Source organism: Ammodytes marinus, assembly GCF_949987685.1.
Source record: "Ammodytes marinus genome assembly, chromosome: 5".
NCBI lineage: Eukaryota > Metazoa > Chordata > Actinopteri > Uranoscopiformes > Ammodytidae > Ammodytes > Ammodytes marinus.
In genome coordinates this window covers 5,574,862-5,645,906 of record NC_137234.1, presented here as the reverse complement: position 1 = coordinate 5,645,906, position 71,045 = coordinate 5,574,862, and the positions used below count along the sequence as shown (strand labels likewise).

Below are 71,045 nucleotides of genomic sequence, written 5' to 3'. Positions count from 1 at the left end.
TGCTTTGATTAATATGTGATGAAAATTAGACGCCCCGACAACCTTCTTCTCAATTTTTCTCTTACTATGAGCAATGTGTGGGGAGTAGCATTTGAATCAAAATGAGAGTCAAATCTGATTAAACCACACCCGCACACACAGTCCTGATAAAAGCAGATTTGCTGAGTTTGGGTTTTTAAATTGAATAATGAAGCGATAACAAATTGGCAATGCAGCCAGTAGTTAATAGTAACCCAGTTTCGTAGCGGGAAAAAACGTATTACATTTTATTAGAAGCATAATCCTCTTCTTCTCTGCCATCTAAGCACTAAAATATCACTAAAATATGGCAAAAATGTTGCTTCTGTTTGTTGTTAGCATGGTTAGCAGATAATATCTCTGGACTGCACCTATGTCTTTAATTTAATTATTTGTATCCTAAAACTGGGTCACATTTGGAATCCATTTTACCTGTTGTGCATTCAAGTTGAACATACGTAGATGCCATCCTCTACATAAGAGCAAGTTACATCTTTCCATATCCTATCGGAGGTTAGCATTTCATTTTCAAAACCTACTTGCACTGTCACTTTTAGCCAAATTTCGGGGTGAAACTCAAATGCCAACTTGCGATGTTTACCCAATAATGTGTATATATATCAACTTTACAGTGTAACTTTAAGCAAAGCACAAACTCTGTACCGTACACATCGTATCCAGATGACCCTTTTAACTCTTGTAAATGTGTGAAGAACATCGTTTATACATTTGACTCTGTGCACCACAAACTGTAGATCCTATCAGTACTTCTTTGCGCCCTATTCAGTCAAGGAATCAATTTAAGAGACAGTTTACAACATTTTTCTAAACTTACGCCTCAAAATCATCACATACTTCTTGGCTGGTGATGCTTCATTAAAACATCTACTTAGAAACTGCTTGTAAAAGGTTTTCTTAGCCATTTATACACTGTACAAAGTTCTGCCTTTTTCATGTAATGGTCAATAATATACTGTATGTGTGATGCTGCTTCTTTACTGCTGATATAAGTATTACATTTTTATATTGAGGCCTGTAATCATATTTAAATCATGACTAACAGGCCTTATTCATGTTTATACATAAGTTATTCATATTTAAATCATGAACGACAGGCCTGTATTTTTTTATAAGCGCACGGTTAGATAGCAATGTATGTTTAATGCGTGCCGGTTGTTTAAAAGTGATCAAGTTCACTCCGTAGCAACGTTTTTCTGCCAAATTCAAACTAATTGTGAAGTGTAGCGTCTCGTTGTTGGCCGAGACTCATTCCAGAGGAGCTGGTTATTCAGTTTGACTGAATAGGGTCCCTCCGTGTGGGGACAGGTGGTCTGATAGATTTTTTTATTCTTCCGTGGACTCCATTTTGAATTGCACAATGTAGCACTGGTCTCAAGTCTAGCATTGGACTGAGGCAACAACAAACCAGATCAGACCGGATCAAGCAGGCTTTTTATATATATATAAATATATGTACATATTGTGTATATACCGTATGTGGGTGTTCTGGGGACTTGACTTTCAGTAAACTGCCAGGACTCCTGAAACACTAGGCAGAGCCTTTCATTTATTTATCACGACAAGATGTCAACTTAATCTCACACCCACACGCATCGTATACACTTTACATCCAGTTCATGTATTCGTGTATGAAACATGCATGGCATTTGCATAACAAGGCGCAGGTTAAGTGAAGTTTAAGGTTTTTTTTTTGCTTGTCTGCTCAGAGAAACAGTGGTTTCAAAGACTTCATATTTATATCAGCATGAGACTATTCAAAAGCTTTCTCATCCTTTTCTGTCCCGGGAATGAATTAAAAACCTTACATTATAGAAAATGTTTACAAAAACACAAAAAAAATCTGAGTACAGTTCACCAGAGACATCCTTTTTGTACAAAATGCAGCGGTTCATCATGAGAAAAATACTGCAAATACTCAAAAATACCCAAAAATATCCAAAATTTGATGTTGAAAAATTGACCCAACAAACAAATATCACCAAAAACATAGTGACGCAACTGATAGCTACTGTTGCTACGCCTGTCAAGCTTCTTCTTTCTACATGATAATTAGCAATTCTTTCAGCTGTGATGAAAAAGTGAAAATTGTAGCTAGCAGATATTATTATAGCCAGATAAATAAGATAACGTTAGCTTAATGTTGTCTCACAAAGGCTGACTACAATATTTCTTAGGTACCATTATTATTCAATGATAAAATAGTCAAAGTTAAAGCCAAAACATTTTTTTTTCAGCCAAAATGCAAACTCTGTGTTTGACAGGCGAGTCACTATCTCAGCTACTATTGGTGGAAAATGCTGGAGAGTAAAATTCCCAAAACTAATCAAAGCTTGTAACCACATTCCCTAAAGTAGTTAGATCATTTTAAACTCGTTGGTCATATACATAATGCAGTAACCTTATTAACTGGGCTTGCTTCAGATAAACAAACCATTTTCACCTTTTCTTTCGCTTAAAGGTGCAGTGTGTAATATGACATCATCAAGAAAGTTCTAGAAAGTTTTAGAAAGTTCTAGAATGCAAGGCTCCCTGGGTAACCCCACCCCTTTCGAATAATAACAGAAGCTACAGTGGCCTTCAAGGACAAGAACGATTCTAAATTCTAAACAATGCACTTGATGACATTCCAACCATGACGCTTCCAACATGGCGGCGCCCATGCCTTGGTCCACGGTATGGAGAAATACGGAGATATAAGAGACCCTTTCTAAGGGAAAAAAATATAATTCTAAAAAAATTATTCAGCTATTATTGCGCTAAATTAAACGTACTTATGAATATTATAATTATTTTTTACCAAGTCTGCTAAATAAATCCCAAAGTTCTACACACTGCCGGTTTAAGCTCCTGGAAGTGGGTGTACCCCTTTTACTGCAGCCACTCACACATGATGACATGTGGAGACATTCAAAGCAGGCCTGACCTGGGCCTGACGCACACAGTAATGGTTGCTAAGCTATGATCGAACTTCCGCTGTTTCACTTACGGTGAATCATAAAAAGCTGCATTGTACAGGCACATGATGACCATGAGCATATTATTCTAAAATGTACAGTGTAACTATGACAGCATGCAGATCTTTCTGTGGCACGCATTACATTTGCCCCTGAGCAAGAGGGGAAATAAATGCTTTTTTTTTTTTTTACATAGGAAACCCAGTGGAGTCTGAAGTCTTCTCATGTAGCGATGTGTTTGTCACGTGTGGCTGCAATGTGTGAAATCACTGTTCCTCTGAGGCTGTGTCAGTGTAGGAGTGACAATCAAAAGCATTTATTGTGTAGGGGACTGACTACAAGGCGAAAAAAGAGAAGAAAAAAAATACGCAACATTTCGCTACCGGCGGTCATTCATACAAGCTTTAATGAAGTAGGCTCACACCTCGCTGCCTCCCACCGCTCATTGATGCATTCGTGACACTCTGCCAAGGCGCGGTCAGCATGCCAGGCCATATGATCGCCCACGTAATCTACACACACACACACATACATGAGCGTTGTTTACTGAACCCTATTGAACATATTACAGTGGTTTAATTGAATGCTCGTGATGCATAGCCTGTTATAATCTTGATTTTTTATTTTTATTTTTTTTTGTATAGCATGCACTCAGTTTGCATGTGTAGACTTTTTCTACTGAAGATGGACCAGTGCATTTAAAAAACTAAACTAATTGTCATATGACAACGTTATGTGTTATTTTTTGAGTATTTTTAGTCAACTTTTTTGCCTTAAAAAATCTCACTGATTAATCTTGGTATTGTGCAATGCCTTCGGATGTTTCTTTTGAGGAGTGATTCTTGTTCATTCATTGCTTTTTCCATCTTATTTTGAGACGTTCACGCACAGCCGCTCATCACTCATCTCATTTCACCGCATTGTTCTCTCAGGCCGGGCGTTTTGAAGTGATGTGGATCAGAGAATGATCCGAACAGAAAAAACACTGGGCTGTCTCTCGCTCTCTGCAAAAGACGCCAATGTTTAAAATGACTACAGATCTGTATTTTTTAGCTTAAACTGAAGCAATTCATCTTTCCAAATTCATTAATCCAACTCTTTTATCTTCTTTCAGACCTCATTTTGGATCTCAAAAGAGTGACTTGTGGCTTCTGCATGATGTTTGTGATTACACTAAACGACCAAATCAGAAATGATTTGTCCATCGACACATGATATTTACTGAAATATGTTAGTGATATTACAAGATAGCGCAGGGTTTTTTTTTTGGGAAATATGAAAGCCACTAAAGATTCATTTAAAATGACTATTTCTGTAAGAATTGAAGTCTTTGAATAAATATTCATATCAAAGCTATTGTTGTTGTTTGTGCTTTTTGGGTCCCCTGGGTCAATAGGGATATATTTGGGGTCCTCACAAGAAAAAATATATGTAAAACTTCTCATAAAAGTCCTTATGAACACGTTGATTAATATCGTGGGCTGTTTGAAAACACAAAAACACATTTTGTCTTAGTACATTAACGGGCGCCTGTCCTGGTTTACTGTTTGAACAAAGCCAGCTCAACGGGATATATGTACTTCACACTATTGCACCTTTAAAGTCTATATCAAAAGATCTAATATGTTATATTGGGGTGACAGCAGGATTCCTAAGACTGAGAAATACCTCCTCTAATTCTGTACTTTGAGGACAAAATCAAAGTTTATTTTGCAGTGTGGGTATTTTAAGGTCTTTGGCAGCATAGGCAGTTGCTTGAAAGTGGTGTTAATTTATGTTTTTCCTACTGTCAACAAAATGCCATGAAAAGACCTAAATCTTTCAACACTTTCTGATTTCCCTACCTTGTATGTGGCTCCTCAGCTCCCAAGCGAACTGGTTCATATGAATATTTAAATATTAAAAAAGGTGCTACCAACACCTGATAGTTTGCAGCTTATTCAGTGTTACTCAAACGGGAAGAGTTGGTGCTCCGAATAGAAATCCTGAATATCTTTGTATAAGTCTCAATATTTAGTGTAAGCCATAGATATAAGCCCAGTAAGGCATAAGACAATTTAAAAGTGTCCTGTCGCGATTTCCCCGGCCAAAATATTGTCAGTTAATGGCTATAACACGTACTGGAATCACTTTACCTTAGATGTAGTTAAGAAACCAATATTTTATTGCATCATAGACAGGTTACAGATATTTTTTTTCTTACTTTTACTTTTTTGTGATGGTACAATGGTCAAGCCGAGCCTTCAGCCGTGGTTTCAGGTTTAGGATTTTGGAATGACTGGAAAGACTCAACGGCCCCTTAAAGCAATTCAAAATAAATCAGGAAATCAATATAGGCCTTCACATTAGCAAGTTAGAAAGCTTTTCAAGTCACTCGTGAAATTAATCACGATTCTCCTTATAATGGAAAATTCAACAGATCAATATATTGTCCATGGTTTTTAATACAAATCGGAGTGAAAATCTTATTTTGTCTAATCCCTAAACCCAGTCATGCACTTCACTAGTTAATGCATTGAGGCAGGCAGGCAGGCACACGAAACAACTCTGCTGGGTGAAACTTCATTTAATTCACTCTGGCTGCTGGAGAGGGCTGCAACATGCAAGGGAGTAACTAGCTTTCAGTTTTAAAGTAGTTCTTGACTGCTGTGGAAAAACTTTTTTATCTTCAAGATCTCATTTCATTGGGCCTGTCTGTATTTAGAGTCCCATGGGTGTTTTTAGATAATCCAAAGGGTTTTTGAAAAAGAGTTTTGGGTTGGTTTATGAAGTTTTGACATGACAACAGCAATCAAGAAGTCTGTGGAAGTGGCTGTCAAATACTGAGAGGTTCCCTACTCACATCTGAGCCATCTGGAGCTTTATACGGCTGAACTATTCCTCAAAGCGCTTTATACTTTTTACATTATATGACACTGACACACTCTTTGTACAATCACATTTTATGGAACCGCTGCTTCATTATTTAGTGCCATATGAAGCGTCAAAAGTATTTTTGAAAAAGCAGGTTTGTTAGATGGCGTGTACCAGAACATTGTGGTGCCATCTGCTTCATGGTGCAGCAAATCAGACCTCCAATTTCATTAAAACATGGTCTGTGCACCAGGTGTCACATGTGAATCATTCATTTTGTGTGCTATTTGTTTTATTTATTAAATTTTGCTAAACTGACCATCCAAAAAGAGATGTGTAGTTGGTGTGTGTGTGTGTGTGTGTGTGTCTTTATAAATACAAATTCCCTATTTATGGCATATGTGCTTTATAATCTACGGCAGATGTTACACGCTTTCAGGCTAGCAACAAAACAATCGTTCAAAGCGGTTGGCATGTGATGTGACACGCTAAGAGCGTGGGCTGCTTTCTAACAAGTGACACTGTGCTAATTACCGCCGGATACTTTTTCTCTCGTCCTCGTTCTTCTTCCTGTCCAAGATTTTAATGAGCGCTCAATGCGATCTGGTCACTATGTTTATCTGCGTATGACCTTTAACTTTAAGATAATTAGTTTTATTAGTATAGTTGCCTCCCACTTGAAGATATCTGAATAATCAGAAACTTTAATTGGCACTTTAAGCACCACCCTTACACAAAGACCACACGCCAAAAGCATGGTAGTTCCATGTTGATTTGGCCAATCTAATTTAAATCTCCTATGAGGAACTTTGAAATGTTTATGAAACAGTCTAATTTTCCCTCTGATGATCATGAATGACGTGTAACAGCAAACAAGACCATACAAAGTTTTATATAGTTATTATTAATGCTTTTTTCATGGGTCTGATTTCCCAGAAATTAAGACGAAACGATTTACGGCAGGCATACTGGAACATCCTATGTTTCCCGATCGTTACTAAATCAAAGTTTACTCTGCTTCACCATCGTCATATTACCATCAGTCATCTATAAATACATTACTTCATCGTGAGTGACGCATCCTGCAGTCTCTCTTTCACTCGCTTCCTAAACAAATGCACATGCTTGGGTCCAGGTGTCTCATAACACTACAGCTTTTGTCCCAAGGTTCCGCTAAAATCAACAAAAACTGAAAGTTCCTTGTTGCTACTTTAATTTTACAATCAATCACACCTTGTGGAACCAAATAAAATACCATTACAGAGATGCAGTCATAAAAACAGTCAACAGTTATCTGACACAAAAAAAAATGCTTTTTTAATATCCACCTCTGGGGTAGTAAAACATCCCAGCTTTTATCACCACAGGGACCACCTGCCCCGAGACTATGAAGCAATAAAGCAGACTTGAACAAGCTCAGCATGAATCTAATATCACTTGAGCCGATGAGAGCCTCCAAGCAGCCGTTTTCTTGCCAGTTTTATTTCCCTAGCTCCCCGTTACAAGCTCATCAACTAAGAGATGCCTGCACGCTGAAATGGGTGGTGATGAGTAATGCAATTCGGAAATGTTTGATGGCGTGCACCTCCAAAAAATAAAAGATAAAAAGCCTGCAGCCAGCACGCACACAAACCAACACAGATCCCCACAGAAGGCAGCGCCTGTCCGCTCCACTCAGAAACTACAGCAAGAGAAATGTCCTGGCAAGAACAAGGCAAAGTCCTTGGATGAGCATGAAACATTTCTCCTGCTATTCTTAGGAGGGGACGGGGTAGTGTTGCTAAATATAGCCGGATCGTTTTGTGCCTGCCATTCTATTTTTAACACAGGCCGAGGCCCTCCTGGGCCGTAGTGGTCTTTTCTTAGACTATTACATAATCCACTAATCTTAAAGCACTATGATGCTGTAATGTAGAGAAGTCAGAACCGGGATGAACTATCCCATCATCCGATCTGGACTGACAAAAATGTGTTATGATAAAAAGGATAAGAGACGGATTTAAACAAGGTTTTGATACAGAATGTGTTGCAGGCATTTCTAGGAAGCAGTAATGTGTGCTGGAGAGTCCTGACGGGGTTAAACAGCCCTAAGGACAGTTTGTCAGCTCGCTGTTAGCTCAAAGAGTTGACACGGAGCAAAAGGTAATGAGCTCGTCTTCGGGGAGACTTGTCATCTTGAGTATGCAGTAGTAACAACATGAGAGAGGGCCAAAACGCTGATTTTCAACATTGAAATTGGCCCCTTGGGACGGTTACCATTCACTGCTCCTCCTCATATAGTGAGAAACGAGTCAGCAGAGCCTGTGTGTGTCTGTGTGATGTCGCACACATGTAAGGCTCCTTCAAGACTCAAATGGGGGAAAAGATGGAGAATTTAAATGGCGCCGTGGAGATGTGGCTCTGTTTCAGAGCTTACATAATCATTCTCCAGATCATTGTAAACGCCCCAATGCATATTGTTAACAGAGTCAATGGGAATGAGAAAAGCTGTCAACAAAGCAGCAAGATGAAAAATGGAAATTAGATTTTCTGTTTCATACATTAAACACCGCTTTGCTGTCTTTTGACAGTTACAAAACATTCATATTTTATGCATTTGCACATTTTTGATCATTGAACATTTGGCCGCCCTTACAATATAAATCAATAAATAGAGTGAATTAAAAACAAACAACAATCCATACACAAGAACATGCATATCAATCAAATCCATAGACCATGTATATTGCACATTACATGAATAGGAACAGAAGACCATGACACTATTGGACAACCCTGATGCTTTAACTCTGTGAATATGAAATAGCAACTTTGTGTGTTAATCCCACAGGATAAAAGGAGCTTCTTTTGTAGCCTCAACATGGTTTTTCGTTGGCTAAATACATCAGAAAGTTCAGCCGCATGTTTCGATGCATTTTTAATTCAGCGGTCTGACTTACTTTTTCACCAGCAGAGAAACCGTGCTCTCATTATGTCTTTTTCACACCTGCTGTTGAAAGTGATTCTGTTGCAGACGTAGTTAGATGAAGAGTAAAGTTGGTACAGAATACAATTAAATCACAGCCCTTAGTCAATCAATCAATCAATCAATCAATCAATCAATCAATCAATCAATCAATCAATCAATCAATCAATCAATCATTATCCTTTATTTATACAAGTTAAAAAACTCATTGCGATTACCTGGCCAAGAAAACTGCACAATGACATAATAAATAAGCAACAATATTCATACACCCCATTCAGCATCCAATTAAAACATGATACAAGATCAGGGACAAGAATAGAAAGGTTAAAAATGAGTACAGGTAAGAGCAAAATAAGAAATCAACCATGACAGATACATAAACCAATACATTTTCATGAAGTCATCAAAAGGCTGATATCCGAGAGTGTAATCGAATCAGGGGAACATGTATTTTCTTACAAAAGGAAGTCGCAGGTGACTGACTTTCCCCCTCGCCACAGTCCTTAACCTCCACACAGGACTGGGTGACACGTGCTCAGGTGACCAACACATCCATCACAACACACTGAAATAAACAACAACAACAAACGTCATCCTTCTCTCTCTCGTACTGACAGAAAATATATCAAAAATACAGACAAAGAAAAACAAGAACTTGGTTGGGGCAAATGCTCTGTAATGTCTAAGCATATGCTATGTGCTAAAAAATTTGATGAAAAAAAAGTGAGCAAATAAATGATTAATGGTCAATTTACTGGTGTACCCTCTGAAATATTGAGAGAGAGAGAGCTCAGCCATGAAATGCAATGTAAATGCATCTATTTATAGAGTGGTGTAGCAGAGGAAGTCGTGTGGAACAAGCCAGTACAGGGTGCCTTGTTCATATAGCTTTTAGAGGCAAATGACAGGGGAGAAACGAGGGGCGGAAAAACACAAGCGCGCGCACGCACACACACACACACACGCACTACACCCACATTTGCATGTAAAGCCACTTTTCATGAGGTTCATTAAACTTTTAGACACACACACAGCACAGGAATAGCAATAAATAATTTCCACATTTGAAGAAGATGGAAAGCCCCAGCTCAACTCCCACGCCCCCCCTGTAGCCTCCCACTCCTATTAACTACCACCTTGTCTCGTGGGATTGTTTGGGAGTGAAAGGGAAGGGAAGTGACATGTTTAAAACCTCTTTTTAATTTATTCTGAAAGCACAGGAGCTTTTTGGCGGTTAATTGGAGCAGGGAGCGTGTGCGATGCATTCTGATATTAACCAGAGTGAATAACTTAACACAAAAGCCAAATCCTCTGCTAATAGCAACAAAATATGATTGTGTTTGCAGAGGGACCAAGAGAGATTTGGTCTTCAGCACCTTGCAGTTTTATTACATCGTCAATAGCTAGGAGGTGCTTTAATGGGCACTTGTTGTTGTTGATGTTGTTTGCAACATAATACAAATATGTCATCAAATACCGGACATACACTTTGACTATTAAGTCCAGAGTGTTCAAATACTGTTATTCAATGTAATGATATAATATATAAGGGCAGCAATTTACAATCAGGTACTTTTGTTATTGATTAATTTCCCTCTCATTTATTTTCTTGTCTATGAAAAAGACAGAATATGGTGAAAAATGCTCTTCGACAAAATTTCTTGAATGTTCTTGAATGCACAATGTGCTGTTTTCAAGCATCCTGTTTGTCTGATAAACAATCCAAAACCAAAATAAATTCAAGTCAATCTTATTTATATAGCCCCCTGGTGCGTGTACATAGAAAATGTTTGGTCATTTTTGGTTTGTGTGTCTCAAACAATGAATTAAGCATTAAAATGGTTGATTATCAAATAATCGATTAACCTTTCATTTTATCCCTGGTTATATATTTCACTCACTCATACAAACTATGTCTTGTAATGAAAAAAATTAGAAAAAAATCCTGAAAGGTCATTGAGTGATCAATAATTTAAGATTCAGGGTAATTCCAGTTTGTTTAATCTGATGTCACTCTTCTGCAGCCATGTCCACATATGGGGGGGGGGGGGGGGGGGGGGGTGTTCATACTGTATGTTACTGTATCATGGAAGTTTGGTGGCACACTGCCATCTACTGGCTGAGGTGCCCACATGCAAGTGTTTGTGAATCTCAATTGAATAGCACTCAAATATAAATGTAACTCAATTGTTTGTAAAATGCTGCACTGCAAAAGAAACGCAACTACAACTAATCTGCCAAAAAGAGCCAACATTTAAATATTGGAAACTTGTATTCAATCAAACATTGCAAATTCAATGTGCATTTATTAACTATAGGGCTTTTAGACTAAACTACCCATTACATCTGAACCATTCAGTCCTGCATGCTAATCAGATTTTACATTTAAATTATGATAAAGTACTTTATTCCTACCTACTTTTGTTTTCTTACATTTTCTGACATTTATAACCATTATGCAATTTTGTTGAGTTTGCTACTGGAGAACCATCAAGTTTACCACAGGAAAGAGATTATCCTACAAAGTGAAAACCTGTTGTGTTCAGCTAAATATACCCCTAAACATTGTGGTGGCTGAGTCATTTAAGGTCGATACAAAATGGGCTTAAGATTTCCACTATGGGGTCACACGATAGATGAGGGGCCACCACATGTTTTAGAAAGATAAAAAGGGATATTTGTGAAGTTCAATTTATTCCATCTGCTTTTTTCTCGCATGCATACTGAAACGTTTTGCCTAAAGAGATTAAAAACGATTTTAAAAAATATCAATGTTTTCAATACACCTTTATTTTTTGTTTTTATATACATGTGAAAGCAATTACACATATTTTCTACATGTATTAGTTAAGATAAATGTGTGCAGTTGTATTAATTTGAATGAATTTGTAGTCCAAAAAAGTCAGGAAAATAAATTGAGGGAAACGACCACTATCTGCAGCTGTGTCCTGGACTGATAAAACAAAGCTTGACCAGCAAGTTTGTCACTCAAAATAACTTGTTTCCAGACAGGAGAGCCTGTGTGGTTATCAGCAGAATGAGGTAGTTCTCCCGTGTGGGAACGGTCCACCTGTGGCCCGGTGATAGGATGCTTAAGAGACTAGAAAAACTGTCCCACTGACTTAGTACCTCCTGAAACCGTGCGGACGTACAGACGAGATGAGAGGCTTCTGGCTAGTGTTGGTGCTTGTGGCTGCGGCCCAGGCTGAGACAGTCTTCATTGGGTAAGTTCATCCGTGCACACTGCAAGATATTGAGATATTTACTAGAGATTCCAGGATCAAGAGCGTTTATTTGTTATATGCAATTACAGATGGTACCACCACAGTAGATTTTATGTGATTATTATAATATTTGTATATTGTATTTGATCATTTTCACATCATATATAATTGTATTCATTGATTTGTTTAACATAGATCACTTCAGTTGAAAAACTCCTTGAGAAGTGTGTGTTAGTAAACCTTTTTCATCCATAAAAAGAGATCTTTGTCATTTGTGTATACAGGTTTAATTAAGGAACTTTCAGATTCCATTAACCCGGTGTAGTTTACAAAAAAAGGGCAGTTTTAGACTTGATTAGGTGGGTTTACCTCCCATAAATGTCTCTTATTCAGCACGTTATACAGTATAACTCTCCTCCTTGAAAAAGTACATTGGAATTCAATAGGCAGAACATGACCAGGCTTTGTGTCCAGAAAAGGATTAAAGAGAGTGCAGTGGGTCAGGCAACAGCTGTTCTTTACGATTAATTGCTTATTATGTTGCTAAGCAACAAATTCAATCTTAATCTACAGCTCTCGACCTGACTGTAAAGTAGATCGCCATGAAAATGTAAGTAATAATAAAAGAGTGAAATGAATTTCTTCCAGAGATCAGGTCCTCAGGGTCGATGTGGAGTCTGAGCAACAGATCCAACTCCTGCAGGATCTGGAGAGGCAGGAGGAGTTGGAGGTACACACACACACACACACACACACATGCACACACACGCACACACACACACACACACACTTAAAAAAAATCAATTTATTTGACAAAAAGTACATTATTAAATTAAAAGTGTTTTCTGTGATTTCTCACTGTCCATCTGATCCCAGCTGGACTTCTGGCTCAGCCCGGTCTCCACTGAGCTCCCTGTGGACATCAGAGTGCCACGCGCCAGTCTGATCGCTGTGACGGAGTTCCTCTATACTCACCGCATCCCCTACTCTGTCCTCATTGACAACCTTCAGGTACATGTCATCCTCCAACTACAGCCATTCACAAATACCATAGATAGTATATAAAAGATAAATACAGATACTCAAAATATTTGCCTGTGTAACTGAAGAGTCAAACTCATTTAGGAGATTTATGGCTTTTTTGGTCCTCTTTATTAAAGTCTACTGGATTTTTGTTTGATTTTGAGAACAAAATTCAAATGTTTACGTCTCTTGCATGCCACCTTCAGGAGCTTCTCGATGAGGAGAAGTTTGAGATGGAGAAGAACCAGGTGCAGGAGCGTGGCAGCAGGAGCTTCAACTTTGGAGCCTATCATCCTCTGGAGACAGTAGGGCTTTTTATTCAAACACAACCATGAATGATTATTGTAACTCATCTGAGCCCACCTGATGCAATGTATTGAGTTTTAAAGTGCATTGTGGGATGTTCCATGTATACCAATGGGGGATTTAAACCAGTTGTCAGAGTGGGTATACTAAAGTCTAAAGGTCCAGATAAATAACGCGTAAATATAAGATGGCAAATTTCCATCAAAGGCTTTCATAACTAAAGAGATACCAGTGCATATCAAAATATACCTTTTTAGTATTTTACGTATAAGTATTCCACTTGTGTTTTTGTTGTAAAACTCGACTTTCCTCCTGAACAGATCTACAGCTGGATGGATGATCTGGTGGCACAGTATCCCAAACTGATCACCAAGCAGCAAATCGGAAGCTCCTATGAGAACAGGCCCATGTTTGCTCTCAAGGTAAGGACACGCTCCATACAAGAGAACAGCCCTACAAGTGTTTGCTCCTGTACTGTAAACTATAAATGCATGAGTGTGTTTCTTGCACTGTAAGAAATGTGTCTTGATGATTATACTGTATATTGGTAAGTCGGTTATGCTCTATTGTTATAACTAGTCCCTTTCAAGTGTAGATTTTAAAGCTGATGTTGTGTTTAGTTCAGCACCGGTGGAGACAAGCGTCCTGCCATCTGGATCGACACAGGTATCCACGCCAGAGAATGGGTGTCTCAGGCCACCGGAGTGTGGACCGCCAACAAGGTAACCACACTGAGTCATTTGATTTATTTTATTCTTTCCCACTATTTCCAGACATTTTACTGTTACTTTTAAAAATATGAATCGAAATATAATTATTTGTTTAAATATATAATAAAAAATAATCTTTAGTTGCATCACCTAAAATAAACTTCATACTTCTTTCCTTTGTTGTAAAAGATCTTAGAGTTGGGGCGCCCTTAGCTCAGTTGGTAGGGCTTCCCCCCCATGGGCCTCGGCCAGCAGCAGACCCGGGTTCAATTCCAGCCCGCGGTCGTTCTCTGCACATCACTCCCCTCTCTGCCCCATTTCAACTCTGTCTCTACACTGTCAATAAAGCATAAAAATGCCAAAAAATATCTTTAAAAAAAAATAAAGATCTTAGAGTTTCTCCGTCTTCTACTAGTATTACAGACATTAGTAAAACTTTCACCTACACCATACAGATATGAAATATTGCTTTATCGTATTTTTGATAATGTCACTTCTTTATAAAATCATTGCCTTGTGTTCCTGCTCAGATTGCCACTGATTATGGAACCGACGCCTCCCTGACCAGCCTCCTGAACACCATGGACATTTACATGCTGATCCTGACCAACCCCGACGGCTACGTTTACACACACACCAACGTATGTCGCTGTCAGAAACATGTCGCACACGTTTTAAGATGACAATGTTGTGTTTGTACCAAAACATATTATTTTGACTAAGATATGATTTTGGTTGAATTGATCGACGGGCAAATTGCTGTTGAAAGCCATATGTTTGACCCATATATTGTTATTGCAGTTTTTTACATTATTCCTGTTTTTAAATTCATGGCGCTTTTGGACATGAACAGAACCGTATGTGGCGTAAGACTCGCTCCAGGACCTCCTCCAGCTCCACATGCCGTGGAGTCGATCCCAACAGGAACTGGGATGCAGGCTTCGGAGGTCGGTATAAAACCTTGTGTTGTCTATATGTTTGTTTTTGTACTAGATCAGACAGATGTAGCGGGATTAATCTGAGTTTCTGATATTCTGTCCACCCACCAGTCAGAATAGTATAGATTGAAATATTCAAAACACCACCACAAACTACAGAAATGACCATAAAGTAATTTTTTAGATTTACATTCATGAGTTTAGCTAGTGTATGTAAGCTCATGATACATACATCCATTATTTCTTACACAAGTGTTTTTGGTTCCAGGCCCCGGTGCCAGTAGGAACCCCTGCTCCGACTCCTACCACGGCCCCTCCGCTCACTCTGAGATCGAGGTGAAGAACGTTGTGAACCTGATCAAGAGCCATGGAAACTTCAAGGCCTTCATCTCCGTCCACGCCTACTCCCAGCTGCTCATGTACCCCTACGGATACTCCTGCAAGGACATTCCCGACCAGGTTGAGCTGGTAAGGAAGGGGAAATTAATAAAAACTGTAAATTCACTGTGAGGCAAATTAAATATGACACCCTTTTTTCTCTCGCCCTTGTTAAAATCTGATTGCAAAGTATTTCTCACACAGGGAGTGTGTCAGCATCAGAAAAAACATTACATTTTTTGTCTTTATAAATCTATTCAGGTATTGAAGCCTTTGTCTGTCATCCTTCAATAACTATAATTATTTAACAAAAAGAAAATAAACAATATCCTGTCGGACTGCAGACTACTTTAAAAACTCCTGCAGGAATTTGGATACACACTTCTCATCTAATTAAAGTTCTGAAGCTGAAACTTCAAAGAATTTGCTCCAGGAATGATGAATCCACCAATTATAAACTCATATCTACTGTATTAGATATTTGACCCTGTATCTCCCCTAGCTCAGCTGGGAAACTACTTTTTAAGCAAACGTTTATACAACTGTGCATATTAACACAGCTAAACTGCCTAATGGACAGTTCTTTTTGGATTATTTTCCATTTGATATACGTGTATTTTTGGAGTGGAAATCTTAAAAAGCACATTACCTCTGCATGTCCCACTCTCCACCTCTGTTAACTGTACCTAACAGTATTTTGTCCCTATGTTTTCTTTCTTGTGTTCTCTATAGGACTCTGTTGGCAGAGCAGCGGTGCAGAAACTCACCTCCCTCCATGGAACCAGATACAAGGTTGGAAGCATCTGCAACATCATCTGTGAGTACATTTTTTTTTTGTCCACTTCAAATGCAAATTCACCTTAAAGTTACACAAACGATGAATTGCTTAAATGTGCTATTGTAATTAACATACTAACAGAAAAGAAGAAAAAGTGTTATGTAAGAACAACAGCTATTTAATAGATTTAACAGAAGCATTTTAGCTGTAAAAACATGTTTGAGGTCATTTTTTAAAACCCTCCAACATAAAGGTTGTCCAACAGAGAGCACTGACGAGCTATGGAATGTCCCACTCAGTATACAGGCCTATTTGATCATTATCCAAAAATGATATTCCATATGATTGTATACCAGTTTACTGATCCAAGACCAGCAAAACAATTCTGGACAAAAATTTAAACACTGAAAGCTATAGCGTCAATTTGAAGTAGATATTTTTACCTTGTATACTGTATGTATTTTGCTATCAACCTCAAACTCCCTGGTTGGTCTCCCCTCAGACCAAGCCAGCGGCGGCAGCATCGACTGGACCTACAACATGGGCATCAAATACTCCTATGCCTTCGAGCTGAGGGACACTGGTCGCTACGGTTTCATCCTGCCAGCCAATCAGATCATCCCCACGGCCACCGAGACCTGGCTGGGTCTGAAACACATCATGGAGCACGTCCGTGACCATCCCTATTAAATGGATATGACTTGTAACTTTGAACATTAGTTAACTCAACTTTTAATTTGCAGAAGAATGTTCTCATTATTCTCAACTAATGTATGACTGAATATGTATCAAAACTGACCATTAAAGTCATGTTTGAGCTCTAACTTTTTGTCTTGCTGTGTTCAATTGTTTTTCTCCACTGCCTGAGTTATTTACAACTTTGATTTAAGTCTGAAACTACAGTTTTATTTACTTAGGACTTGACTTGATAAAAAAACCTTATATTTTACATTTCAAATGTATTAATCCATTCAATTAGCTTGTGTTAAAACTGAAAATATTTTTTATACATTTGAATTATTTCAGATATTCAGTAGGCTATAATAAGCGAGTAACACTCATAATAACATGCTAAATAACAAAAGGCCTACTGGCTACTTATTTTTGGGGGTTCTTTAAATTGGTTTAGGCCTGGACACATGTAAACCTATCTTATGAACAACATTCACGACTTGACTTGAGATTTGAATATTTACCATTTGAGTCTAATTTACTGTACATTTCAGAGCCAGATTATTATTATTTTCTTTGGCACATAGCCTAATTCACATTACATTTTGACTCATTGACCATGTTATGCAAATTGCATTTTATTTATTACTACTGCTTATTACTAGAACTCAAATAGGCTAGTCTTTTTTCTCAGTATAAGATATCTTCGAATAAGGCCTACTCCTTTTCATGTTTCATTTTGATTATCTATCTATCTATCTATCTATCGATCGATCGATCTATCTATCTATCTATCTATCTATCTATCTATCTATCTATCTATCGATCGATCGATCGATCGATCTATCTATCTATCTATCTATCGATCGATCGATCGATCGATCGATCGATCGATCGATCTATCTATCTATCTATCTATCTATCTATCTATCTATCTATCTATCTATCTATCTATCTATCTATCTATCTATCTATCTATCTATCTATCTATCTATCTATCTATCTATCTATCTATCTATCTATCTATCTATCTATCTATCTATCTATCTATCTATCTATCTATCTATCTATCTATCTATCTATCTATCTATCTATCTATCTATCTATCTATCTATCTATCTATCTATCTATCTATCTATCTATCTATCTATCTATCTATCTATCTATCTATCTATCTATCTATCTATCTATCTATCTATCTATCTATCTATCTATCTATCTATCTATCTATCTATCTATCTATCTATCTATCTATCTATCTATCTATCTATCTATCTATCTATCTATCTATCTATCTATCTATCTATCTATCTATCTATCTATCTATCTATCTATCTATCTATCTATCTATCTATCTATCTATCTATCTATCTATCTATCTATCTATCTATCTATCTATCTATCTATCTATCTATCTATCTATCTATCTATCTATCTATCTATCTATCTATCTATCTATCTATCTATCTATCTATCTATCTATCTATCTATCTATCTATCTATCTATCTATCTATCTATCTATCTTAGTGCCATGGATATTGTATAACGTCAACAAAAGTGAAATATGTTGTTTGTGTGCCTCCTGGGAGTCCGTCGTTCTTTCCCGCCCGCGAATATCTTTCCTACTCTGAAAAGACAACTTTGCTTCTGCCACATTCATTGGCTTCTTCACTAGCCACAAAATAGTGAGATTAAAATGGGATATCTAAAGCAAATTGATGTTGAAAACTTCAAGTCATGGCGAGGGAAGCAGGTTATCGGTCCGTTCATGCGATTTAACTGTATAATTGGCCCAAATGGCTCCGGTAAGTTTAACTTTCAAGCTAACGTTAGCTTAGTTTAACCAACATAGGTTCACGTTTATAAAGGTGTTTATTAGGGTTCACTTACATAGGTTAATATAAATTAAAAGTGAATGGTTGTAACAGTTTACCCTAGTTGGGTAAATAATTATTAAGCAAGTTAGGAGAAGTATTCTATTCTTTCGTTCATCTTTTTTGTTATACATGTCACACATTTTTCATAAGATGAATGATGCATAACTCACTACCTATACTTTTCAAGTACATTTAAACCATAACGTGTCAATTATTATGTGTTAAAGGTTGAAAATAAAGATATCTCCACAGTATATGGTTATCTCATGTGTTAATCTGTTAACACAAAAAAAAATTACATTATAATAATGGCTGCCGCCCCTTAAATTTATGTCAGCTCTCTTAAAATTTTCTTCAAAGCAAACTTTGAAGAAAGGAGTAATTCCGATACATGCTGAAAATGTCCAATCACACCAGGGAAGTCCAATGTGATGGACGCCCTGAGCTTCGTTATGGGTGAGCGGGCTGCCTCCCTCCGGGTGAAGCACCTCCGCGACCTGATCCATGGAGCCCACATCGACCAGCCTGTCAGCGAAACCGCGCGCGTCTCCATGCGGTACTGCGACGACCACGATCACGAAACCCTCTTCTGCAGGAGCATCATAGGTCAGTGTAGTGAGTTTAGCTTTCCCAATTTAGTAAGTACGTGTTTTATATAGTTTTATAGTTAATTGGTTATAAATTGTCAAGCAGAAGGGTTTCAATTGAGGACAGAAAAGGATAAATAAAGCCTTCCTGCCTGCACCCTCTTTTACCTCCAGTACTACCATAAACATGGCTATTACATGGTTCTTACAGGCCATTCAAATTTATTAAAATGCTCACACAGGGTAAGTAGGATTTTCTGATTTTTTTTCTTATGTTGCCATTTAAAACCTCAAAATAATTGCTAGCATCTATTTTGTAAATTCTCTACACATACCTCTTGCATGAAACTTTAGACAGACAGATTGCAATTAACATTTGGGCAAAATTTACTAATTCACTCATTAATTGCCCAAAGTAATTGTTGTCGTATTTCTTTTTGTTCTTCAGTTTGGATTATTGTAAAATGTATCTTAAAATTTTGATCTGTTTTTATAGCTGTCAATCAATGTATTTTTAGGTGACAACTCCGAGTATCGCATCAATGGTACACATGTCACTCTGGGCAAATACCTGGAGGAGCTTCAGAAGATCGGCATAGTGACAAAGGCTCGAAACTGTCTGGTCTTCCAGGTAAACACCGTCATACACATAGTTCTTTTATTATCTTATCAGATTCATGTTAAATTATGTTATCCTATCTTATCCTATCATATGTATTGTTTGTTGGAGAATTGACATGTCACTCTCGAATTTGAAATTACATTTTTAAATTTTTGGTCATATCGATAGCAACCTTATCAATCTTAAATGCAATTATTGTCTACATTGATAATATTTCTGTAACAGAGTTATGTAAGGACTTACTGCAGTGCACTCTTTGGCCTTTAAAATGTCAAGTGATCATCATGCCGTTACAAACCACTCTGTTCCTCATCATTCTCCACACCAGGGGGCAGTGGAGTCCATAGCTTTGAAGGACCCAAAGGAGAGGACCAAGATGTTCGAGGTCATCAGTCAGTCCAAAGAACATGCTGCAGACTATAACAAGAAGAAAGAGGCTCTGCTCAAGGCCAAAGACGACACGCAGTTTCACTTTACCAAGAAGAAGACGGCCACTGTTGAGAGGAAACAAGTGTCGCAGGAAAAAATGGAGGTAAAGTCACGCTAAGAGAGGAATGCAATATTTCTGTCCACACACAGCAACAGTCTCCTGTTTATCCTATACATTTCAGGCATCAGAAAGGTGTGGTAGGAAGGAAGATCTGACATGCGTTTTGGGAAAGGCACATTTACTGTAAACTTAACCTCTTAGACTCTAGGGTCCCCTATTTAGGGGACTTTGTGATCACTCTCGCAGCAAAAGGCATACAACACTTCCATAACAATGTAGAAATAGTCATACTGCACATCGAATTAAACATGAGAAACTCAGCTACAAGCACATATAAGTAATTTTTACACACACCAAACACAACTCAAACACCAAGCATATTAATGATCAAATATCAAAATCCGAATAGCGTCAGAAAGTCAACCCTCTCTCCACATTTCCATTGCTACCGCTCCGATACTTCATTGTATACACACAAATATCATCTCCAATGAAAGCTAAGACCATAACGAGTTCAACAGTACCACTGTCATGTCCCTACGATAAAAACTCAGTGAACCAGCGACCAAAGAATACAAAGGTAAACAATCACTTACTTACAGAGACCAACATAAATTCGCTCTTACCTTTGCGATATTTTGATGAAAAGTTGTACTTTAGAGCAAAAAACTCCTGTTATAGTAAATCCAACATGTCCCCTTTCGTTTCCAACCATTTCCAAGTGAATCTGACATATTTTTCACTTTCAAGGAGTCTCGTTAGTTCACCATGCATCATAGAAGGTTTACCGCGGGTACCATTTTGCTTTCTTACTGCTAGCCAATCATGTGTCTGGCACACATTTCGATACCTCCCCTAAAATCTATTGGCTCTTACGGTTAAAACAAGGTGTCAATCATCCGAAACGAACAATCATTGGCTGAGTTATGGGTCTGCGTATCCATCTTAGGCTACATGCAACAGTAGCCATGTTTACGCAGAGTGCGCAGAGCGCACGGTGTGAGACGGATACTGAGGAGTACTGAGGAGTTTTGAGATAGTTTGTCGTTGTTTTTTGGTCATTTATTATCAAAAATGGCAGAACATCGCCGAACCAAGTGCAGTATGGATAAGTTGATCGAAATGATAACTGTTGAGAATGCTGACGAACTTTCTGCACGGGACTCCAGCTCAGACGACAGAGACCTCGGCAGCGACAGTGACAACATGCCACCTATGGAAAGGTACAATTCAATTAATTAGTTACTAGAGAGACATCCCAAAGAGATGTTCATATATACCAGTATATAATGTATATAATATCAGTTTTATGCTAGATAAATGCGTGTGTGTGTGTGTGTGTGTGTGTGTGTGTGTGTGTGTGTGTGTGTGTGTGTGTGTGTGTGTGTGTGTGTGTGTGTGTGTGTGTGTGTGTGTGTGTGTGTGTGTGTGTGTGTGTGTGTGTGTGTGTGTGTGTGTGTGTGTGTGTGTGTGTGTGTGTGTGTGTGTGAGAGAGGCAGGCAGGGAGGGAGGGAGTGTGTTTTTTATGTTGTGTTTACTTCCAAGATTATTATTATCACATGTCTATTGCTTATGTGAATGCATGTATTGTGTGTGTGTTTTACTTCCAAGATTGTTATTATCACACATCTATTGTGATAGCTTTTGTGAATATATTGTGAATGTATTACACTTTCAAAATAAGGCCACTAAATAATATTTGTTTCCTTCCACAATTGGTGTTGCAGTGATGATGAGCAGCTTCATCTTCCCAGACAGAGCCATTGCCTTCTCAGATGCAGCTAGGAAGTTACTCCACCGCTTGCCTCTACCCCCACGCATGCCCATCTGCTGGGATCCCGAGGGTGAAGACATCCATGTATTGCAGGAAATGTCAGGTACCACTGTCTCACTGCAAAAAAGAACTGTTTCCAGCTCTGGCACGACAACAAGTAGAGAGGAAAAGGAGACTCAGGAGGGGCTGTTTTTAGTTTGGACTTATTGTTGATATATTGTTTTTATTTGGACTTCACAGTCAGTGTAAATAGTTTTGTGTGATTTATTTTTTTACAGTTTGTTTATTATTGTTGATAAATAAATATGTTTCATTTTGATTCAAACTTCAGTTGCTTTTTATGGTTCTTTGAAAATTGTATATAGTTTAGGTTGGTTATGCAAAAAAAAAATCAAAAATCAAAAAAAAAGTCAAAAACTCTTGAAAATGTATGTGATGATCACAGATAATGACATAAAAGTGAAAAATATAGTTCAGTACATCAAAAACTTCAAATGGCACAGCTAGTGCCAAAGTGTGCCAAAATGACCATTTTGGAGAGTCCGCCTGACTAGTCTGTACTAAAACCTCTGTAATTCTGCTCTGCTTCACTTTATGAGGATCAAACTTTGCAGGGATAATGGTAACACCTTGTGCTATGCTTAGATGTAGAGTTTTAGCCCCATCAGCATCATTTCAAAGAGATATTCATTGTAAAAGTGTGATTTTTTTTAGGCGGAAATGAAATCAGTCATTTATGCTTGTGTGCAAACTTAATTGACTCTGAGCCAGTGACATAAATACTGATACTTACACATCTGAACACATTTCACAAGTGTTCCCTTCATAATGACACCACAATTATTCAAATAGACCTTGTAGATGCAGAGATATACTCTATTCATTTTGGGTATGTCATTTTCGAGCAGAAACCTAAAAAATAGGCTAGAGCTTAAGAGGTTAAACTATGCTCAGATTGCATTTTGATCTGGATAAGCCATGATTCTGATGGAGCTATGGCTTTATTTGTGATAAAATGCTGGGGAGGTTTGGACTGCACCCCAGGCACGCAGGTGGCGAACACAGGTGATGCAATGTGACTGTAAAGTAGCACATTATGATGGATATAAATCCCTTCTGTCCTGAGTTCTTGGCTGTATTTCTCAGGCGAGTATGATAGATCACGCAGCGTTATTGGTCATAAGTAGTACATACATAATGCATTATATTATATTCTATATATTTGATTGTGTGTCAGCTCTCATAATGGCAAAGACTTACAGCCACAAATCTGCTCTTTTTGTTTTTAATTTCCTTTAATGAGGCTTAAAGCGGCAACGAGTAACATTTAAATATCTTTTAAACAGCCTAATTTTTCCTCTGATAATCATAAATTACCTTTAACAGCAAACGAGACCATCAGTGCAAAGAAAGACGTTTTTATATAGTTTTTATTACTGCATTTGATCTGGTCGTACACCCAGTCCGATTTTCGGTTCACGCGTGCATGCTCTATGGTCACATATCCGTATTGGTCGCAGATTTCAGTGTGGCGCAGGAACGTGAATTGAAAAGCCTATCACTCCAGGTGAGGGAAGGGGAGCGGGAGACCAGATCCCAATTCACCAGATGTGGGACAAAGACTACGTTTGTGCGGGACAAAGTGCCGTTTTTTTAGCAAAATAAACTCGTGTCACCACCGGTAATGCCAGAGACACGGCTTTCTAAATTAAAAAAACACTATCTTTAGATCAGCGTGCAGCAGTTAAGTTAGCTACTGTTAAACAAATAGAGCATTAAGGCTGCGGCTTCACATTAAAAGCATTTCACTGGCTTCACATTAGCATTTCACTTGACAAACGTGAGTTGGCTTTTATTTTGAAGTAACAGGAAAGTGAACGTTGAAGCACTGCAGGCAGCACCTTCACAGAGCCACTGAGCCCAGCAGCCCGATACACACACACAGACAAACACACACACAGACAAACGGAGACTGCTGTCTCCTGACAGCTATCGGATAAATGCCAGATTATAAAACACGCATTTAAAAAGGGGGGCTCACTTTCAATAACAATGCGGGACAACGTCTCAATTTGCGGGACGTGTGAAAAGTAATGGAAATGCGATCTGGTCATCCTAGAAGGGGAGCGGGAGCCTTGTTTGAGACAGTTATTTGTCGTCATAATGACTGATAACGGGGCTGAACCATCAAAGAAAAAAAAATAAAATGCAATGAAGAAAAGCTCAAAGGGAGAGTGATAGGCGGGCGGGAGGGCGTTGCCAAGCAACGTATACACAATTTCACGCAGCGAACCTAGACTGCAGTGTTTACTCCTAAATGAATGAGCGGTAGCCTACTAAAACAAAGTTTACTTTGCCTCACCAGCATCATCAGATGACCATTATTCATCTGAAATAGTCATTATTTACAACAACATAAACACATTACCTCATCGTGATCCATAACTAACTGCCGTCTCTCGTTCATTCGCTTTGTGTGGGGACTGGGGACACATACTCGTTCAGCTCCGTGAGAGGTGACAATGGATCAACTCATTGCAATCAGGTCAGGTGTAGTTGATGCTGTGTCACTAACCACTCTCACCGAGCCGAAAAGAGTCCGATGCCCTCACACTTTCAACACACGGACACGCACTATATTGCTTCCTGATTATTTGAATCTTGAGGCCCTGCACGAGCTAGAAAACAGCTTCACGACAGCTGGCGTCGTAAAAATACTACCGCTTTTGTTCAAAGGTGTCGCCAACGTGCCGACTTACTCGTTGTACCTTTAATGCCTGGCTTTATTCTGGGCTAATGTATCTTATGATGTAGGAGAGAGCAGCAGAAATAAGTGTGTAGTGTACTAAATGACTGATATATAAGTGCCCACTTCCCACTTGTCCAGGCCCAGAAGTACCAGACGCTGGTGGACGACCTTCACCAGACGCGCCTGCAGATGAACCTGGCTGAGCTCTACCATAACGAGCGGAGCATCAGCGTCCTCAGTGACACCCTGAAGGGGAAGCAGCAGGCCGCAGCAGCCAAGAAGGAGAAACTGGACGACGCCGAGCAGACAGTCAAAGCCTACAAGAAGGAACATGGACGCTTCACCAGGGAGCAGCAGCACGTAGATAAGGAGATCCGGTGTGTTTGTGTGTGGATTTACATTTTGGGTTAAGTTTTAGCAAAATGTGGGACGGTATATTTTCGTATTCATATGAGTATGATATTAAAATGATAACAGTGAAAAAGTGTAAACCCATCAATTAGACATTAGCTAATGGAGCCACAAGAACTTATTTTATTGCTCCCTTTTGTTTCTCCATCTAAAGATGTTTAAAGTCAAGGCTCAGATCATAGCTTCTATTTATCTGTAGTTGAACTGGCATACAGTGTGTAAATAAACAGGTGGTGTGTGCCAGAAAGTCTTCCATTACTAGTATTAGTAACCCAGGTCTTTTCTCACTCTGTCACTCAGTGCCCAGGATCACCTCCTGTCCCAGAGTCGCTCTCAGTACATCAAAGCCAAAGTGAACACGTCCCATCACACCAAGAAGGCTGAGGAGCTCCGCGAGGCTCTGAGGAAGAGTCAGAAGCTGATGGCTGTCAAGCAGCAGGAGCTGGCAGACGGACGGCAGGAGATCGCTGAACTGGAGCGGACCTGGAAGAGCTACGAGAAGCAGCAGGCGCGGGACAAGAAGGCGTCCCGCGGGAGAGACATTGACCTGGACGAGGATCAGGTGAGAGTGTGTCAAACAACAACTCCTTTCGAACGTTGTTGGTCTACTTTATGTAAATGTTTCAGTGTCTATGCGCAGGCATTCTCTCTGCTCCGTTTTGCTAAGGGCTGGGCTTCGCTCCTGACACACACAAACACATAGCCGTCTGAAAAGCAGGCGATAACATACTCGTCTTTTAAACGCAGCCAACATGAATCTAGCACCAGGCAACAGTGGCGAGAATGCTAACGTTAGCTCTGTTGCTAGTCAATCTCTTACCAGTAATTGTATTAGAAGGTCAAAACAGACATCCACAACAGGCGGCAGTGGGGCCATCTTGTGGATCTCAATAAACGTCCCTCACTGTGTTTGCATGTATTTCTGCTCCAGCTTGAGCGATACAAAGAGTTGAAGGAGCTGGCCCGGAAGCAGGGTGCTGTCTACAGCCAGCAGGCAGAGAAACTGCAGTGGGAGGTGAAAGCCGACTACGAGAAGATGGCTTTCGACCTGCGCAGAAAGAAGGAAGTGGAGGTACTGTCACTGGCACATTTTCCTTCCACCTCAATTTCATTATGTTTAAGCAGCTCCGAGTAACATTTAAATATCTTTTAAACAGCCTCATGTTTCCTCTCATAATCATAAATTACCTTTAACAGCAAACGAGACCATCAGTGCAAAGAAAGACGTTTTTATATAGTTTTTATTACTGCGTTTGGTCTGGTCGCACACCCAGTCCGATTTTCGGTTCGCGCGTGCAGGCTCTATGGTCACATATCCGTATTGGTCGCAGATTTCAGTGTGGCTCAGCAACGCGATTTCAGAGGGAAGGGGAGCGGGAGCCTTGTTTGAGACAGTTGTTTGTCGTCATAATGACTGATAACGGGGCTGAACCATCAAAGAAATGAAGAAAAGCTAAAAGGGAGAGTGATATAGGCTACGGGCGGGACGAGGGCGTTGCCAAGCAACGTGTACACAATTTCACGAGAGCGAAATAGACTGCAGTGTTTACTCCTAAATGAATGAGCGGTTGGTACTAACACAAAGTTTGCTTTGCTTCACCATCATCAGATAACCATTATCTGAAATAGTCATTATTTACATCAACAACACAAACACATTACCTCATCGTGATCCATACTAACTGCCGTCTCTCGTTCATTCGCTTTCTGTGAGGACCTTACTATCTATGGTGAGGACACGTCTTTCAGCTCCGTGAGAGAGAGTAGTTAGGTGACACTGCTGCATCAACTCATTGCAATCAGGTGTGTGTAGCACTGACTGGCATTAGTTGATGCAGTGTCAAATCCACTCTCACGGAGCCGAAAAAAGTCCTCACACTTTCAACACACGGACAGGCACTATATTGCGCCCTTCTCAGTTCACACTTGCACGTCTGGCACGAGCTAGAAAACAGCTTTGCGACAGCGGGCGTCGTAAAAATACTACCGCTTTTGTCCAAAGGGGCCGCCAACGTGCAATGTTACTCGTAGTGGCTTTAAATACCATTGCTGAGCTGATGCTGAAAGACACAAACTGTATCTAATAATCATGCATTCCACTTGATACTTGAGTCCAATATTATATCTCGTTTAGCTCTTTTTGGTGTATCAAAACAAGTCCTGAGGGAAACTTTTATTTATAATTTTATTTTGTTAACCACAGTTTTTCATTGCAGTGTAAGAAAAGTGCCATATAAATAAAGTTTGACTGATTGATTACATAAAATACAACACAAAATACAAATATATCAACTGTTGTAGGCTGGCATCAAGAACAACCAGAGTCAGCTGGAAGATTTGACACGAAGAGCCGAGAAGCTAGAGGATTACACCAAGACCTGCATGTATGTCACGTGCACACTTATATCACATAACTGTAACTGATAAATGACTAAATAAAGCAACTTAACTTAACTGTCCAAAGCAATGCCAGACAGGGGGGGGGGGAAGCCTGCCAGTCCCTTACTGTCAGAGAGCTGTTGTTTAAACTATATTGTTATTTATCAGTGGCTAATTCTATTCTTTAAAATGAGTGTGAGAAACTGAACAGAACATAACTGTGTGTTTCAGAACGTCCCTTGAAGAGTACCGTCAGCTTGAGGAGAGCCTCAGTGCGGAGCTGCGGCAGGGCCGACAGCGCAGCGAGGAGGTGAACGCGGAGCTGGGCCAGCTGCTGGAGGAGCTGGGGAACGCTCGTCTGGAGAGCCTGGAGAGCAGACGACAGCTGCAGCGCAAAGAGCTGCTGGAGAAGCTACGCAGACTTTACCCTGACACTGTGGTAAGAGACACAACCAGTGGACTGTAAGAATGCTATAAAGACCCGAGGTAAGGAGACTGAAGATGTGTTTCAGGAACGTATTGTCATGGCAAAACAAATACAGTATACCCAACCATGCTACACGACTTTACAAAAAAACAACACAATTAGATGGATAAGAAAGTCAGAAAAAATTGTTTTAAAGGATTTATATTTTAAATTACTATGAATGTTTAGTTAAATGTTCTTTAAGATAATACTTCTCTGGCATATGCACACATGAAACGCTAGCTCAACACTTAGCAACCAGGAAACACCAAGAGGGTGTAAAGATATTTTTAGGAAACAGGTGAAGTTAATAATTAGACAAGATAAGTTATTGGTTGGAAGTTTTCTTGCTCTCAGCAGCAGGATCAACACCTTGGAGAGAACCACAGTGCACAGTCCTGACAGTAACATCATTCAACTCCGTGATAGAAAACACCTCCCATGCTAAACTTAGTTTCCGTGAAGATGACGATAAATCCCCACAAGTCATCCCTACAAATCCAGTGGCATTTTTTTCCTTCAAGCATCCGTCAAATAAACTTTAACTATAACATGGTCATTTATCAGTTAGAACTTCATCACACGATCATTTTTAAAACTCCCTTGCCTCATTTTTCTGTTGCAGTACGGTCGTCTGTCTGACTTGTGCAGCCCCATCCATAAAAAGTACCAGCTGTGTGTCACCAAGGTGTTTGGCCGCAACATGAACGCCATTGTAGTTTCCTCAGAGAAAGTGGCCCGGGACTGCATCGCTTTTATCAAGGAGGAGCGAGCCGAACCTGAGACCCTACTGCCCATCGACTACTTGGATGTAAGTTAAAACTAAAGCAAGTTGTGAATTTCTATTTGTTTTGGTTGTTTGCATAGGAAAGGTGATGGAATTGTCTTTAGATGGTAGAATATAGAAAATACGATACGTTTTCTATGTTTTTCAGTCCACTCCATCGTTTCTTCATCAGATTATCACACACGTGCATGTTAGGTGGCATTGCTAACTGTCACTATTATGTTCCCAGGTGAAACCCCTGAATGAGCGACTGAGGGAGATACCCGGTGCCAAGATGTTGGTCGATGTGGTTCAGGTTAACAATTCCACAGGTGCCGCACAGCTGAGGAAAGTGGTGCAGTTTGTTTGTGGCAATGCCTTGGTGTGTGACACCCTTAAGGAAGCAAAGAGTGTGGCCTTCGACGGGCGGGAGCGCCTTAAGGTAAGCTTTGCCCTTTGGCCACAGACATTGGATTCAGGATCATTCAGTCATACTGCTGCATTGCAAATCAGGTTTTTAGGGGCTGTTTTACCATCTTTGAGTGCCAGCTCCGTTTGCTTTACCAGACAATTACAAAATACAAAATACATATTGAAAATACAAAATTACGACTAAATTTTCAAATTATAAAGAGATGCGGTTGAGAGAGAAAAGTGTTTTGCATAGTTTACTAAAAGTTTTTGTTTAATTAAAGTAAAACTTAGGCCCTCACTCACCTAAATACATTTCCATAATTTTGGGTAAAATTCCAGGAAACACTATAAATCTTGTGGACCAAACAGGTTATGTAATCAGATGTGTTTTCTGTAGACAGTATCTCTGGACGGGACGCTGTTTGCAAAGTCAGGTATCATCTCTGGAGGCTCCAGTGACCTGCAGTTCAAAGCTCGCTGCTGGGACAACAAAGAAATGCTGAAGATGAAGGAACGCAAGGAAAAGCTGACAGCAGAGTTGCGAGTAAGTCAACGCACAACATTTTTAATATTTTGGAATCAGGCATGTAAACTTCAGGTCTTTCAAGTCTTCAATTCATTTTGTGAATTTTCTACAAAAAAAAAAATTATTTTTTGCTAGAGTATTGAACACACATGTAATGAACATAATGTATGTTTATTGTAGGGTCATTTAGTTAAGAAAGAGACACAAATATGGGCTGAAATAAAATGTTAAGAGTGAATCAATTATTCAAAATAAACCTTTACTCTGATTTTGGTCCTTTGACAGGATTTGATGAAGCTGAAGCGAAAGGAGGCTGACCTGAAACAGACTGTCGCTCAGGCTCAGGGAGCTCAGACTCGCCTCAAATACTCCAAAACTGAGCTGGAAAACATTCGCAAGAAAGATATCCATAAATGCCATGCGGTAGGACCACAGCACTTTGACTTTCTAACATGTAATGTCATAATTGAGTGTTGGTTCTTTGACATGGCTCTACTGTATGTATACATGTTAATCAGAGCCCCTGTATCACTATCACTGAAATCCCAAAGCGTATTAGACGTATACAGTATATTTGACAGTTTTCAAGGTACTTACTCTGTCTTGTCTTTTCTTGTTGATTGTTATCAGGAGATTTCCCGTATGGAGAGTGAGTTAGCAAACCTGGACTCTCAGATCCAGATGCAGCAGGAGAGCGTGGAGGCAAAAGATGAAGAGATGAAGAGGATGAGAGACAAGATCGATAAGGTAATGCTGTTGATCTGTCGGTAACCTGTTTGCACATCCTGGCTTTGGCTGCAATGTTGACTTTCATGCTGAGGGTAAATTCCTATTTCAATATTTTCTGTGCATTAAGATGGAGGACGAGGTGTTTTCTGACTTCTGTGCTGAGATCGGTGTGGACAACATCAGAGAGTACGAGCAGGAGAACCTGAAGCATCAGACTGATCTCGACAAGAAGCGGTACGACATCAACCCACCAGTATCTTCATTATCATATCAAGTCATAAACCTTTACTTTCAATAAAAAGTACTTCTGCATTATTTCAGTTTTAAAAATACATTAAAAATTATTTATACAATCACAGTATGACTCTTATCAACACATGTCTATAACAGATGTTAAATAAAAGGAGGCAAAGATTGTTAGGTGCTATAAAAATTGTCTGAACATGTTTTACTACATTTATAAGACGTAATACAGCATAAACACTTTTATATGCTTCTCTTTTCAGACTGGAGTTTGAGAGTCAGTGCACTCGTCTGAAGGCACAGCGGGAGTACGAACAAGACCAACTGGAGCAGCAGAAAAAGAAGCTTCGCAAAATGGAGGAAACCATCAACAAGGAAGAGAAACTTGTGGCCGAGCAGAGGAAGGTACATCACCTCATGCTACATTCTGTGTTGTTGCTAATACTGTATAGCTCACTGCCGTCAAACTGCCTCCTGTAATATAGGCAGTAAAAGGTGTCGACAGTTATTAATTAACTAGTATCCACCTTACTGGATTTCTTCCAAAAATAATTTAAGAATAAGTCTGTTCATATAGCTATTTCTGGACACAATTAAACCTTTAAGTTAGAGTTTTTCGGGCCTGATTTTTTTCCATTTTCTATCAGGATGAGGAGAATATGCTGGTGGCTGTGGAGGAAGGTCAGAACAAACTGCTGGATCTGAAGAACCAGCTGCTTTGTAAGAAGAGCCAAGTGGCCGCTGCCAAAGCCGAGCTGGACCAGAAAACACAGAAACTCCAAGAAGTCAACAAGTAACACTATCACTTATAATCCAGTGCAATCGTCACTGTTACTGAGCTGCGATGCCATTATTACTGGAACCACTGCTGCTGTTCATAGGGTTTCCCCAATTTCTTTTCTTTTTTTTTTTACATTTTGACCTTAAAGTGAGAGGAAACTAGTCTGGCATTCCCAGACCTGCCACTAGGCGCTGGCAAATTAAATTTGCTGCGCCTGTTGGTCTGGACACTCTCCATTGAAGCTTTTTCAGAAAGTCCAGAAATCCTGGCTCACGTTTCAATTGGTTCTATCTAATATGGGCGCGCCAGAGCCCTTTGTATGGTGCTCTGGGGCGGACGTAACCGGATGACGACAGTGACGTGCATGCGACGTCAAAGCCGTGATAGTAAACATCAAAGATGGCTGCGGATATGTTGTGTGAGTTTGAGACTGCTTTGGCCTCGACCCTTTACGATTTGGAAGACGGCACTCAAATCTTTCATTAGCAAGTAAGCGGAATGTTCTGTTTTGCCGCCCGACCACGGCAAAAGTTTAATTTAACAGTTTAACAGCTGTTCGCTAAACGAACGAGGCTTAATACGTCACCTTGTGCATCGCTCTGATTGGTTGTAGTGCTATCCAACTGCGTGCAGTGGCATTTGAAATGCACGTGTAGGAGCCGCTCCTTGAGTTGGAAATTACTATTGATCGTGGCCAGACCCTCTATCGTTCAAGATATCAGGGTCTGGATTTACAGGCTAAGAGGAAACAGCATTTCTATAGGATGTTGCCCCTGCAATGTGATGCATTTTTGCTGTTTGATTTACTTATTTTATATTCATTTTTGGAACTCCATTAACTAACCCTTAACAAAATCTGTATCTAAGAATGTCTAGATTTTTCATGGCCAAAATGATAACATACAACAGAAGTAAGTGTGAATCTTTGAATGGACATTTATATCCGTCTATCTTTCTGTCAGAGAGTTGGTGAAGCTGCAGCGGGAGGTGATGTCTGCTGAGACGGCTTTGGAGCAGAAACGCATGGCCAGACACAACCTGCTGCTGGGCTGCAAGATCCAGAGTCTGCCCATCATTCTGCTGTCTGGCAACCTGAATGAAATCAGTGAAGTGCAGGTAGGAGAAGAAGGAAGAGCAGAATTGTTTGAAAAGTGTCTGCTCTTTGCCTCTTCTGAATTATACATTCATACAACAGCCCTGCACACTTTTGCAGAAGTACCAGTATAGATATTAATTTGAGCTCATATTATTACATTATGAAATAAAGGATCATTAAACATTATAAAAAAGGAAACCTACGGGGTCTTAAAATCATTAAAAACACATAGAATTTAATATTCTCAAAATGAGTTTGCATTAAATTTCATTTTAAGTAGTATTAAAAAGGTATTAAAAAGTCTTACATTATACTTGGAGATCCCTGGGGGTACCTTGTTAAAGTAATGAAGACTGCAAACACTTAGAAACTGAAGAAGTAATGAAAACAAATTGAAGCACTTTTAGTATCAGTCTTACTTAGTGACGTATTGTTCTGGTCTGTGCAGCTGGACACAGAATCTGAAAGCACTTCAGCCACGGTGGACATCTATGAGAGAGAGGCACAGCTCGTCATCGACTACTCTAGCCTGCCGGCAGACTTCAGGGTGAGACTTCAAACAACATCATTGCACTCAATTTCCCTTAGTGCTCTTTATTTATATCCTAGTTTGTGTGTGTGTGTGTGTGTGTGTGTGTGTGTGTGTACAGCGTCTGAAGGCAGAGGAGGAGTTTGAGGCGTACTTTGATACGCTGAAGGAGTCTGTGTCCTCCATAGAGGGAGTGCTGCATCGCACCACGGCCCCCAACCTGAAAGCTCTGGAGAAGATGAGGGAGATGAAAGACAAGTTACAAGGAGTGACAGAAGGTATGTGTTGTTCAACAGTGTCTAAAACAATCACAGTCAATGTTAAAAAAGAAAGTAGAATCCAAAACACTAACTTTTTTCGGTGCTAGAACTTCATCAGGCAAACCTTTATAGCCCCGAAACACATTGCAGGAAATAAAAATGTTTTTTGCAAGCTAGACAGTGTGCGGGAGTCTACTATCTATTTCTGGATATGCTCACGAAACGGATATGCAAAGTATTCTCCCAAGCTGTTAATGTTGAAATTCCCCAGCATTTCATTCCTACTTGGGATGTTGTAATAATGCTAAGTTGTAATATGCTAACTGAAGACCAGACCTTGATTCTTTATTCAACATGGTTTCCTTTCCTTCACTCAGCCTTTGAGGCTAGCACCAGAGCAGCCAGGAAATGCAGTCAGGAGTTCGAGCAAGTCAAAGCCCAGCGCTTCCACCTCTTCAGCAAGTGCTTTGAACACGTGTCCGTTGTAATTGATCAGATCTATAAGAAAATATGCAGGAACAACAGCGCCCAGGTAAAGCAACAGAGCCACAGAAACACATTCACAATAGTATGTATAAAATAGAAAAAAGTGTATTCATCATGCTATCACAAAACCAACAATAAAGATAGAATTTAATGTTTAAATTTGGGACCCTTTTTTTTTTTTTTTTTACCAGTATGGACGTGCAATAGGTCTTTTAATGGTCTTCAAATCTAATTATGGTCTTAAAAAACGTACCAAAAAAGTAATGTTGAAAACCTATAGAAACCCAGCTTGTTCTCATTGTAGAATTCTTACAAAAATATCAAGATGAATGATACTAAAACAGACTATCTGTGCTTCAGGCCATTTTGAGTGCAGAGAATCCAGACGAGCCGTACCTCGGCGGCATCAACTACAACTGCGTGGCTCCGGGGAAACGCTTCATGTCCATGGACAATCTGTCTGGGGGAGAGAAGGCCATCGCTGCCCTGGCCCTGGTGTTCGCCATCCACAGGTTAGACTGAGCTCACAATCCAACTATTAGATCACTATACATCACATTATAATAGAGGGAAACTGGAAAAATAAGACAATAAGATAAATGATGACTGAAGATAATAACATTGTGCATGTATATATAATAGCACCAGATAACAAGGAGAATAAACATTGTGATGCATATTTAATGACAGGTTTGACAAACCACCATCCTGTCTCTCAAAATGTTTGCACTATATTGTCTGTTTTCTAGACATTTATTGAGCTCGACAGCAGGATAATTCCCTCCCTACAGCAATACAAACAAAACTCCTAAATAAAGATAAGGACTAGCTGTCGTAACAACACAGCTGTTAAAATGAAACATACATTTTTTCCTTGGGGGAATAACAGTTGTCTGGGGGTGCTTGGATTGTAATGAGTTTTTAAACTGATGAATGAACTAGAAAAGTAAAAGCTATGTAGTATGGAGAACCTGTTGTTCCTCTCGTCTTTAACATAATCAATGCTCAATCTTAAGAGACTTGAACCTCATCCATCGTCGCTGCTTTCTCTTATTTTATTTTGTACTGAAACTAATATTACTTCTTATACTGAAGACTTGTTGTTTTTACTTATTTCCTATTGAGACATTTGTCCAACATAATCTAAGGCTGTGTTCGAAAAGTCCTACTTACGTCCTCCCTCCTACATACTCAACATGTATATACTCCATACTGTCTACTTAACGATCGATTGTGTATGCGAGGTTCGTCAGACCTTTTACACTGAAGTATAAAGAAGCAATAAAGAATTGAAAAAAAAAACTTCCATGCCGTTTGAAAAGACGCAATGCACTGTGGGTTGGTTGAGTAGGAAAAGTAACCTATCGATCTATACACAAAATCTTCCCGGAAGTTAGTACCCATCAGGGCATTTCTCGCCTACACAAACTCGCATACACAACCGTCACATACTCAAATTGATGTCAAAATGAGTATAAGCAGGATGAGTAGTATGGCTTTTCGAACACAGCCTAAAACTTGTTGCATCATTTGTAATGGCTTTTGCTCGACATTTGACCCACGTTGGCTGGGTTTACCGTATATCTGTATTGTTTTTGGACACCGGTGTTTGTTTCATTCCTCTCAGCTTCCGTCCTGCTCCTTTCTTCATCTTGGACGAGGTGGACGCAGCTCTGGACAACACCAACATCGGCAAGGTGAGATACTTGCTGCACCCAAAGAATGTATTTCTAACAACTGCTTATCTTGTTGCGCACATGACAAAAAAAAGTTAAATTTTAATTGATAAATTGGAGAAATGAATAGATGACAGATGATCTGATAATGAAAATATATTTGCCACCTACATTTGTAGCACACTTATGCTATTGAAGTTTGCATTGCGTACTTAGGCATATGTTTTCTTGTGTTTCATGGCTCCAATTCAAGCAACATACATTCTTTCATTTGATTTTGATTCTTGATTTATTTGCACAATAAAAACAAACAAATCTAGTGTTTGATTTCAATGATAGTGTGTGTTCAGTTATGAACCATATTGATTCATGGATTATATTTGTGTTTTGTTTGTATCCAGGTGACCAGTTTCATCAGAGAGGAATCCAGGGAGAACATGCAGATTATTGTCATCTCCCTGAAGGAGGAGTTTTTCTCCAAGGCCGACGCTTTGCTGGGAGTCTACTCGGAGGTAACAAACCTTTAGAATGTGTTGCAAATTTGGGAGGAACTCTTGATTTCTATATATTGTGACTATGCTTTGCTCTGTTGTTTTACAGCTTGATGAATACATGTTCAGCCGCATTCTAACGCTGGACCTGCGACCCTACCCTCTGGTCGACGACGACAATGGCAGTCAGTCGGACAGGGAGAAGAAAGGACGCGTGTAGCCTGGAAACACCTGCATGTGTGTCGTTTACAATTAAGTTCATCGGACATATCATTGGTTCTAATTGAAAATGATGATTTCAATGTTTCAAACTTTCCTAAATTGTTTTTTTATAAAAATGGTGGTTAACTAGGGGGTAACAGACCAAGACTCCAGGTATTCACCTACATATGAAAATATTTGCAAAAAGTATTCAAATTTAACTCTGTTAACGTCCCTGAAATGTTGTAGCTCCTTTTTATCTTCAGGATGTTTCATGTTATCCAAAAATTATAAATGTTGGTCTATTACTGACTTGTTTTTTATATTGTTACTTGAATTTTTTTATTTAAGTTATGCTTTCAGCTTGACTGTAAAAAATAAAATGTTTTACTGAGTTAAAGATACTATGTGTTTTTTTTTTCAGTGTAATATTTCTTGATATTGATTCTCCGTTGACTTTAACTTAGTATATTTGTGCAAACAATAAAAATCGATAATATAAGAATAATCAAATAAACACAGTTAAACGCTAAAAGCAAGTACTGCAAAGTCAAGAATTTAAATTGAAAGATTTTACAGTAAATATAAAATGTGCAGATATATTTTTATTAATTAAAGGGCTGTACAGTTCTATGCATCATAAGTGTCCCTATTTTAGGTAAAATACAACAATTACAGAAAAACACTTATGGCAACAGATGTTAAAGCTGCAGTTGAGAGTTTTTTTAATGTAATATTTGGCAAAACTGTCATAATAGCCATTCAGCTATATGTAGGTGAAGTGGTCTGAAAATATTTTTTTATCACTTTGCTCCCCCCTGCCTCTGTGTGCTGCCCCCCAAAATTGCCACCGCTCATGTTAATTTTGACCAATCAGAGCGAGGTCAGATTCTCCGTTCTTATTGGCTGTGGGACCTTGGCAACGACGTTGATGCATCAGTTGCGTGATCGTTCACGACCCTAGCAGTCTGACACTAGCCTACTGTTTGGTACTAGGCTACTACGGCGGACAGCGAGTAGCAATGTCTTCACAAACAAACCCTCAATTTACCATTCCCAGGATACCAACAACTAACACCGCTAAGACAGCAAAAAAACGAGGAAAGACGAATGTTGAAAAGTTAACTGCTGAAAGGGAGACGGAGAGAGCTCGAAAAAAAGTAAACCGGCCATGTCTTCTTGCCCTATCACATCAAGACCTCTCCGACCGCGACCTCGTCCCCTTCCTCTGCCCCTAGGCTGCCTGCCGCTAGCAGCAGGACGTCCGCAGGCCCTATATAGCTTTCGTCCTGTGCTCAGTGTTGCCAACTCAAAGCGATTTTGTTGCTATATTTAGTGACTTTTCAGCCCCCCTGGCGACTTTTTTTTTCAAAGCAGCGACAAGCGACAAATCTAGCTCTTTTTTCTGGTGTTATTGGTGACTTTTTTCGCCAAAGCAAGTATCACCTCTTCTCAACGAGCAGCGGGAGCACTGACACGCAGCCCGCTCCTCGCGCAGCAGCCCCGAGCAGCCCCTCCCAGCTGCGGTCAGAGCAGGAGCATAGATAGTAGGAGATACGCACACACCTCCGCTCTGTTACAATTAGTTTGCTATCTTGCCTGGCTGTTACAGCTACTTTTGTTAGGCCTACCAGCACACTTACAATGATTTTAAGCTAACATACATGGTCTGCGATTAAAATGTAGATGCTCAATATGTACTTATGTAGTTATCATTACTAATGTTTAATCACCTCGGAATCGGACATGGTGTTTGTCTCCTGTCAATGTAACTGAATTCACACGAACGCACATAGCTGTCGTTCGGAGGGAGGAGCTACAGCAGGTAGAGCGTTGGGAAAACAGCTGTTGGGATCCCAATGGCTGAAACTCAACTGCAGCTTTAACTGATTCTGATGTACAGAATGTATATATTTTTTTGTAATGGAAGCTACACAGTTTGTGCAGAATAATTTGAGTGTCCGTTTCATAAAAACAAAAGTGAATTTAGTAGCCTTTAATATTTGTCATTTGCGAGAACAAATACGAAATAGATGTAGACCTACACTCATTTATTCAGACGTCATCAGCAGTAGGGGGCGGTATGAACCAACCCCGTGACCAATATTTACGGAAGTGTTCCCTCAGTGTGGTCATATCACTGAGTCGTTTCTGCACAAGGATATATTGATATTAAAATTGATTAAAACCATTAAACGGTGCTCATTATAAGCAGTTGAGTGCATAGTCTACTCATCTGCTCTGCTTTTCAGGAACGTCCTTAAGTGAGTGACCTTTAAGTAGCGATTGATGCTCGGCTAACTCAGCTAGCTTTTCTTTGGTGAAATTGCAACTCATTTCTGTTTCACGCGGACATGGTTGTCTGGTTTTCAGCCTGGGTGTGTTTGCAGTCACGTGCGGCTTCTGCGGATGGTGTTAAATCCGACATTTGAATTGTCTGGCAGCATTTTCCCAGAGAGTGTTGACGAAAGGTAACAGCTAGCTTTGTATCTAGACGTTAGCATAGGTAGCACCATGGGAGCCGAGCAGAGTGGAGATGCCGAGCACAAACACTCCGACTACAGCGCGTCGGGTGAGTCAGAGACCCCCTGTCATGGAGGATTTCATTAAATATTTGTTATTAAAGCATTTATCAGCAAGAGTTAACCAAGGCCACGTTTGCTTTTTTGTGTAACAGTAGGTGTCTGTTTCATTCCATATCAGTGGTACCAGTATGTTTACATCTGGTTATAGGCACAATTCTTAATTTATTTATTATACACGTCTGTATTAGATGCACATGCCATCTGTTCATAGTTACAACTGGTCATATATTTATATATGTATACATCTGTTTATACCACTAGTTCATGCCTTTAGCAATACTTTATTTAGCTTGCATTATTTTTATTTTAGCCTAGATTGTATTTAGCCTATTTTATTCTATAATACAGTATTCTTCAATCCTTCATACAGCTAATATGTACGTAATAAGTACTGTCCCAATGACAAAGCATGTATTTCACTGTAGAAGGTGTAGCTGGATATAATGAATATCCACCAATCTTTATTATAATAGAGGGTAAAAATTTATTTTTTTGATAGGTCACACAGCCTAGTGGTTTTTAACTTAGCACTATCTGATTTTTGTTTAATCGTTTTCATTGCAGTGGTGCCGTCTCCAGCGAAGCAGAAGGCAAAGATGGACGATATTGTAGTTGTGGCCCAGGGGACCCAGTCAATGCGAAATATCCACAACGACCCAGATGTCATAAAGCTTCAAGAAATACCCACCTTCCAGCCGCTTCTGAAAGGTAACTTTGAAGTCTCCCAGCTGCCCACGTTGATTATAGTGTCATCTTTTAGACAGAAGTAATAAATACAGACAGTGCAGTAGGTTTGCCTTGGTATATCATATTAAGGTATAAAACCACCAACACTGACTTGGGGCACTAGATGAAAATGTTTTATTAAGACACAGAGTAGAACTTTACTTTTGACAGACCTGTGCTCCTTTTAAAAATAAATAAACTGAAAGCAGAAGTCAGAAAATGCCTGCACACTGCAATGCTTCCAATAAATAAAATTATATATTTAAAAAAAAAAATTAACCTGCTGTATGTGTTGATGTCTGACAGATTTGAGTAAAAAATACTATGCGATTTTCATCCAGACCATTTCCAAATTATTTGCTGTAAAACTTTATTGTTGGTGAAACCTAACACTGTTAGAGGGTGGATAAAGAGCCAAGTTACATGTTTAGTCACACTCCTGAAATAATCAAATCCAGTGCAGATAGACCAAGTGTTACTCTGTTCCAAGCTCTTTGCTCTTCCCTCTACACAGGAGTGCTGAGTGGCCAGACGTCACCAAGCAGTGTGTCTCTGGAAAGGCTGGATGCCGGCCAGGTTATGCAGCTCTGCATCCGCTACCAGGATCACCTCCACCAGTGTGCCGAGGCCGTGGCCTTCGACCAGAATGCCCTGGTTAAGAGGATCAAAGAGGTATGAAAACCATGGTAATAGTTTAGCATGAGACACATTTGGTATGTAAAGTGTCTGAAAACAACAATTTTGACTATTGTGTTCCTTTTTGAATTTAGAGAATTGATATCAACATGGTTCATGGTTTTATTTCCACAGCTAGCGATTAAACAAGTGAAATGTCTATTTCCAAAGTACTGCTGGCAAATAGTTATTTGTGATACAGGATTATAAACAAATAAATTGACTAGACTATAAGTGCTTTCAACAATTTTCCTCTGCTTTACTTTGAGATGATTCAAAGTCTCATTAAAAGTCCAAGACTGTCCCTCTTAATGCCTCCCAAACTGTTCCAACTTCCCAGATGGACTTGTCAGTGGAAACCCTGTTCAGCATAATGCAGGAGCGCCAGAAACGCTACGCCAAGTACGCCGAGCAGATCCAGAAGGTCAACGAGATGTCCATGATCCTGCGACGCATCCAGATGGGCATCGACCAGACGCTGCCGCTGATGGAGAGACTCAACAACATGCTGCCGGAGAGCGAGCGTCTGGAGCCCTTCACTATGAGGCCGGATGGGGAGTCTGCCTCCAAGTAGCTACTGAAAGCCAACAACAGCTGCTTCTAGCCTGGGACTCCCATCCAGTCCAATGTCCAGGAGCAAGTGCAGGTGTGTGCAGCTGTAGGGAAACTTAAGTCTTTGCATTGCTAGCAAATATGTAGGTTAAAGGGAAAGTTCAGTATTTTTGAATAAGGTATGCATAGTTGGTCACCTTATGGAGATGACGAACAGCGAAGTCACTTTAAGGAGTTTTGGGGAGACGTTGCTGTAACAGAAGTCAGCATTGTATTGTTGCAGACAGGGCTAGCAGAAAAAAGGTATTTGCAACATATATAAAGGGTTACATAAAAAAATGTTTTTAAGCATTTTTCAGCCATTATATTACTACGCCAACTTGCTCCGATGCAGTGCATCGTATCACTCCGCCAGTCAGCTATGCAACTTAGAGTTACCATGGCTGATTCAAGAGACTTAAATAAATAAAAGTAAGTACCTAATACAACCTGCTTCGAAAATACTGAACTATCTCTTTTAAGGCCAAGTATTTAATGAGTGACACTAGCTCATCAGGTCAGACGTTTTGCTGAGCACACTCTTTCAAACAGCATCATCATACTTTAAGCACTTCCTCTACTCGGCACATACACACATTCACACCCGAGTTTACAGCTCTACTGAAGCAGTTACCATCTCTTATGAAGTGCTGCGATGAAATGTCCCCCATCTGCAGAGGGCCTGGAGATTATTTCTTATCCCTCTCCTGCAGGGAATCGAAATGGCAATCTTCCAGACACAGACATTTGTTACAAGTCTAAATGCAGGGAAAGAAAAAAAACTTTTGATTGAGCCAGCATGAAGTCCATATGCTCAAAAACCTGCTATGCAGATGTGTTCCAGGTTTTAAAAGACTCAAATGGATGTGAGTGACATAAAAAAAAACTTTTTCCTGCTCTCTGTATTTTGCGTACAACTCTCAAAACATAAGAGCCCCTCAAGAACTTGCGATGGATTGGTTTTGGATCTTGGCCCTAACATCTCCAATATTTGTTAATAATATTTTTTATGCATCTCGCTCCCACGCCATACGCATTGTTTGGAGAACCCTCTGATCAACTGCTTAAATGCAGATACACGGCTTTTAATGTTAAACAATATCAGTGTGTGATTTTTGGATATTATGACGAAGAGACCCTCTGAAAGAACTAAAACGGATTATTGCCATTGGACTACACAAGGAGCATGGACAGAGGATTGCCTCAATATTCTCATGAATTTGAGAACTTTTTGTGATGAAATAATTGTAATTTATTCGGAAACTTTTGCTCTAGCAGTTGTGTCAAATCTACAGTATTTGCATTCAAAACAGTGACAAAAGTGAAACAAAGGAAGAACTTTGTTTGTTACATGAAGAATGTTGTGATAGAAAACCATCGAAAATACCAAAGCTGTTTTGTGGCACTTGCAGTACATAACAGTTGGCCATACTTGTTGTCTCTTTGAGGAAAGGTAACTTCACTGTTTCATCTGTTGAACATTTGTTTATGTATCACAACTTATGCTGTTGTGCTGAAAGGGACAGTTCACCCAAATGATTATTTTAAAAAACAACCGAAAAACCTTTTGAGGAATCTATCTTCTGTATATGAAAACAGTTTTGGTTTTATTTGTTCAAATTTACCACAATATAATGGAGATGACTAATGACTGAATAAAGTAAATACATTGCATCATACATATTTCTGGAGTAAAAAAAGGTCCTGGTACTTATGGTTAATCCACACACTTGAATGTAATGTGTGAATGTAATGTAAACACAATTTCTTTGACCTTTTTATGGGATTCGGCAACAGAAATCTCTGTCAACTATCTCCAATCCTGAGCTAATAAAATCTACCAAGTGCTAAATCACAAATATTTTTTTGCAATTTGGGTGAGCCATCTTTTCAACAACCTAATCACTTCATAGTTAACAGTGTGACAATAAAAAAGACACAAATAATGGGGGGAACATGTGTTATTATTGCAGCATTGCTTCGGTTTGGGCTCGTGTACGTCCACTAGATGGTGCCAGAGATAAAGCTACACAGTTTGTGGCTTCTTGACTCAACTTAAAGGTTAAAAGTCCCAAAACAAAGATATTTTGGAGAGCTTGACTGATGGACACTTGGGCAGGACCTTACTGTTGCTGCCCATACGCTGACTGTCGGAGGAATCATACACTCCAACCACCTACAATTCCTACCTGTTAAGTAGCTAGAGCTTCGTCTGAGTGTGTAATTTATTAAAATATGCCACTAAAAAGATCACAGTTGTTACTAGTCTTAATAAATATTTCTCTCCTATTTGTGATACTGGGTTACATATAAAAATTAATTTGATTTGATCCATCACTCACTGTGATATTTGCGATTTTTTTAACTGTTGTGCACCTGGAAACAAGCTAAAAAATGTTGCATGACCATGAAAACCAATAAATGTGAACTGTTATGACATTAGCTTTGGCCCAAATGCGTATTTAACCACGTTTTCATCACGGCCATTTATTTTTGCATGTTTCAAAACTTAACATAACAGTCATAAATAATATTGGAGAAAATTGGTTGTCCCTTGTCCTTAAAGCAGCCTAGGATGACATGTTTTCCTGAGCATTCCCTCTTCCCCGTCCATGTGTATCCAGGTTGAGCATATCCCTGGGGATTACAACATGTATGAATCAACCTCAAACATCAAGGAGTTTGCCCAGAAAGGGTTTAACACTAATGGTGAATAGCTTCTCTCTGGATTCAGTGTTGGATCTAGGGTCCCCCCCCCCCCCCCGCCCTCTATGAGCCAGTGCAGTGTAATTTGACTGGTTGTGTACTGCGTTGAATTTTTCATCGGCGTATTAACACTCTGAACCCCAATTACACCTACAAAAGGATCCTCCTCCGGCTGGCATGCTTTGAGCTACAGAATTAGCTGGGTTTGTTGACATAAGGGGCACAACAGGCAGAGACTAGTTTTGCTTTTTTGAATTTAAAGCACAATTCCTTTGATATGTTATCGCCCTTTCATGTGTAAATTAAAATGGGTGAAAACTGTCTTAAATGGCCTCAGGGGTGTTGTTTGAACATTGCAATAGAAATGAAAATTGTCATTACATTCTGTGGGCGAGAAGGTGTACAAGTTCCTCGGAGTCTTTGTAATGAAGAATAGGTCCTGACGCTCAAAGCTGGATATTAACGCCACGATATGGTACAATACGAAGTGCCACCAGGAAATTCATTCTCTGAAATGAGAGAGAAATCCAATTTCCCCTCCATACTTCTCATTTGAATATAAATCAAAGGGGTGGTTTGCTCCCTTTCTCTTCCTGTTTTGCTCACTCAAAATTGGAAACATGAAAGTAGGTCTGGGCTTCTTATCCCCACTATCTTTTAGGGATGTTGTTTTGCTGCGATAAAGACTAAAACTTTTAGTCTCCACTGAAATGAGATAAACATTTCATAAACCTATGATTTTGTTACATCATTTAGAGGCTTAAATCATACTTTTCAGTCTTTCTAAGGTTATTCAAGAGAAAATAGTTCATAGTGTAAATTCAAAGATGTTTGGATCTGTAGCTCAAACAATTAATTGATTGGTTCATTGACAGAAAATTCTTCTGCAGCTATTTTTTTATTTCATGCTTGTCATTTTTCAAGCAGCCGTTGAGTTGAGTTTCTCATTTGTGAAATATTTGTAATCTTGTGATTAGAGCCGGAAAAGAGCTGGTTAGACAATTAATTAATTGATAAACCAAAAAGTAAATTAGTTCATTGATTGAGTCCTTTTCAAGAAAATTATTTAAGCTGATTAAAGTCTCTCCAAAGTTCGTAATAGTATTATTTTCACTTTTTTAAACATATTTTATTAGCCCAACAATTGATCAAATAATCAAGAAAATATTCAACAGATTGATTTATAACATAAATTATAGTTAGTTGCAGCCTTACATGTGACCGTACTCTTTCAATTGGGCCGTGCAATTGAAAGAGTTTTAGAAGATTGTGTTTTAAAAAAATATTTTTCGGCCCTTTTATATCTACATAGGAACGGGGCTCGCCGCCATGTAGGGCCCCCATGTTTCTACAGTATCACAGAACTGACAAACTTGATACCTTAACGTGTTTTATATATTGTTGGTGTCTGCAGGAAATGCACCTGTTGGAAGACGAAGAATAAGTACTGTAGAATGAATTACAAATTCACCTTCACCTCATCACTTGATATTGTGGAAAGACTTGAGGCAGTGGTGGATGATGCCATCTCTAGTAACTAGCTTCTTTTCCTTGAAGACCACCATAGCTTTTGAAAAATTCTTCGAAAGGGAGGGAGAGTTTCAATTTAGAATCTAACAACAATATGCCACTAAATACCACACTATTACACACTGCACCTTAATTAAAACCTTGACATCTCACCCGGGTAGACTCCAGATCATTTCAGTCACAGTGCATGTGTGAAAGTGGCTTTAAAAACTTTAACTATCTCACTGCACTCTTCCTGCTCTTGTGCCAAATCCAATTCCATCCCTTTTACTTTTGATCAGGTGGAAACCCTACGGTCTATAGCTGTTGTGCCAGTGTACTCAATGTACCAGTCAGTAGATTGAGGAAAGGTGATAGCCGTCCCTTAGATGATTGCCTGTATTGACGGTATCGACTTTCATCCTGTAAAATTACCCAGCCCTGCTTTTTTATTTGACACGCAGTCACCTCCGATGATGGATACCCGGTGGTGATTTTCTACCACAGACCAGATCTGTCGGGGGACATCTAATAAAGCACTTTGTTGCTTCATTGCACAGTCGTGCTCTCAAGGACATAGAGCGGCTACAGCAGATCAGTAGTGACGTGTCCTCTCTCTGAAATACCACAGCTCTAGTGGTGTTTAAGAAGTGTATCAGCTGCCGGCCTGTTTGAACATCTGGACTGTACACATTCTGTCAGATGCTGTTTGGTCTCCACGTCACGTAATGTTTAATATGTCGGCTTTCAACAGGAGGACCAGCTGTTTGGATTAGTTTGGTTCCTGCTTGAGGACTCTCAACACCTTGGCTGTTTAAGGCGGATTGAAAAGCCTTTAGATTACATAGTTTTTGATTTTTGTTGGTGTCAAACTTTTAAGTCCACTCTGGTGCTGTGCAAAAATATTCACTTCTATTACAACTCAAAGAGCGAGCATTTAATCATTTCAGAAGTGCTCGTCCAACATTTCTTTCCAACTTTCAAAAACGTATGATCTGATATTCAAACCCAGTCCAACCAGTGATGGCTAGCTGTGTAGAGTTGAGAAAGACGCCAGGGCTTCAACTTCTGTCTCCAGCTCTATTTTCTATTCAGTTCTACCATGTTTTGCAGTAGGATCGTCTTCTTTAGTGAACTGACTAAAAATATTCCCCATTTCCCTTAATTTTAGACGATATCGATAAACCACCCCCTTACTTAGCTAACGGCCTTTCACCACCTTGTTTTCTCGCTTTGATCTGGCATGAACACTTTTGATTTCCAATGTGTTCTAACAAAATGTCGTACAAACTACTTATTTTTGAGTTATACCCAGCCCTTAGTCCTCAAGAGAGCCATTATCGAGTACCCAGTTGTAATGCCAGTCTGAAAATGGCTGGCAAAAGATCAAACTTAGAGTTTTATTACCTAACTGAAATGATTTTACAGTAAACCACATACACATTATATATACACAAGTTTAGTCATTGTAATATGGCTCATTTAACTTTTAGCTGATCCCTTTATGTATTTACCACTCTGGTGTTTATGTAATAACTGTAACAGTTAAGTGCCTCCAGAGATCTCTCATTACTCTCATAACTCTCATTTTAAATTAGAGCAAACCTGTGTGGGCAGCAGAGTGGAAAGATTAGATGTTCATGCAATGAAGCTTGGTGCCAGAATACTTTTGTAGAACTGTTGAAATAATCACACAAATGAACTGTTTAATTTTAAAGAAGCCATAAAAAAATGTTTTTCTGGCTTCACGTACCTTCATTTTTCCCAGTTGGAAACCTAAATGTGCGACTTTAATTTTCAATCGAACACATTATATTCTCTACACCTCCAGTCAGTCTGGTTGAATGTAAAAACGGTGATTCATGTGCCTGTGAGCAAGGCACTTGGCCCCACAGTTGCTCCAAACAAAGCAGCCAAAGGCACATAATCTTTGTGGATGTGGGTTTTGGCAAATGAATAATGTGTAACATACCCTCCCCCACAGTCATTAGTGAAAATAGAAACATGTCCTGGACTTGTCCGGGTAAATAAAGGTTTAACAACAGTAATAAATAGAAGAAATAAACCCAGGGCATTGTATGCCATAGAGAGCAGTGGAGTAGTATAAGAACTTGCCTTTGGTCAAACAAGGGACGTTCAGAGACTCGGATGGTAATTCAGGGCCAACGGGACTGTTGCCATGAAAATCTGAGTGACAGCATCATGTCTCATCTGAGGCAGCCTGTAGCCAAACAAACAGAAGCTCATTACCGCATCAGTTTAGATGGCCTGCTGTGAATGGAAGAGAGGTGACATTGGCTCATAATGTGTGGGAGGGACGTGTGTGTGTGCCGAGAGGAGGGGGCCGCGTGGTGCAATAAACCGCTTAATGTTTCTCTACGTGTCAGCGGTCACGATGTCCAACTAAAGGTACTTGAACTTTGGATGCACTAGCTCTTCTGTATACGAGCAAGTCAGCCTCTTGAGAAGCTGCAGCAAAGCAATCTGTTTGGTAAGAGTTGGGATCCAGACATGCAAACAATCGCCAAGTAGCTGCACCACAATGGGCCGGTTGAAGGGACCAATGTAGTTACTTGAAATAGTAGTGCTGTAGCTGTGTGCTGTTTTTTTACTTGTGAACTGTGAATTTTGATGTGTAGTAGTGACCAAGTCTTTACCTTTGTAACACATGATTGCTTTCGCCATCAAGTTATCTGTTTTTGATTTCTTGCTTAGTCCATAAAACGTCTTGTGTTTTGCGACGTATGGTCCAAACAGGACAGTAGCAAATCCTCACATTTGAGACGTTATGTATTTTGGCTTTAACAAGAAATCCTTCAGCCATTTTTTTCAACACAAATTTACGGTTCACACCATTCATAAGTTCAGTTGTATCTCTAATTGCTTAACAACAATCAATATCATTATGGCTGTAAATGATCTAATACATTTGTAAATCAAGGCTTATCGTCTAGACTAGAACGTCAATATCATGGATCATTTTGTAAATGTCAAACACGTGCTTACTATTGGGCAATACTTCTAAATGTTTTTTTTTTCATCTATGGGAACTACAGTAAGGTTATGGAGAAATTATGATTTTAGCAGTTAGACTGAGAAAGGCATGGTTAGGGTTAGTAAAAGATTATGGATATAGCCTAGGTATGGCCAGTAAAAAGGTGATTGTTGATTAAAGGTGTGTGATGATATGCGAACTCCAGTCTTTTGTATCAGGAATCCTCCGATATGGACGCAATTGAATTTCAAACTAGGCTCCTTCAACATATCATCCAACCACATTTGAAGGTCTTTTCAGATAGAACGCAAGGCACATTTTAGAAGCAACACCATTGCATACAAAGTAAATGTGTGCAATTAGATGCAAATTTGCCCAGGGGTGGAGGGAACTGAAGCGTAGACGCATCCACACAAGTTTAATATATTTCACCTTAAGTGAAAAATGTGCACATATCACGTGTCCCCAAAGGCCATCATGAATCTACCTCATAAACATGCACAGAAGAAGAGAGGAAAAAGGAATGGGCTGGAGGGAAATGTCAGGAAGAACTAGAGATCAGTTAGAGGCAGAAATACACACATGGTTTTAAGAGATACTATAGCTGTATGCCATGTATAAATCCTGTAGATGTCGCAGAACAGCTAGTTGCCTCAAATGTCTGAATTTTGAATTTAAATGAAAGGTTAGATTTAAATAGTTGTTACTCAATTTGCCCATTTAATTATCAATATAATGTAATGTGTGAGGTATTAAGCCCACTCAGGCCATACACGGCAACTTATATTATAGCTCTGTTTTTACATTTTCAGTTTCTATGTTGAATATTATGATATATATATTGTGATGCGTATCAAATCCGGAAGTCCTTGCCAATACCCAGCCCTAGTATAAACACATAAAACACATGTTCCACAGGCGTACCTTAAAAGCAAAAAGTGTTGTTTCAAATTGCTAGAAATGCTGCAAAAAGCTTTCTGTCAGAGAAAAGAGCGAGACATAATGAATGAGAAAAATGGGGGGAAATGATAATGGTAATGGCGAAAATTGGGCATGATTATAAGATTATATTCCATTTCCATCATAGGAAGGATGGTTTCAGATATTTTTCTGGACACACTGGAGCCTTCACGGTAGTGTGGTGAAAAACACGTCGCACTTTGCTTGTGTCTGCTCTGCTGTGCTGAAAGGTATTTTCCAAACGACCGTTTTTGTGAAGACTAAATATATTTCATCTATAATTCAAAGAAGAGTAAGTGGAGGAAAGCCGGTGAGACCAGATCCACGTCCATCACCACTCTGTAATGTTTGACTCGCTCAGATGAGTGAGTCAAAAAAGCCTTTGGGAACTTCTGCTCTCTCTCTCTCTCTCTCTCTCTCTCTCTCTCCCTCCCTTCCTCCTTCCCTCCCTCCCTCCCTCTCTCTCAGCCTTGTGTTACTTATCATAGGACATTTTCATCCAGGTCCCCAGGCTCTGGTGTTTTGCTTTTCTGAGTACAACTGGCCCTTACTAATGTGGCTTTTTGTTTACAACATTTTTCTTCTCTGTTTCTCATTTTATTGTGTGCTTTTAATGAAAAGTACATTAAAAATTCATTATCATCTGCTGCAGTACACAAGGAGAGAATCAAGATCCAAGGCCCAATTACCCTTTTGTGAATAAAACAAAAGAGTCAGTAAAGTTGTATGAAATCTTTTCATATTTATTTAATGGCTTTAGGTAGATGAAATACAATAAGCCTTAATGTTTTACAATGGATTTGCTCAGAAAACAGTAAGACAGTTGTCAACGTAGCACAATGGCGATGCATCTCAAACAGTGGCAGTGAGCCCCACATTGTTCATTATGGCTCCATCTAAGAGAGGGAACACATGTACGGCTTCACTTCGAACAATAACAAGTAGGAGGAATTCATTATGCGCTGTTATTCATATGCAAATGCCAAAATTATACTCTACAACGATGCCCTCCTCTTCAGTCTCCACTTAGCTGAGTGCACCATGTGTGTGCTCGAATCTGGAGAGAGGGAAAAAAACACATCATCACATCCTATACCAATTATGTTGAGTAGACTCTTCACATTGATTACCAGATAAGAGCTTGTGCCAACTGCTTTGTTCCAGAAACATACAGTAGGCATATGGCTTCTTTTATCCGAGTGTAAAAAGCTTTTGGAGGACCCTCGAGGTTTGTTCAGAACATCACTGGCCTGAAGGGACATGTCCTCTGTTTTTGGCTTTTTCCTAAATGTGGAAAAATACCAAAAACATTTAACATTGTTATTACCTTCTCCCAAACACCACTTTATCAGCAGTTTAGGGGTTCTCTGTTGCCGTACTTTGCATCTGTTTATGCCAGGCAATATCATGAATTCTACTGCTTCCACTTTAAAGTGGACCAGAAAGATGATGTGAACAAATCCCATGAAAATATGAAAACCAATTATTTATCTTATTAATTACTGTCTAGGTTCAGCCCCTTATAACTAATTGCTCTATGCCATATATATTCATTGTTGTCCAAAATTGTCTAAAAACAAACATTGTGTGACCTGTTCCTACATCACCGTGTAGTTTCCTTTGAATCAGTCCGACATACAGTATAACGTCCTGCCGCTGGAAATACTCAATAGAGCACTAAAGTGTATATTAACGAGTGTGCAGCTGAAAGTAGTCCAAAACAATTGCGCTTTTTACTTCTGTTTTGAGTAACATTTGCTTAAAGCTTCAGTGGCCAGCTGTTTTAGTAAATAATTTAGCCTTTTTTTATGTAATTATAATTATGACCCATTTTTAATTATTTACAACCTCATTACGAATGATTGGACCAGCGTGCCATAGAAAAGGCTGATTGACATCATTGGCAAATTCTTTTACCTCTTATCAATTAAACTGCACCGTTGCATGGCAGTAATGATATTGAAACTATACAAGTGCTACATTACGGTACATTATACATAATAATGCATAAAAGCTAATATGATTTGCTGATATAGGCAACGTCAACCTGAATTAAGTTACGCATATGTTCACTTAATGAGAGAAAGCTCAAATACATGACTCACTCAACAAAGAGAAAGCCATGGTTATGGTGAGAAAACGTGATTTTTTTTCTATTTGACGAGGGTGATTACACTGGAGTCAACTATGACTGGATTGCAGACACTTCAGAAACGCACAAAGCCTGATGCTCCACAGGCATTTTGAACTATTTTTAAAGCTTTATTGCAGCACAACCGACTATTCGTTTCCTATTCCTAGTCAGGGGTTCAGTTTGACGGACACCGTGGGGGCAAATTTGATGAAAATGACATGGCTAAAGAAAACATCTGGAGTCTCTGGGTTAGAAAGAAGCCTGTTTGGTTTGGTGGGTATATCATAGGAATTAATATGGGCAAAGGAGCTGAGGCTATTGCTCAGGTTAGGCACAAGCCAAGGTAATAAATTGTTCAATTTAGATATTGGTTTTGTGTGCATTATTTTTGATGCTCATGTGACTTTGATCATCCCAGTTGGTGTCTCCAATTCAAACAAACATGAATCGAGACTGCAACATGCAAAATGCACCAAGAAATTCAACCCAAAAATATTAAAACAATGCTTCTTCTTGCTGTTTGGCCAAAGTACTATGTAAGTACAGGAACTTCACTGCGAAAAGGACTTAGCCTTTATCGTTTGCGCTCTAACAGTTGGCAACCGGGGCGCCCCAAGTTGGCGTATTGTTATTGCTAAATTTGTCAGAACAACGCTCCTAAACCAAAAGACCTTCAGTTTACATGGGATAAAACAAACAATAGGAGAAACCCTTTCATTTGAGATGCTGAAATTGTTTTTTATTTATTTTTTATTTCTGCTTGATAAATTATTTATTGATGACCAAAACTGTTAGGATACTATATTGATCAATAAATCAAGATTCTTAAGGTGTATTATCATGGGGCGGCAGTGGCAAAGTGGGCAGGGAGGTCGCCTCTGGAGTGCAGGGTCGAGGGTTCGATCCCACGCCTACCCGCCACATGTCGAAGTGTCCTTGGGCAAGACATTGAACCCCAAATTGCTCCCGATAGTTAGCTTGCACCCTGCGTGGTAGCTGCTGCTATCGGTGTATGAATGTGTGTGTGATTGGGTGAATGTGTACGAAACAATGTGAAGCGCTTTGTGTCTGTGAAAAACCAGGGAAAAGCGCTATATAAGTGGAGTCCATTTACCATTAACAGCAATCACTGAATCTTAGCTCGTTTGCATAAGAAGCCCATCCCTGAAAGTTTAGAAACTCTCACCATTAACATCTATTATAGATGTTTTAAATTCATTGCTGAATAATTTATCTCATTTCAGGAGATCTGACCAGGACATTCTGGCCAGGCCTCCAGGTGAAGAGGAGCGGCCCAGTTTTCGTCCATAATGCCGCCTTTCATCCCACTCCACCAGGTTAAAATGTGAGTAGCAGTTCACTGAATATTTAGTCACACTGCGAGCTCTTTCAACCCTTCAAATGATCGGTTATGAAATATTCAGACCTCCTCTCTGTGGGGACGGAGCAGGAACACAGCAGGGCAGCAGCCGATTGGGTGACACTTTCCCGTTAGCTCTTTGTAGCTCTGCATTCACCTTTGTATATTGGCAAGGCTGGCAATAATGGATACCCTTCACGCCTTTCAAGCATGTAATTACGGTGCAGGCAGTAATAGGCAGTATAGAGAGGGGGGCATTGTAACTGCGGGTGAAGTGTTATCAATTACCGGTGATAAAAAAATAACATTGAACCACTTGGGAGCTTGAAATCTCAGGGACCCATCTAACCTTTGAATCTAGATAGACTTCTTTATGATGTGTGAATAACAGTTAACGCTTATCTGGTGTTATATATTTGCTTCTAAACGCGACTTCTGGGGATCAAAAAGTTACGTGAGGTCCAAAGCTTTTGTAAACCTTAGTGGCGCAGCATCTTAGAACTGAGTACCGTAAATATACTCTTACATCCAAGGTCAGAAACAGCTGCTGTTTACAGATCAGTGATACAGCAGTTTAGTTGACCACATTTTGAGGAGTGTTAAATGTGCAAATACAAAGTGGATTCTCAGAAATGTTCAAGGATTAAAGCAAAGAGGAAACAAACTCGTTTTTTTCCCCTTGTATATTTTTGTGAAAAAACATGCAGAACAATATGGAGAAAGCTAAATGACTTATCTTATTCTCTTTCAGTTGACAAACAACAAAACTGTTAATCACAGCAAACATCCTCTCTGTACTGTTTCTATTCTGTTTTAATTCAAACAAACTCGCATTTAAGTTGATCCCCATTTTTTGTTTCTCTTTTGGATCAACATCAGATAAAATAAACATGTGAACAGATTGGTAAATGGACTTGTATAGCGCTATATCTCCGTTTATCACAGACCCAAAGCGCTTTACATTGTTTTTGTACACATTCACCCAGTCACACACACATAGCAGCAGCTACCACGCAGGGTAGGCTTAGCACTAACTAAGCTAACTATTGGGAGCAATTCGGGGTTCAGTGTCTTGCCCAGGGACACTTCGACATGTGGCGGGGAGACGGGGGATCGAGCCTCCGACCCTGCACACCAGAGGCGAACTCCCTACCCACTTCGCCACTGCCGCCCCGGCATTGAAAAACGCTTAACACCCAATCACCTGTGGAGACACTCTGCTGTGCATTGTTCCTAGACAACTGATTAGATTAGATACTGTATAACCTTATTGTCATTGAGCGGAGAACACAACCATGACATTTAGTTAGCACCTTACCAGAAGTGCAGGGATATAAATACAGGTGTTATATGATGTACATGTAAATATATCAAATATAGAGGAGAATTGGATTAGAATAGAGCATGCATACAAATATAGGTTCTAGTTACAATGGTTGAACAATGAAGGTGGTTCGGTCAGTGCAGGGATAGTGCAAATAAAATGTCAGGTAACGTTTAAACAGTGCAAAACGTTAAGGCGGTGCAAGTCTCAAAGAGATTTAAGATTAAGCCGGTCTAATTTGGCTTTGTTCTTTGTTTTTTTGGGGTTGCCTTTACTTCAGCCTGTTCACTATTTTTGGATGGAGAAAGCCAGCGGTGATGTTGCCAGCATTTCAAATAACATATCTGTGTGTTTTTTTGATGCCAAAGCACCTCTCAAATCCAAAAAGAAACTCACATTCCCATTCATCCATGTATCCTTACATTCAATCCGTTAGGGATTTACAGTGAGTAAAGAGGCAGAGAGGTTACTAGGATCCCCGCTGTGGTATTGTCTGCAGACATAATTCACCCAGCAACATTTACCTCTCCTCCTCTGCAGTGCTGCGGTGCTGGGCTGAGTCGGCTACTTCCCCTCAGTCACACCGTGTCCTTGTTTACATTTTGTTCAAGGCTTTAAGATTACTCCACTGTTTCACATTCTTTAAAAAAATTATTACGTCTACAGTAATGCTCATTATCATCCATTCAGGTCGGAAGCAGCCATTTGCTGCCACTCATACAACTACCTCTGATTGATATAGTAAACATATGCTGTTTTGGGTTCATAATTTTCTCTGTGAGTGTTTTCCTAATCAGCACTGCATTATATTCCCTATCAATCACCCGTCTCCCTCATAAAGAACTAGTAGTCCCCTCCAGGAATATATGCCACAAAAACATGTTGCCTTAAAAACTCAGTTGTCACATTCTTGTCTTTGTTTGCAGCTACAATGATGATAAATGACAATACATCTACAAGTAATAAAACCAAGTACATTGTGAATCAGTTTGAGAAAAAACGCAAACCAGACTCAGTAAATCACTGATGTAAAATGCATTTCAACGAACCAGCTGACTTTTCCCCAGCTGTTGCTCCAGACAGATCTATATTCGGTGTATTCAGGAGCCATACACAGCCTTTGTCTGAAATCTAATTCTGCTCCCAAAAATCAAACTGAACACCCCTACACAAAAGCACCAACTCTATCGCCACAACAATAAATAATCGAGACAGATGAATAATTACAACGAGGGGAATCAATTCCAATTCAAAGTTTCTGACAAGTTAATGGATGGAGTTAAACTTTGGACGCGTAGGTGATGTAAAATGCTGCCGGCCGCCGGAGATGGAGGAAAATTTTCAATGCTGCTGCTGCTATGATCCTCTACATTCCTTCTGTGATTGGAAATCTCATGATGTATGGAGGAAATGAGGGAAGGTATTGACTTTTTTTCTTTTTTCTTTTACCTCGCACAATCATAGCTTTCATTGCATACCTCAAGGTCCAGTATTATTTATTTAATTTATAAAGAATTAATGCTATTTTCACAGGTGAAATAAATAATCATACTTATTACAACTATATTAAAAGTGAATGTACTCAGTCTTCATAAAGTACTGATTCAACAATGTATAGGCAGCAAAATTATTGTTGTTAATTGTCCAAGTTGAGCTAGTTGTAACAACTTTATAATTAAGTCAGTGGTTCCCAACCTAGGGGTCGAGCCCCTTTCAGAGATCACAAGATACATTATAGGGGTCAGACTTTACATATCAGTGAGTTCTTAGTTAGCCTGGTCCAACCAGACCATCGTACTTCATTTCATTTGTACAGAAGGTCTGGAACTGCTCTATCTGCAAACGTTCACTCACTTGGAGGCGGGTGTCTGTTGAAGTTTAAAACTATTGGATCTCTCCAGTGCCACTCTGGATCAGCCAACCAATCGCATAACGTTTGGTCGTGACGTATGTCATGAGCCGTCTTCTGGTGCGTTCCAGTTGTACTGGGAACTCGGAAATTTCCGACTTCACTACATATTGTAGTCTATGGATCTACCGGTACCTGGCAACGGTAACTAGCTAGAGCCTAACGTTTAGATATTTGAATGAGAAAGGTTGTAGGCGTCCATACTTTCGCGAGCAGATGCACTGGAACACAGACAGGTCGGAACTCGGAACTACCAAGTCGGAAATCTCCGAGTTCCGAGTATAAAGGAACGCAGCATTCAACTGTAACTGGAGCGCGACTTTGACGTCATCGTTCTCAGCCACTCGCTCTGTTCGCTGATTGCACGGCCGGAAATTTTCCTGAGCTCGAACACATGAATTCATCGCAGCCCCAGACTGACTACTGAAGGGAAAATGAAATTTGAGCGGAAGTAGGTAGGCAGGCGGAGCCAGGCTAGTTCTTAGTAACTCCAGCTGTCAAATACATACAGCTCATAGAAGAGAGTACGAGGTAGAATAAAATAGGAATTAACTCAAGTAAAGTCAAATAATGGTTCTGTACTTGTCTTGAAAGGGAACAACTGGAAACCCAGTGCTTTGATTATGTTAGTCAGACGAAAAATAATGAGATTAGACTTTCTCCCCTGTGTGTTTGTAACTGTTGCTGTTACTAGTTCTCTGTCTTGCTCCGAGGCTTTGCTATGCACCGAGTTGTCAAACTTCTAACTTTGTTTGGCAGCTAAATATGATAAGATCTTCTTTTTTAATGCTTTCCAGATGGAGAGAATAGTAATTTGCATCCGTTATGAGAGAGAGGAGACAAAGCTGTGTCAAACTGCTTGAGAAAATTCAATCTATTCTCTCTCCTCGCCTTCCTCCCACGACTCCTGTATTTCCGATAGTGTAAAGTGTCATCTGTCGACCTCAAATCGCTCTCGGAGAAACTTGAACTTTTAAAACTGTTAATTAAGACTTGTTCTGACACATCCAGCGTTGATCTCTCAGACAGGAAATCCATATTCATATTTCAGTGGAAAGAAGGTCATGCAGCGCAATGCCAAGAGACCAGTCACCCGTGGATTTCTTTGAGCAGGACTTTGCATCGGCTCATCAATTTTTTAATTGATTTATTCATCTATTCATGACTTAGCTTAGCTTGTCTCCAGAGCACACATGAATATCCAAGGTACAAACACAGCCAGCGCCTGATGTGTGATTGCATTCCCTTGTTGTATCAATAGTCAGCTGACTGTCACTCTTCATCGTGGATGCTAATGGTTCCAGCTCACAGACGCTGACGGGGAACTTTCTCCCTTAATGAAGTCGCTCCCGAGAGAAGATGTTGAAATTAGAATCAACAGCTAAAGTTCCCAAGACAAAATACAGCAAATGATGGCTTTAATCAGGCGTGTGGAGAATATCAAGGCATTGATGGGTCTGCTGGGCACCGGAGCTTGTTTTCTGTTTGAGTGGACTGAACATTGACAGCTGCTTTAGGCTTATGATATAATCACCACGTTAACTCTTGTAACCGCGTTATTTCCCTTACAGTTGGTTCTTTGTACAAAATAAATTATTGACTGCAATTCAAATAGCAGTCAATATTATTATTATTCTTTCGCTATCTTCCTCTGAAATGTAACATGTTGTGTTATAAAATTTGGCGTTTAGATATCTTATAATATGTATCAAAGTAATTTAATTTCTTTATTTATGAGGATCAAACACATTGATCAACATTTTCATAAATGTGGCAGTGTTTGGCCAGCTGGCTAATTTGCTACTCCAGTCCTTTGGCAATATGTTCTGAAACCAATGAATTGACAAGTTGTTATACAAAGGACAGTAGGATGCTCAGACAACAATAGCAACAGAATTAGCATGATAGGGATAACGAATCATGCAGAATAACATAAATGCAATAATATGTTGATAACATCCACCACTCAATATATTGTTTAGCCATGCAAAGCAGTAGGGGAGAGTGGGGTGAGATGTGCCACTTTTTACTCAAAGTGACGGCCTTGACAGTACAGTCTCCAACTCAAATATGTACATATATTTCAGGGTGTTGTGCATCCCCGGCAACAATAACTTTGGATCTGAAATAAACTGTTTAAGAAATATAGCTTTTGGAAAAAAAGTTGTCTTGTGGCACAACTTGCCCCGGGTGTGGTGTAAGTTGTGCCACAAGAGAGAATACCATGGGGTAAAGTGTGCCATTGATATATATCTCATAAACTGTAATGCAAGCCAAATCCATTAGACAATCACTTATTTAAAGTAAATAAAGTAGATATTTTACAAAGATTGAAGGACAATTTTCTTAAACAATGCCTAGCAGATCTAATGATTTTACCTGCAAAGCTCACAATGACAAAGTCACCATCATCATCTTTCTGGCCATCTGAACTCTCATCAGTGGTGTCGTTAAGTGGAATGGAGATGTCAGTCTCTTCTGAGCTACTCACTTTCTTTTGGTGACCAGCGTATACAGCCATGCTAATGGGACAACTCTCAGAAATTTACTTTGCACTAGCTGCTCCGCCCTTGTAGAACCAAATGCCACCTGGCATATGCGATTCCCTCTCCATTTCTGCCTTTAAATCAAGGCTCAAAACCCATCTGTACACTCTGGTTTTTCCTCCCCATTAACTATCTTACCTCTGCACTACTATCTTTGTTTATATGTGGATGTCTAGGCTTTATGTCTTTTATTTTTGTTATTGTTATTTTACCTTAATTTTTTACCTACTCAATGTTCAGCACTTTGGACAGTGCAAACTGTTATAATGGGCTTACATTTTACTTACTTACTTATAACTCACCCCAGGCCCTCTGGCAGAAATTACCCCAACCCCAGAATTTTGGATAATAAGCATGATGCAGCAGTTTAGGGCTGACATCGTGCTAACTATATAGACACAAAGTGTAGCATACTAAAGCACTAAAACATGTGTCAAATGTTTTCAAATGTGTCTATAATTGTTCAGACACAATAATCAAAAAACATTGATCATGGAAATTTTACTTTGAAAGACAAAAAAACTGATTTTTGAGCTTAAATGTGCTTATATCTTATTTCATGTTTCTCCCTTCTATTCTTTACAGGATTAGTCAAATGGATGGTTCTTCTTAAATATGTGGTCACATTTCCAATGTCTTCTATGGTTTTTTAGAAACAAGGGGTGGCACAACTTCCCCACCGGCACAACTTAGGCCACTCTCCCCTAACATGTAAAATGTTAACCACCAATAATATTAATTTTAATACATTTAATAGTTAGTAACTCAGTAAAATGGTTATATGACACAATAAACACACCAGACTATAACTGTTTTAATAGCAGTCAATCACATTTTTTAAATCATAGCCTAATGAAATTGCATTTTTCACTTTCAAGCTCTGACTAACAGATCACAGTTAAAAACTAAAGTTTAATATTGTGTTAAGGGACCGTGAAGTGGTCTTGTACATTTAAGCCCATTAACTACAAATTGCCAATTTATATTTTTCCATACCATAACCTTTATTCATTGATTTTTATCACCATTGGAAAGGCACAGGTGTCCGCTCATTTTACAACAGAGTGAAAATCAACTAACAGTGACCTTAATGTGGGTATGATAGACAACCCATCTCAGTGAACATTTATCATCTTTATTTTTTGTCATAGAAACTCATTATTGCATGTTATGGTGGTTGCAAAAAGGGATGTTCAAAAAAACACTCCAACATCTGAGATTAGGGTGATATTTGATTATTTTTGGTGAAGGAAACAGGCAAATTTGTATCTGATATATTTATTTATTTATATCATTTACCTTCTAGGTTTTATTTTCTAACTCTGCAGCACATGCAGGCAACTCATTAGAATCTTTGAATGCATAATGCACTTACCTGCACTGCCGTTGCTGTTTTCAAATAGGTCAAATAAGTGGAAATAAGAAAATACCGTCACTAAAAGTTACTGATTATTCAGGGTCATGAACTATCTGTAAGTGCCTTTGGGTAATTTATCTGAGTACAGGAAATTAATAGAAACGTGTGGCTGCTTGGAATCTTAAAACATAAGGTATCCTTAGGGGAACACCATGTAAATGCAGGAATGCAATAAATGTGATCGTTTAAAACGTCAGCAATATCTTTCTCCAGTTCCTCAAACACCTCATACATCACTGAAACTAGCTTTTAGGATATAAAAAAATTAATATTTATATCAGACAACTGATAGAAGTTATAAATCCTTTTTTCAATAACGATTTTATTACAACATATACAAAGGCATATCTTTGAGTAGCAACTTATTCCAACATGGACAGGGTTTATTTAATGTCTTATATTTTACCTCAAGGTTTAATTTTCTGAGAAATAGATCAAAGACATATTCAATGAGCATGTTGAACCTTCCCATCGGTGCATAAATGAATTACAAAACTTTTTTCAAAAAGATCTTGTTATGGATAAAAATCCCAGGACACAGTCTGAATCTTCACTAGGGAAATCTCAGCCACATTTTATTGTATGTTCAGGTAGTGGATGGTGAGGAGACATTCACTGATTTTGACAAAGAATCACCGACTCCACCTTTAAGGCTATGAACAGATAGTCATATTAATCCCACAAAATAAAAAACAAAGAAGAAGGACAATAAGATGACTACGAATAAGTCTAAAGCTTACTGGAATATTGTAAGACCAGAGACTCTGTGCCAGTATGTGGCATTACATGTTGGGATCTGAATGATTTAGGAGGCTTACATTTTAGAACAGTTGCAGCTTATTTCTTTTTTCGATGCCCAAACGCGACGACACAGACAGCACTTCACGCCTTCAACACAAGCACATCTGTGGCTCTGCTAGTAATCTGTTTTTCATGGCAAATTGGTAGTGTCACAGGAGGACATGGCGGCATGAAGAATATATGTAATCTACATTTTAAGGGGCTCGAAGGGCAATTATAATTGCAAATTTGCATCTTGACCCTCTTTCAGCGAAGCCCCAGTTTGAACTGAACATTAAAGGGTCCATCCACTCAAAGTTTACAGCCTCAACAGTGAGGGCTGTTTTGTGCTTTAATACTATGCTTTTTGTTCCTTATACTGCAATTCCTTTTAAATAAATGCCTTAAAATCAGTGCATACAACTAATTATTAGTTCTATCACGTTATGGAGGTGATAGACACAAAATGTATTAACAAATGTACATGTAGGATGTAGGCGGACATTAGTATGTGCATACATTATGTATCTCAAGGCTAAAAGAGAAAAAGAAGTGTCGGTTGAGTTTAAGAGAGGGTGAAATAGATTAAATATCCTCATTGCAGTATTGGGGTCATCACAGGACTCCACCCCTTTAAACACTTGAGCTTGTGGAGCCTTTATGTTGTTACCAGGCTTTCTGAATCCATACGTTGTTTGAGAAGTAAGAAAGTGGCAGGTTTGAAACACTTAATGGTTGCCACTGGAGACATTTGTAATACATCATTTTCTTAAAGGTGGAGTTAGGGATTGTAATCCAAAACACCTTTTTGCCAACTCAGCGAATATCTCCTCACTGTCTGCTCCCTGTCTGTTCTGAGTGTTAGCTGAAAAAAGGTCCGGTATTCATACACAGCCAAGACTCTGTATCAGGATGTGTATAAAAAGGGAGTGGGACATAGCCCGTCAACACTTCTCCAACCAATCAACTACTATTCATGCAGCGTTTTAATGAATGTAACACAGCATATAAGACCTGCTATCTTATCGTTGTTTTATACACATTCAGTTTTCTGAAAAGAGAAGCAAACAATAAGTACAAGAAAAACTAAAATTCTGAGTTTCAGTTTCAAAGAACAGGAGGAGACAGGCGGTCTGTTTAACCAACTGATACCTGGCAGAGTTACGGAGAAGCCTCTGTACTGCTCTTATTCAGATGTTATAGCTATGATCAGCCGACAGCCCTTTAGTTGTTTGTCAACCGAGACAGAAATATAAAAATAACAGATATAGCTAATTTCCTTCTGTTTTGTGGTTTTAATGCGGGCAGATATTATTTCCAAAAATAACCCGAAAAGGTCTCTAAACACTGTCATTTTTACATGTAATAAAAACTGATAGTGAAGTCACTTGCCAATAACGTATAAAAATTCCTGAACCAATAACGTAATAACTGTTGTCATTAATTTAATAAGTTATCATATTATTAACATTATTGGCTTTTTATTTGGTTTGAAAAATAGATTTTAAGCTGGAGCCAATAATGTAGCCTCATCATACGTATACTTTCGTCACTTTATTTAAGTTTTATTTATTGACTACATCTCCATGACACTTACTATTCCTATTGCAACTAGCCAATAATAATCTTACAACCTATTACATTATGAGCAACAAGTTATGTTATTGGTTCGGTAATGTCATAATGTCATCGCAAGTTACTGCATTATCAGCTTTTGTAACATAAAAATCATTACATTGTTCGCTGCTACATCTGGTTAAGACTGAGCGTACTCATAGTGGTGCAGCTGTTTTTTGATGCATTGGCTCTATAAGGCAGACAATCCAAAGACAGAAAGAGAGAGAATAAGTGGTTGGGAGGGAGGGATGGGGTAAAGAAAGAAGTGCAAGCCAATAAGAGTCAGTTGGTGCAGACAGACTGTATTTGTGACACCTTGTGGTGGAGAGTGAGGGGGTGGCAGGGATGGGGAGAGAGAGAGAGGGAGAGAGAGAGATCAAAGCAAAGAAAGCGACAGAGGAGGAGAGACGAGGATGAGAGATAGCAGCGCTGCAGTTAGAGCGAGCGAGTGCCCTGCCTGCCTTTTGCAACGAGTGTTTACTCCACTTTCCCAGAGAGCCGGTTATCTTCCCTCTGCGTGAGTCATGGAAGTGATTTAGGTGAGTGGCGCGGCGTGGAGCGGCAGCAGAAAGCCACAGATCTGTTTGTGTATCTGCGCCGTGGGGCAGGTAAGCTCGAGCTCGCTGTGCATCTCTCTACGCATGTAATTTTCATTGTTTTAAACCTTTTATCTGGTTTTTCAGTTTCTGTCTACTGAAGATAACAACTTCTGCAGACTTCGGGTTACATTTTACCTCACCAACACACATCTCTCATTGACTTCTTTCTCCACATTTCTCCTGTCAGTGAAAGTGTGTGTGTGTGTGTGTGTGTGGGTGTTTGTGTGTATGTGTGTGCATGCGTGCGTGTGTGTAGGGGGCACTGTGTGCGTGCTGCAGTTTTCTGTGTGACAGTCTTGAGCAGCGGTAAGTGTCTCCGTATTGACAGACGGGCTCAGTGGGACCGTGGGTTGGAGATGGATGAGAGGGGAGATGTCTTCAGAGTAAAATCTCTGCTTCAGGGACCAGGGAAAAGGGAACAGCGCCGGCAGTGACGTTCCCCCTATCTATAGGAGAGCACAGAAGGAAAAGAAAGATAATCCTTCACGTATATAAGCCTTGGCTGCTTGTCAGATTTTACACTGCATTTGTATTTTTAAATTTTTTGGTTTCGTAACTCAGCTGAGGTAAAAATATGTGTGATGGATGGAAAAAACACATTGGCACAAGAGCTGGAGTCTTCCTTGGGCCCCCCATCACGTTAGTGCAGACTGTGTCGTGCAGTTGAAAGGTGTAAAAGGCAGGTGTTTAGAGATTTGTGACACAGCCCTCTTGAATGGCACCTCCGCTCCATCACACCTTTCATCGTGACTCAAGATGGTAAACTGCATCTCCGCTCGTGTGACACAAATCCTGGTCCCATCAGCGGTGTGGGAATAACCTGCCTTCATCTGGCGGCTGGATTAGACTGATTTACTGTCGCCCGGGTGTGTTTGTGCGGGGTTTGACCTATAATGGCAGCTAATGGCATCATATGTTATTTCCAAGAGGACACTGTCAAACGGGACGCTGTCGCCTGCCACATTTACTTGTAATATGGCACTTGTTATTAATGTTGGCTCTCCTCATGACCCCCCCCCCAGCACAACTACTACTGGCAAGAGGTGCTGGACGGGAATTAATGGACCTCTTAAAATTTGAAATTACATTTATTGCGGGCTGGATTTACCGTCAACTCAGTGAGGACCTCCATCACTCTCTCTCTCTCTCCGCAAAGGACAACTCCAGGAGATGTTAGTATCTTTGTGCAACACAGGCCTTGATTGAATGTACTAAATATTTGGGTCATCTTCCTCGTATCAATCTTCAGTGCCCTTACTCCACGCCGATGTTGTCTGGCAGCTTTTCATTGAGTTGTTTGCTTGACTTTACCTGCATCCAGTCTGATGTGATCAGTATAGATTTAAAGGTGGAGTCACTGATTTTGGGAAAAACTTGTCAAAATAACTTTTTATCAAAATCAGTGAATATCTCCTCATGATCCGATCCCTGTAGGTACTGTGTGTGTGCTAAAAAAAATATCTCGGATTTATCCCGGTATATAAACGAAGGGGGCCCACCATAGCTAGCAACATGCACGTTTACAGAGCCTAGGCTGTGTATTAACACTGGATTTTTCAGGGCACACGTACAGGTAGCGGATCATGAGGAGATATTCACTGAATTTGACAAGAAGTGATTTTGTCAACAAACATTCTCCAGAATCGCTTACTCCACCTTTAATACAGAGGTCAATACCAGAACATGGCTTTTCTCTGGGTTGACCCAATTCACATGTTTTGTGGAAAGAGAAAGTGTCACTGACACGTTTTTAGATGCAGTTAACTCTGTCAGCTGCCTCGGACAATTTTAACACCTTTAAATTCAAGACATCATTTTAAAGTTTCGGCAGGGTGAAATAGCTCAGCCGATCAATAAACAGGCAGAAACAATGTTAGGGCGAAGAAATACAGCTTGTAAACAAATTTAACAACTTGTGCGGCAGCAGGTAGACTTACAAATCAGTTTCATTTTGTTCAGGTCAAAACTATCGAGCAAGCACAAAACTCTATTGGAGAAATAAAGATTTCAGAGCGTTCAGGGACAGTTTTTTAAGGGTAAAACTAGTGCAGTCCTGGTTTTATGTACACATGAGACCACCAAACCTCATATAACTCATATTTTATATTGCTATTATAAAATGAGGTATTCCTGCTGCTCTCAGTAACACTATTTCAGTCACAGCGGGGCTCAAAATCAGTCCGACACACATCTCTGTCCTCATGTTGCCTGAATTTTTAATGATTTCAAGGACGTCTTCGTAGTGAGGTCTACAGATTTTGGGAAGTATCTAAATTTGTAATTGGTGTTTGAGTTGAGGTATCTTAATCAGTGAATGAGAACAATTGCATCTCTGTATGCCACTAACTTGCAATAGCAGAAATGAACATTATTCATACAACATCTTTTCTGTAACATGTTTCTCTTGTATATTGGAAAAACACACTGCAAGTGAACAAATGTCAGTCACTCAGTATATATTCTTTTTCAAGGAGACAGGATAGCACATTTGTTGTCAGTAAACCTCCAAAAGTCATGTTCTTGAAGAGATTCAGGTCATTTAATATCAAAACATTTACTTCCATCTGGCAAAAGTGTTATGCACCTCCTGGTCTATTGCTAAAGACACACAAACAACAGATTTAAACTTGTACAACTTTCAATGGTTAATTTTGGGTTTTCTTAATTGCCAAAAAACAACCTCCTATGAAACAATGGAGGGCATGTTTTTCTTATGTTTTTGGCCTTTCCTAGTCTGTTTTCTTTTCAGCTTTTGCTTGGGCAACATAAAGTGTGAAAAATATGGAAGGTGGGAGGACAGCCTACTTTTAAACAAACAAGCAAAGTCTACACAGCCATCTGCTCAATCACAGCTCTTCTAATCAAGAATGCAGCCTTGCAAGAAGCAGCAGACTCTCTCACACTCCTGCAATGTAGCATTTTGTACCAAAACACAACGCGATATGTTAGGTGAACCGAACCCATGTTTATCCAAGTGTGGCTTCTGTGCCATAATGTGATAATGCACTTAAATATTGTTGGGGATTTGGTTTACACATTACCTGACAAACTTGTATTTTCTGTTTTACTTTTGGAATATCTCCGACTTCATTATCATTACAAATAAGGAGACAGACAAATTTACAGAGTGGTTAAATTTTTTAATTCAAGTAAAACATTTTTGATATTCTTAATGGAGGTTATAAAATGAGTATTAGATTGCACATCAGTCTGGTGATTAGGTGGCTGGTGCAACTTTGCAGCATATAAAAATGTGAAATGCACTTATGTCATAATTACATTGCATAGCAGCACACCATGCTTTAATATTTAGACTTTTAAATGCAAATTTACAAATGTGGCGTGTTTTTAAGTGATGGAAAGTATCTCAAATTTGGAAGTTACAAGAAAACTTGTTTTTGAGATGTTCGTTAATGAGCCTGTTTTCCTGTGTGAACACAGATGTTGTGTTTTGCTAAAGAGCTTTTTCATTAGCGGACGCTCTGTTTGGGAGTGTTTGTTGCTTAAGTCTGACCTAACACGCGGCCCTCCATCTCAAATGGCCAGACAGTACTTTAGAGGGTGTGTGGGTGGAAATGCATTACAATCTTTTGTGTCACAAGACAAAATGTCGGCGTAAATTGCTCTTTTTTTTCTCTTTTTCTTTTCAGACTGTCTCATTCTGTAACTAAGGACCCATGCTAATCCACAAAGCGAACAGAAGAAACAATTATCAACCTGACCTCATCAGCAGGCAGGTAAGAGATATGTAAAGTTGGTTTTCCAGCACTATTTTAAACGTGCGTAAGTGTTTATAAAGCATTTTTATCTCACATTGTTGTAAAATTAGCTGCTGTGACACATTTTAAGTTTTGCCACAAATGTGACTCTTGTCACTGGAACAATTATCAGTCCGTGTCATAAAAATGTGACAGTTCTCAGTTTTAATTATATGCAAATCCATGAACACTCAATGTGTTGAAATGGTGATTTATGCATCAGAATAACTGTGATGGAATATTAGCAGAAAAAATAACTTTGTCGAAATCAGTAAATATCGCCTCATGATACCTGTCAGTACTGTGTGTGTGTGTGTGTGCGCACGCTAAAGAAAAATCTGTGTTATTACACAGCCCAGGCTCTGTACAAAGGTATGAAAATAAGGGGTATGTAAACAATTGCTAGCAACATGTTTGTTTACAGAGCCTAGGCTGTGTAATAACACTCACTGGATATTTTTTCAGCCAACACACTGTACGGACAGGTAGTGAAACGTGAGGAGATATTCACTGATTTTGAAAAAAGTGATTTTGACATCAATCATTCTCCAGAATCACTGACTCCACCTTTAAACCTCTGCTAAACCTGTCATTTATGATCAAACTGATAAAAAGAGTAAATATGTTTTACTCTGCTCAAAAGGGAAGGTTATTGAGAACACTGTAGCTCAAGCAAAAGTTGAAGACGTCTTAAAGTTACTGGAAAGATTTGACAAATCACTTAAATTGATTTCCTAACATGAATTATTCAGGAGAACTTGCTTTTCACTAAACAACGGCAACTCTAACAATGAAAAAGTTTCCTGTGGTTTGAAACGGTGATCTGCAGTGGAGGGATCCCAACAAACATTTGCATTAAAGATTCATTTCAGCAGCTGCTCCCAGCTCAGGACAGCATGTGTTCACGCTACCAACTGTGTTTACGAGCAGGAAAAATCAAAAGCACCTTGATGATAAACATCCCTGCCTATTTTCACTGTGGTGAAAGGGAGATTCAAACATCAGTAAACTTGAATTGATCCTGAGAGGGGGGAAAATATGGGGGTTGGCAGGCTTCCACGGTGCAATAATATGTATTAATCCACAGCTAAAAATAGTCCCTCCTGTTTGAGTAACATCTACATCTACAGCGAGCCTTAAAACAGAAATGTATATTTCTGACGTGTTTTTAAATATTTAGGCATTCAGTAGGAACAAATGGGCCTGGGCTGACTGTCTAAGACTAGGAAGAAAGTAATGACATTGACAAAAACATTGTTGGTTCTGCTCTTTTCAAGGCTTCTGGGGCGGCAGTGGCGAAGTGGGTAGGGAGTTCGCCTCTGGTGTGCAGGGTCGGAGGTTCGATCCCCCGTCTCCCCGCCACATGTCGAAGTGTCCCTGGGCAAGACACTGAACCCCGAATTGCTCCCGATAGTTAGCTTAGCACCCTAGTGCTAAGCCTACCCTGCATGGTAGCTGCTGCTATCGGTGTATGAATGTGTGTGTGACTGGGTGAATGTGTACAAAAACAATGTAAAGTGCTTTGGGTCTGTGATAAACGGAGATATAGCGCTATACAAGTCCATTTATATTGACTGCTTGCTATTCTACTTAATTTAATCCACTCAGCCTGATATTGTATTCATGTTATCAAGGTGTTTACAGTTTACACAAGTAGCATATAGTAGAATAAAGTAGCAACTAATTGAATTTTTTTATTCAATATGCGTGAAATACAGTATGTTGATTGAAGAGTTATTACTTCTGTAATTTGAATTACATATAGCGGATGTGTTGATATCATCCTTGCTACAGTAGGCAGCCATCTAACTACCGATATGTAAGAAGAGGACGTACCTTTTTTTACGCCGAGACAACAGACGTATTGTTGAAGTGAAGAGTTATTATGAGAAAATGGCATAAATAATCCAGATCGAGGGTCTCAAGGTTGGTTTAAAAAATATTACTATGTCAGAAAATAGTGAAAAATGGCCAACACAGGCTCCCAAAGTGTACTGTGTTGACTAACTGAAAAATCCTTATACTTGAACAGTCACAGTAAGTAAATTACTTGAAATTAAAATTGATGAATTATTTAAATTGTTCTTGATCTTGATTTTACATATATACAGTATATTCATCAAACTCTAACACGTTTTCCCTGTTAATTTTACATTTGTTTATGAGGATTATGATTTCAAACTCTGCCCGGATCTCGACTTAAACCTCTCATCCTGAAGTCCAAGATGAGATTCAAAGGAAAGCAACACTTGCACTTGAACAATACGTCTGTTGTCTCGGCGTATATTAGCCTTTTATTTTCTCTTGTGTTTTCAAAAGGCGTTTGATCTGCCCCCCCTCTAACTTCTGACAACTTAGAGGAGGAAAGCCTACAGCAGTCCCACAAGGCTTAATTATCCCTCGGTCTGATAACAACCTGGTACGGGGGGAGGCTGGGAAGAGAATGGGAACTTTACAGGAGAAACAGATAGTAGGATTAATGTAGATTTATCTGATATTACCTGGCTTCTGATCAAAAGACTGTGTTGGCAGGCGGAGCACATAATCCTCTCCGTTTCTCTCGCCGATGCCAAGAAAACTGCTGGTGCTGCGATGCTCAATAAGCAGAGCAGGACATCACTGACCGGCCTGTTTTCAATAAGGACTCTCCAAGCTTTGTAAATACGCATCTGAAGGCGGGAATGACATTAATACAGCTCTCGCCAAATAGCCAGGGTCAGGGTACCTAACTAACACAGGTCTCTGTTGCTTTTATATTTCTTATCCCAGTCCATTCGTATAATTTTCTCAATTTTTGTCATATTCTCTGTAGATGTATAAGTATAGACAGCAATTCTGGACAAATGTTCTCCTTTCATCATCGTCTTTTTCTCTCCCGAAGTGCATCTTGGCTGCAAAAAGCCTGCTCAAAGCTCTCAGAATGGTAGAATAGGATTTTTTTTTTCCCAAGGACATTATAACAATTTGTGTCAAAGGAATAGACATGGGCGATGGTGGTGCTTGAATAAATAATTTGATAATTTGTGGGAGGAGTTTTAGGATTTGAATAATATAGTTTTGTTTTAATTGAGTCTCCTTTTTTGCAAAAAAATATTTTTTTTTATGCTGAATTGTAAATCAGGAAATGCTAAGCTTCTTAACAGATAGAAAAAGCACTTGATAGCGCTTATCTGCTCTCAAACTGAAATCTACTTGTATTTTATATATGTCTCCTTATTTGATAAAATCGCAATTAAAATTTCCAGTTACTACTTTGCCCTAATTGATATTAGCTATGTTTAAGTGGCTGGTGTTGAATTGGTTCATTTATATGGTGGGATCCAGCTTCAAACTGAAGGTTAACTATAAGAGATGATATCAAACGATGATATATGATGAAATCAGGTATGGGAATAGGTGAGCTCCATGTCTAATGATTCAAATATCGGCTTCGACCTCTGTTGGCAAAAGTAATTTTGATAAAGTAATGAGGCGACGGAGGAAGAATCCGGGACGAGAACCAACGTTTGAGAAAATACACTTACTATCCATCTTTTATTCTAAAGATTTGTGATATTTAAAGTCAGAATGTAATGGTGTTTTAGAGCATCTTCCCTTCCGATCGCAAACCACATGGAAAGAATATTTTAGTAAAAACGATCAGATTTTGGTTAGAAAGAGGAGCTGGAGAAGGTTGGAGAAGCTGTTTTATTTTGAAGATGAAGCCGAGAGCAACTGATCAATACTCTGCTTTGTTTTTATTGATTATTGGGTTTTGTAGGAAATCCCAACAAACGGTTGCTAAAACTATTGAGAATAAAAAAGTATATGTCATTATCTTCATTTCCTGGCCGATATGGTCTAAATAAAATGTTGTAATTGGAAGTCTAAGTATCACTTTAAGACAACTGACAATATACCAATACACAATAGTAGGATTAGTCAGTGATGGGTGAACTTTTTTATTTTTTAACCTTTTACCACACACTGTTCACCCGTGGACACCTACACTAACAGCTACATGAATATGAACATGTTATATATTTATTATTAAACTTGACTCTTCACTCTTTGGTAATATTCAAAAAATATTTTTGCTGAAATTCATAATAATAAGATAATTCTTGCAATCCTTGGGTTGTGTCCACACGGCTCAATGCATTTAATGGAAGTCGCTTTGCACAAAAGCATCAGCTGAAGACATTTAATGTAATGTTATACAATATAAATAAATAATAGGCAGCAATATTATGGTACATAATGAGCAATAACCAAATCAGGCCCTTAACAGTTCAGTAATCACTAAGTGTGTCATAAATTTGGAGCCAGAAGGACAATCAGATGGGAGCTTATCAATCCTGCGCTTATATCAGCGGCGTGGTGAACCGTGAAGAGCACCCAAGATAAATTCCCAACACATGCTGTGCTCTGCGCTTATGACGGGGACTCAGATCAGGGATTATTTCACTAATTAGCGG

General features: G+C 39.3%; 3 protein-coding genes across 3 annotated transcripts; all 3 read left to right on the top strand.

Moving 5' to 3' along the window:
• Positions 1-11,973: 11,973 nt before the first annotated feature.
• cpa4 (carboxypeptidase A4) lies at positions 11,974-16,861 on the top strand (the record flags this gene model as incomplete). Its single annotated transcript, XM_080027374.1, has 11 exons — positions 11,974-12,038; positions 12,687-12,768; positions 12,915-13,049; positions 13,268-13,366; positions 13,688-13,789; positions 13,988-14,089; positions 14,608-14,718; positions 14,931-15,024; positions 15,284-15,483; positions 16,126-16,210; positions 16,674-16,861. 11 exons carry the CDS (start codon positions 11,974-11,976, stop codon positions 16,859-16,861), a joined length of 1,263 nt encoding a protein of 420 aa, XP_079883500.1.
• Positions 16,862-18,540: 1,679 nt separating this feature from the next.
• smc1b (structural maintenance of chromosomes 1B) lies at positions 18,541-36,416 on the top strand (the record flags this gene model as incomplete). The annotated part of the gene is made up of 25 exons (XM_080028511.1): positions 18,541-18,649; positions 19,139-19,327; positions 19,827-19,939; positions 20,259-20,462; positions 25,082-25,320; positions 25,655-25,916; positions 26,286-26,426; positions 27,656-27,738; positions 27,965-28,172; positions 28,825-29,010; positions 29,216-29,407; positions 29,777-29,923; positions 30,191-30,328; positions 30,536-30,652; positions 30,762-30,868; positions 31,141-31,282; positions 31,525-31,670; positions 32,621-32,774; positions 33,203-33,301; positions 33,405-33,561; positions 33,921-34,075; positions 34,390-34,541; positions 35,657-35,726; positions 36,107-36,217; positions 36,306-36,416. 25 exons carry the CDS (start codon positions 18,541-18,543, stop codon positions 36,414-36,416), a joined length of 3,732 nt encoding a protein of 1,243 aa, XP_079884637.1.
• A 2,149-nt stretch (positions 36,417-38,565) lies between these two features.
• borcs5 (BLOC-1 related complex subunit 5) lies at positions 38,566-42,999 on the top strand. Its single transcript, XM_080028595.1, has 4 exons — positions 38,566-38,969; positions 39,547-39,690; positions 40,223-40,380; positions 40,724-42,999. The coding sequence occupies exons 1-4, from the start codon at positions 38,912-38,914 to the stop codon at positions 40,955-40,957; spliced, it is 594 nt and encodes a 197-aa protein (XP_079884721.1). The 5' UTR covers positions 38,566-38,911; the 3' UTR covers positions 40,958-42,999.
• Positions 43,000-71,045: the final 28,046 nt, after the last annotated feature.

Coding starts and splice junctions, on each gene's coding strand:
- borcs5 (XM_080028595.1), top strand. CDS start 38,912: ATGGGAGCCGAGCAGAGTGGAGATGCCGAGCACAAACACTCCGACTAC. Junction 38,970..39,546: donor CTCCGACTACAGCGCGTCGG/GTGAGTCAGAGA, acceptor TTTTCATTGCAG/TGGTGCCGTCTCCAGCGAAG. Junction 40,381..40,723: donor TGGTTAAGAGGATCAAAGAG/GTATGAAAACCA, acceptor CCAACTTCCCAG/ATGGACTTGTCAGTGGAAAC.